Genomic DNA, 72,089 nt, shown 5'->3' with positions numbered 1-72,089 from the left:
GACTTAGAGAAAAATTTTAATCAATATTAACCACCAAGATAAGTCTTAAAGAGAGCAAGATTCAAAATACGAACAAGATTTAAACTTTATTCATTCTCGGAACTTATACAGTAAAGATAGAGGAACTCTTTACACTTCCATAAGCCCGTCCATCATATGGTCACAAAAGCAGTCCTCACAAGCTGCACAAGTATAAGGTAACTCATCTATGGGAATGATTCTGTGGGTTATTGCTGCGCCTATCTCAGTGGTATGAGGTGTTCTAAGAAAAGGACCTCTGAGAGGCAAGCCAAAAACGGGGTAAAGGCATATCTTCTCATGAGGAAGAAAACACGCCAGTAAGAAGACCCGCTCAGAAAACCCAGGATGCCTTGATCTCATGACGCAGTAGTATCGGGGACCCAAACCCAAAGCTTCAATAACCATGGCCAAGCGGACATTGTTACGAAAGTGCTGCTGACCCCAGGGTGTTACCCTAGTTATGTCTTGATAGGTCCGCCATTTTGTCTGCGCTACAGAAGTTCCCAAGTGAGGGAAAAGTGAGCGCTCATACTGCTCTATAAAATCTTTCTTCACAGACTCCCTTGCGTCTTGAAGGTGAGAAATCATCATGGATAAAACTAATTCTTGTTGCCAAGCCATGAAGGAGATTAAGAAAGAAAGGAGATCGATGGAAGTAAGATTACTGTGAACGACAAGTAAAAGTTACGACTTATATAAAGGAAGGAGCTAGCGTAACTTAGAAGCCAACGGTAACTTGCCACTGAAGTTTTACCGTCTTTCCATGATTTGGGTTTGGCACAATTTTCTATAGAAGGCATTAAGAACTTTGAGATGAGAAGATAAAAGAAGCTCGTAAGCTAAGTCACTTACTTTCTTTGAAGTCAGATAAGGCTCACAATATCTGGGGGATAACTTCTTAAACTCCCCAATAGATAAAGAACTTCTTTTGTGCCGTACTCGAATGAAGACCAAAACCTTGGTATCCAAAACACCGATAACAGCGTGACTCCTGAGAAGTATTCTAGGGAAAGGGTCTTCCTTTTTTTAAACAGAATCTTTCTTTTATTTTTGAGAGGGAATAATTTTAAGATCAAAAAGGGAGATTCTTACTCCTGTATGCCTCGAAGGCTGGGGAGGAATCTTACATTCTACCCCACTTAAAAAAGTGCGAGATGTCCTCATCTCGCCAAGTAGAGGACAACTCTTTTTCTTAAGATCCAATTTATTCTAGGGTTCCTTATATTCTGATCAACCCAACAGAATACGGGGATAAATATCCCTTATATAGAACTCATCATTAAATAAATTCATTTCAGATCATATCATTCATATCTTTAACACGATAATGGTCCATCAGATCGAAATATTTTCTTTCTGAACATTCCTCCACGGGAATTTCAGTCAAGCAAGTTTTCAATTTGTCATCCCTTAACTTGATATACCGAGTCAAGTGTTAACAGTAGTACTTTGACAGCACAATCCACTAATCTCATAGTGATTTGTTGAATCATTATCATCATTTATCATTACAGGGACTCGTCCCATTCGTCCTCATTGCGGTTTTGCTCAAGTTATTATATTTCAACTAAATTTCAAAAATCATCATTTTTCAATCAGAATCCCAATCAATTCATCAGTTCCCAAACAGAATTAAAAATCATATCAACCACATTCTAATTCATCATCTGGATAGCATTAACGCTTATAATTTCAAGTCTTAGATTTACTCATATATACTGTCAGTAAAGAGCTGCAGTTATACTCTCGGTATATACGGATAGTCACGGCCCTTGGAATTATAAGGTAAATACCATCATGTCTAGGCCTCAAGCAAGTCAAGGATTCTATATAATTGCGGTACTTCCATCTGAAGACCCAATTACCAAATTACGAATTTCAATTTAAATATCAAATTGTATGAATTATATCACACAATTACAACCTTTTTGTGCTTCTTGATAAATTTTTGACATAATTGTCTTCTCAGTTGATCTTTATTAGCCAAACGCTCTGATACCAACTGTGAGATCCCTGTTCCCACCGCGCAACGGATTCGGGGTACTAGTAGCGGAAGTAGCACTTCTCGCGCGGGACAGGGTTCCACATTCGGGGCCTCACCCACGGATATCCGGATAAGAGACTAATCCGTCGGTTATTCCAAAGCCGAACCCGGAAAAACTTCCTTTACCGGAAAGCACGGGCGATTCCACCTGGATAACTTTTTACTCTAACGTAGTCAAGAACATTTCTGATCGAGCTGATCCAATTGCATCTATAAGATACATGGTCAGATTAAGGAAGAAACTTGCACTTGGATCATTGGGATCAACGCTTTTTTCCCCATTCAAGAGGCACAGCCGTTGATTCCTATCCATAGAACAGTTACTGTCCGGGATTTATTTTATCTATCGTAAAAACAAAAGTTTGAGTCTCGATTTACGGATCCATCAGTCCAGCCTAACCCCATCCGATCCCATGGGTTAGCCAACCGCCCAACCACTGTAGTGATGGGATCCAATTTGGAATTTGGTTAGGTTTTGTCCCGGGTACCAAGGAAAAGAGTTCCAAGGCCCCCTAGCCGGAAGTTCATGCAAACATAAAACTAGCCACACCACTAACACACCCAATATGAAAATTGCCTTTTTTCTTAGCATCAGCTAACTTTAAAACAATCCTTTAATGAAACCATAGTACCACTGATCACAGTCTTCCAAATTATCCGGTTGATTCTCAAATTTCCCATCATTCCTTCATCATCAGAGTATCTATGGCATCATTGGCAACTAGAACGCTCACCACCTGTCCACTCAGAGGCCGTTTCCATAGTTCCTAGCCCATAATACTCGGCAATATAATCATTTATCAAGATGGACTCTCGTTGAAGATCAGCAAGATCAACCAACAGATCCATATAAAAGAGCCATGGACTCATCCGTTGAGGACCAGCAAGGTCAGTCAACCAGATCCATGCCCGGTTTCACAAAACAACTCTTACTCCTTGTTCCAATATCTTCCTCGACGCACGCGTGGGTATCCTAGGCGACCCAGAGCCCGAGCACCGTATGGTCAGCACCCTCTAGGATCCTTCGCAGGTGACCTAGCGCTTCACTCATAGGTCGCTTCCTTGGTCCCTCATCCACCGTACCGGAAGCTCACCATTTTAATCGAACCGAGGCTGGTCAAGACCTCGGTCGACCTTGCTACGCGAGACGTCCTCCATTGACTCTCCGTCAGCAGTTGCAACTTTATCAGTTAGGTCTCCACGACCTTAATCACAAGACGGTCAAAATGCTTCCCCAGCATTCTTGACATAAAACAGCCATTTACAAACAGCCATTTACAAACAGCATTTACAAACAGTTTACAAATACAGTTTCTATATTAACTCTCATTTTTCCACATTATCCCTCATTAATCCACATTACTTATTCCACATTCCATGTATATGTGTACTCATCCAATCACCTCCTTTTCCATCTCTTCACTTCAGATTCCTTCACATCACATATCATATATTCACATCCATATCCACATCCATACATCCACATCCACATCCACATTCACATCCATACATCCACATCTACATGCTTATCTCCATTTTCACATCCTCATTTATACATCCACATCCCATATCCACATTCATACATACACATCCATATATCCACATCTACATCCACATACATACATACATCCACATCCACATTCCACATTCACATCTATACATCCACATTCCACATTCACATCTACATTCACATTCACATACATGCATCCACATCTACATGCTTACCTCCATTTTCACATCCTCATTTATACATCCACATCCCATATCCACATTCATACATACACATCCATACATCCACATCTACATCCACATACATACATACATCCACATCCACATTCCACATTCACATCTATACATCCACATCTACATTCACATTCACATACATCCACATCCACATTCCCATACATCCACATCTATACATCCACATTCCACATTCACATCTACATCCACATCTACATCCACATTTACATCTATGCATATACATCTTCATGTATATATCCATTTTCATGTTCATACATCCACACTCCCATCTCCATATCCACACATCCACATACATACATCCATTTTCACATTCCCATTTATATAACCCCATATACTTTCACATCTAATCTTTTACATCACATCCATTCTCGCCCTATCACAACCCATATATATCTTATCCTATCACATACACTTCTTACCTCATCCCCCCATACACATCTTAATTCATCTTATCACATCCTAACTTATTTCATAAGCATCTTATCACCTCTTATCACACCTCTTATCACATCCTATCACTTTCCATACGCATCTTATCAATTCTTATCACATCTCATACACCTCTTATCACATCTTATCACATTTCATATCTTTTTTTTTTTTAAAAGAGAATTCTTTTATTTGATATAAGATTTCTCTACACATTTATTTATACATAAATTCCATTTAAGGAGACTAACACTTTCGAAATTAAAATCAATCTTTTATGCATCTTCTTATGCATGATTTCAATTTGGTAGGGAATTATACTTTTAGAATAAAAGAATTTCTCTTATGCATCTAAGTTAAGCATAAAATCCATTTATGAGAAAAATCATACTTTTAGTATAAAAAGAATATCTTTTATGCATACCTATATGCATGAAATCCAATATGATAAAAGTAACACTTTTGATATAAAAATTTTTCCTTTATGCATACTTCTATGCATGAAAATTAAAAATGATAAAAGTAACACTTTTGATATAAAAATTTTCCTTTATGCATACTTCTATGCATGAAAATTAAAAATGATAAAAGTAACACTTTTGATATAAAAATTTTCTTTTATGCATACTTTTATGTATGAAATAAAAATGATAAAAGTAACACTTTTGATATAAAAATTTATCCATTATGCATACTTCTATGCATGAAAATAAAAATGGTAAAAATAACACTTTTGATATAAAAATTTATCCTTTATGCATACTTCTATGCATGAAAGTAAAAATGATAAAAGTAACACTTTTGATATAAAAATTTATCCATTATGCATACTTCTATGCATGAAAATAAAAATGGTAAAAATAACACTTTTGATATAAAAATTTATCCTTTATGCATAATATTAAAATTCAATTTCTCCATGATTATAATGAAATTCTTTCAATTAATCTAGGATAATGATTCCTAGAATATGGTAGGAAGTCCTCTTTTTATGCTTTGAATGAAAATTTTTTATGCATAATTTTTATAAAAATTCTGCCATAGCTCCGCTGCTATGACTGATAAATCTCAATTTTTCTAAGGGATAAAGTTTATCATTAAGGAAATAATTAAAATGATTCTCTAATTAGATCCTTAATCCATAATGGATTGAATCATCAATATACATAAACTAAAAGCATAAGAAAAAGCCATTAATTTGGCCTCAAGCATAGCTTTATCTTGGGTTAAGGAAAAGCTTTATGAAAAGCTTGATTTGGATTGAGAATGGGTCATGAGTATGACCATTTCTTGAGTGAGAGAGAGAATTTACATAAGAATCATTAGAATTTAAACATAAATGAAAATTAACTTCAATAGCATTTATTAAATTATGTAACTCTTCACTACTATTCAAACTTCAATAGCATTTAAAAAAAAACCATACCAATTAAACTTCTCAAGCTTGAGAGGGGTTGAGAAGAGAGAAACATTGAGAAATTATAGAAAGATCAATATTCACTAATTACCTTACAACTTGCTTGATTCTTTGTTCACGGTAGAGGCCCCCAACCAATCAATTGGTTAAGTATGTTGATGGAGCCACTAATGGGGATTGAAGAAAGAGGGAAGCTCCAAAAACTAGTGAATTATTAAATGAATTCACAGTTCTTGGCTTAGGTGGAGTAGAGTAACGATGCATAAACACTATATCTTTTTCAACAAGGGGGAGGCTTCTATTTATAGGAAAAATTGAGCTCCTAACCAAACAAACTGATTCTAGAATTTTCTAAATCAGTTTGGTCAATATTTGACCATTTTTAGGTCAGTTAAGCTAACTTTTTGGAACTAGACTTGAATGAGGAGAGAGGAGAGATGAAATATCTCAATTTTTATGAGTTTAAAACTCATTCAAGCATGTGAAATATGCACCTCCTTTAAAGAACTCCCCTTCCTTACATATGTCATATTTTTAATATTGCTCATAGTTTTTTACTAATAAACCTTGTACATTTTCAACTCTTCATCTTATGTGAAATATGCACCTCCTTTAAAGAACTCCCCTTCCTTACATATGTCATACTTTTAATATTGCTCATAATTTTTTACTAATAAACCTTGTACATTTTCAACTCTTCATCTTATGTGAAATATACACCTCCTTTAAAGAACTCCTCTTCCTTACATATGTCATACTTTTAATATTGCTCATAATTTTTTACTAATAAACCTTGTACATTTTCAACTCTTCACCTTATGTGAGCATTTACTCATTTTTGGGTATCTTCTTTTTACAAATTGGATTTATCTCCTCCCTACACATGGATTGATGCTATTGGTCCATAGGAACCTTAATTGGACCATAATCCAAAAATTTCTGAAAATCTAGACCCTTAGACTAAGGTCCTTTATACACATTTCCAATTAATTCCAATTGCACATTGGAAAGTTCTTTTTGAATTTCTGTTTCAGGGAAACTTATTTTAATAAGATGAGATAATTTTCTATCCAAAAATATTAAAAATCTGAATATTCTCTCTCTAGAATATTTTCTCTCTCTAGGTTAAAACAGTTAGAAACAAGTCTTTTATATTTCTGAAGAGGGATTGATTATAGAAGAAGATACTAGACATCAAAAAGGGGTTTGGGGGAGGAATCTTACATTCTATCCCACTTAAAAAAACGCGAGATGTCCTCATCTCGCAACTTGTGATAATTTCGCAAGATTCAGGAATATGAGACTTAGAGAAAAATTTTAATCAATATTAACCACCAAGATAAGTCTTAAAGAGAGCAAGATTCAAAATACGAACAAGATTTAAACTTTATTCATTCTCGGAACTTATACAGTAAAGATAGAGGAACTCTTTACACTTCCATAAGCCCGTCCATCATATGGTCACAAAAGCAGTCCTCACAAGCTGCACAAGTATAAGGTAACTCATCTATGGGAATGATTCTGTGGGTTATTGCTGCGCCTATCTCAGTGGTATGAGGTGTTCTAAGAAAAGGACCTCTGAGAGGCAAGCCAAAAACGGGGTAAAGGCATATCTTCTCATGAGGAAGAAAACACGCCAGTAAGAAGACCCGCTCAGAAAACCCAGGATGCCTTGATCTCATGACGCAGTAGTATCGGGGACCCAAACCCAAAGCTTCAATAACCATGGCCAAGCGGACATTGTTACGAAAGTGCTGCTGACCCCAGGGTGTTACCCTAGTTATGTCTTGATAGGTCCGCCATTTTGTCTGCGCTACAGAAGTTCCCAAGTGAGGGAAAAGTGAGCGCTCATACTGCTCTATAAAATCTTTCTTCACAGACTCCCTTGCGTCTTGAAGGTGAGAAATCATCATGGATAAAACTAATTCTTGTTGCCAAGCCATGAAGGAGATTAAGAAAGAAAGGAGATCGATGGAAGTAAGATTACTGTGAACGACAAGTAAAAGTTACGACTTATATAAAGGAAGGAGCTAGCGTAACTTAGAAGCCAACGGTAACTTGCCACTGAAGTTTTACCGTCTTTCCATGATTTGGGTTTGGCACAATTTTCTATAGAAGGCATTAAGAACTTTGAGATGAGAAGATAAAAGAAGCTCGTAAGCTAAGTCACTTACTTTCTTTGAAGTCAGATAAGGCTCACAATATCTGGGGGATAACTTCTTAAACTCCCCAATAGATAAAGAACTTCTTTTGTGCCGTACTCGAATGAAGACCAAAACCTTGGTATCCAAAACACCGATAACAGCGTGACTCCTGAGAAGTATTCTAGGGAAAGGGTCTTCCTTTTTTTAAACAGAATCTTTCTTTTATTTTTGAGAGGGAATAATTTTAAGATCAAAAAGGGAGATTCTTACTCCTGTATGCCTCGAAGGCTGGGGAGGAATCTTACATTCTACCCCACTTAAAAAAGTGCGAGATGTCCTCATCTCGCCAAGTAGAGGACAACTCTTTTTCTTAAGATCCAATTTATTCTAGGGTTCCTTATATTCTGATCAACCCAACAGAATACGGGGATAAATATCCCTTATATAGAACTCATCATTAAATAAATTCATTTCAGATCATATCATTCATATCTTTAACACGATAATGGTCCATCAGATCGAAATATTTTCTTTCTGAACATTCCTCCACGGGAATTTCAGTCAAGCAAGTTTTCAATTTGTCATCCCTTAACTTGATATACCGAGTCAAGTGTTAACAGTAGTACTTTGACAGCACAATCCACTAATCTCATAGTGATTTGTTGAATCATTATCATCATTTATCATTACAGGGACTCGTCCCATTCGTCCTCATTGCGGTTTTGCTCAAGTTATTATATTTCAACTAAATTTCAAAAATCATCATTTTTCAATCAGAATCCCAATCAATTCATCAGTTCCCAAACAGAATTAAAAATCATATCAACCACATTCTAATTCATCATCTGGATAGCATTAACGCTTATAATTTCAAGTCTTAGATTTACTCATATATACTGTCAGTAAAGAGCTGCAGTTATACTCTCGGTATATACGGATAGTCACGGCCCTTGGAATTATAAGGTAAATACCATCATGTCTAGGCCTCAAGCAAGTCAAGGATTCTATATAATTGCGGTACTTCCATCTGAAGACCCAATTACCAAATTACGAATTTCAATTTAAATATCAAATTGTATGAATTATATCACACAATTACAACCTTTTTGTGCTTCTTGATAAATTTTTGACATAATTGTCTTCTCAGTTGATCTTTATTAGCCAAACGCTCTGATACCAACTGTGAGATCCCTGTTCCCACCGCGCAACGGATTCGGGGTACTAGTAGCGGAAGTAGCACTTCTCGCGCGGGACAGGGTTCCACATTCGGGGCCTCACCCACGGATATCCGGATAAGAGACTAATCCGTCGGTTATTCCAAAGCCGAACCCGGAAAAACTTCCTTTACCGGAAAGCACGGGCGATTCCACCTGGATAACTTTTTACTCTAACGTAGTCAAGAACATTTCTGATCGAGCTGATCCAATTGCATCTATAAGATACATGGTCAGATTAAGGAAGAAACTTGCACTTGGATCATTGGGATCAACGCTTTTTTCCCCATTCAAGAGGCACAGCCGTTGATTCCTATCCATAGAACAGTTACTGTCCGGGATTTATTTTATCTATCGTAAAAACAAAAGTTTGAGTCTCGATTTACGGATCCATCAGTCCAGCCTAACCCCATCCGATCCCATGGGTTAGCCAACCGCCCAACCACTGTAGTGATGGGATCCAATTTGGAATTTGGTTAGGTTTTGTCCCGGGTACCAAGGAAAAGAGTTCCAAGGCCCCCTAGCCGGAAGTTCATGCAAACATAAAACTAGCCACACCACTAACACACCCAATATGAAAATTGCCTTTTTTCTTAGCATCAGCTAACTTTAAAACAATCCTTTAATGAAACCATAGTACCACTGATCACAGTCTTCCAAATTATCCGGTTGATTCTCAAATTTCCCATCATTCCTTCATCATCAGAGTATCTATGGCATCATTGGCAACTAGAACGCTCACCACCTGTCCACTCAGAGGCCGTTTCCATAGTTCCTAGCCCATAATACTCGGCAATATAATCATTTATCAAGATGGACTCTCGTTGAAGATCAGCAAGATCAACCAACAGATCCATATAAAAGAGCCATGGACTCATCCGTTGAGGACCAGCAAGGTCAGTCAACCAGATCCATGCCCGGTTTCACAAAACAACTCTTACTCCTTGTTCCAATATCTTCCTCGACGCACGCGTGGGTATCCTAGGCGACCCAGAGCCCGAGCACCGTATGGTCAGCACCCTCTAGGATCCTTCGCAGGTGACCTAGCGCTTCACTCATAGGTCGCTTCCTTGGTCCCTCATCCACCGTACCGGAAGCTCACCATTTTAATCGAACCGAGGCTGGTCAAGACCTCGGTCGACCTTGCTACGCGAGACGTCCTCCATTGACTCTCCGTCAGCAGTTGCAACTTTATCAGTTAGGTCTCCACGACCTTAATCACAAGACGGTCAAAATGCTTCCCCAGCATTCTTGACATAAAACAGCCATTTACAAACAGCCATTTACAAACAGCATTTACAAACAGTTTACAAATACAGTTTCTATATTAACTCTCATTTTTCCACATTATCCCTCATTAATCCACATTACTTATTCCACATTCCATGTATATGTGTACTCATCCAATCACCTCCTTTTCCATCTCTTCACTTCAGATTCCTTCACATCACATATCATATATTCACATCCATATCCACATCCATACATCCACATCCACATCCACATTCACATCCATACATCCACATCTACATGCTTATCTCCATTTTCACATCCTCATTTATACATCCACATCCCATATCCACATTCATACATACACATCCATATATCCACATCTACATCCACATACATACATACATCCACATCCACATTCCACATTCACATCTATACATCCACATTCCACATTCACATCTACATTCACATTCACATACATGCATCCACATCTACATGCTTACCTCCATTTTCACATCCTCATTTATACATCCACATCCCATATCCACATTCATACATACACATCCATACATCCACATCTACATCCACATACATACATACATCCACATCCACATTCCACATTCACATCTATACATCCACATCTACATTCACATTCACATACATCCACATCCACATTCCCATACATCCACATCTATACATCCACATTCCACATTCACATCTACATCCACATCTACATCCACATTTACATCTATGCATATACATCTTCATGTATATATCCATTTTCATGTTCATACATCCACACTCCCATCTCCATATCCACACATCCACATACATACATCCATTTTCACATTCCCATTTATATAACCCCATATACTTTCACATCTAATCTTTTACATCACATCCATTCTCGCCCTATCACAACCCATATATATCTTATCCTATCACATACACTTCTTACCTCATCCCCCCATACACATCTTAATTCATCTTATCACATCCTAACTTATTTCATAAGCATCTTATCACCTCTTATCACACCTCTTATCACATCCTATCACTTTCCATACGCATCTTATCAATTCTTATCACATCTCATACACCTCTTATCACATCTTATCACATTTCATATCTTTTTTTTTTTTAAAAGAGAATTCTTTTATTTGATATAAGATTTCTCTACACATTTATTTATACATAAATTCCATTTAAGGAGACTAACACTTTCGAAATTAAAATCAATCTTTTATGCATCTTCTTATGCATGATTTCAATTTGGTAGGGAATTATACTTTTAGAATAAAAGAATTTCTCTTATGCATCTAAGTTAAGCATAAAATCCATTTATGAGAAAAATCATACTTTTAGTATAAAAAGAATATCTTTTATGCATACCTATATGCATGAAATCCAATATGATAAAAGTAACACTTTTGATATAAAAATTTTTCCTTTATGCATACTTCTATGCATGAAAATTAAAAATGATAAAAGTAACACTTTTGATATAAAAATTTTCCTTTATGCATACTTCTATGCATGAAAATTAAAAATGATAAAAGTAACACTTTTGATATAAAAATTTTCTTTTATGCATACTTTTATGTATGAAATAAAAATGATAAAAGTAACACTTTTGATATAAAAATTTATCCATTATGCATACTTCTATGCATGAAAATAAAAATGGTAAAAATAACACTTTTGATATAAAAATTTATCCTTTATGCATACTTCTATGCATGAAAGTAAAAATGATAAAAGTAACACTTTTGATATAAAAATTTATCCATTATGCATACTTCTATGCATGAAAATAAAAATGGTAAAAATAACACTTTTGATATAAAAATTTATCCTTTATGCATAATATTAAAATTCAATTTCTCCATGATTATAATGAAATTCTTTCAATTAATCTAGGATAATGATTCCTAGAATATGGTAGGAAGTCCTCTTTTTATGCTTTGAATGAAAATTTTTTATGCATAATTTTTATAAAAATTCTGCCATAGCTCCGCTGCTATGACTGATAAATCTCAATTTTTCTAAGGGATAAAGTTTATCATTAAGAAAATAATTAAAATGATTCTCTAATTGGATCCTTAATCCATAATGGATTGAATCATCAATATACATAAACTAAAAGCATAAGAAAAAGCCATTAATTTGGCCTCAAGCATAGCTTTATCTTGGGTTAAGGAAAAGCTTTATGAAAAGCTTGATTTGGATTGAGAATGGGTCATGAGTATGACCATTTCTTGAGTGAGAGAGAGAATTTACATAAGAATCATTAGAATTTAAACATAAATGAAAATTAACTTCAATAGCATTTATTAAATTATGTAACTCTTCACTACTATTCAAACTTCAATAGCATTTAAAAAAAAACCATACCAATTAAACTTCTCAAGCTTGAGAGGGGTTGAGAAGAGAGAAACATTGAGAAATTATAGAAAGATCAATATTCACTAATTACCTTACAACTTGCTTGATTCTTTGTTCACGGTAGAGGCCCCCAACCAATCAATTGGTTAAGTATGTTGATGGAGCCACTAATGGGGATTGAAGAAAGAGGGAAGCTCCAAAAACTAGTGAATTATTAAATGAATTCACAGTTCTTGGCTTAGGTGGAGTAGAGTAACGATGCATAAACACTATATCTTTTTCAACAAGGGGGAGGCTTCTATTTATAGGAAAAATTGAGCTCCTAACCAAACAAACTGATTCTAGAATTTTCTAAATCAGTTTGGTCAATATTTGACCATTTTTAGGTCAGTTAAGCTAACTTTTTGGAACTAGACTTGAATGAGGAGAGAGGAGAGATGAAATATCTCAATTTTTATGAGTTTAAAACTCATTCAAGCATGTGAAATATGCACCTCCTTTAAAGAACTCCCCTTCCTTACATATGTCATATTTTTAATATTGCTCATAGTTTTTTACTAATAAACCTTGTACATTTTCAACTCTTCATCTTATGTGAAATATGCACCTCCTTTAAAGAACTCCCCTTCCTTACATATGTCATACTTTTAATATTGCTCATAATTTTTTACTAATAAACCTTGTACATTTTCAACTCTTCATCTTATGTGAAATATACACCTCCTTTAAAGAACTCCTCTTCCTTACATATGTCATACTTTTAATATTGCTCATAATTTTTTACTAATAAACCTTGTACATTTTCAACTCTTCACCTTATGTGAGCATTTACTCATTTTTGGGTATCTTCTTTTTACAAATTGGATTTATCTCCTCCCTACACATGGATTGATGCTATTGGTCCATAGGAACCTTAATTGGACCATAATCCAAAAATTTCTGAAAATCTAGACCCTTAGACTAAGGTCCTTTATACACATTTCCAATTAATTCCAATTGCACATTGGAAAGTTCTTTTTGAATTTCTGTTTCAGGGAAACTTATTTTAATAAGATGAGATAATTTTCTATCCAAAAATATTAAAAATCTGAATATTCTCTCTCTAGAATATTTTCTCTCTCTAGGTTAAAACAGTTAGAAACAAGTCTTTTATATTTCTGAAGAGGGATTGATTATAGAAGAAGATACTAGACATCAAAAAGGGGTTTGGGGGAGGAATCTTACATTGAGTGCCATGCTCCTTTCTACATGGGGCGTAGAAAGGAGCATGGAAGAGTGCCATGCTCCTTTCTACATGGGGCGTAGAGACACCTTGACTACACTTCAAGCTTTCGAGAGAGCTACTTCTATTGGCCTAGTATGAAAAAGGACATTGAACTTTATAATTCGAGAATGATTGGTTTGTCATCAAAAGGTCAAGTTTGATCGACAAACACCAGCAAGATTATTGTACCCATTGAATGATCTATGGGAGAATATTGCTATGGAATTTATCTTTGGATTGCCAAAGTCAAGGAACGATGCTATAAGAAAAAGAGGAGAGACAGTGGTCAGAAAGCTCCTCTTGGAATTTGAGAGTTATTTGCTATTGGGTGCGAAAGGAGTACTCCTAGGACTATCTAGATATACTTCAAGCTTATGAGCTGGTTGGTCCAAATGTATTTGAAGTACAGATATGGACATCTTGCAATCAAGACACATTGAAGAGGGAGGGATTGTACCTCTAGCCCTCTTCATTGTATTGGACTAGAATTGATTATTATTATGCTTATAATGGTTACTTGGACATGCTCTAGTTGGGTGGCAACGATCCCGGATAGCCCAAGGAGAAAGATTTGTATATGGAAGGCAACGATGCCAGATGACCCATTGGATGGAAACAATGCTAGAATGAGATTTGTATATGGGAGGCAATGATGCCAGATGACCCATTGGACGGCAATGATGCCTTATATCTTGGATTTCGCAGTTGGGCGGTCATTGTGATCAGATGGCCCAGATGACTGTATTGGGTTTCACAGTTGGGTGGTCATTTCGAGACCAGATGGCCTAGATGGCTATAATGGATTGTGCAGGCAGGTGGTCACTGTGACCAGATGGCCTAGATGAGTGTATTGTATTTCGTAGTAGTCGGGCGATCATTTGCGACCAGATGGCCCATATGACTGCACTGGATCTTATAGTTCGAGCGATCAATGTGACCAAATGGCCCAGATGACTATGAAAGAACTCTCGGGCGGTCCTAGTGACTAGACGGCCTTGAGGATAGTCTAAGTGGTCCTAGTGGCCAGATGGCTCAGAATGGTTTCGATGAAACTAGATAGGACAATCCATGAACAGGAGGATGTATTACATACCGATGTATGTTTGAATTTCTTTAACTTTGTGTGTTGTTTTTAACCTATGGACAATGGTTAGATTTATGGCATGTGATAGTCCACTGGGCTCCAGACTACCTGACCAATACCTAGAATACCCAGTAGACGCGAACGATGCATACTTGTTTGTTGACTAGCTTGTGTCTAGTTTTTGCAGGAGGTAAGTATGCATTTATTTAAGAATCTGGAGGTCTCCAAGAAGTGAACCGTAACACCTCCCGCCATGATTTAACCAAATGAAGCAGACACGCAGACACGCAGACACGCAGACATGATTTAACCAAATAGAGGAGAAGCAGACACGCAAAGATTGTGAAGCATTTAGAACATCCCAGTAAGATGCAACAATCTGGGTCTTCCCATGCACAATACCCACATCCTCTAGAAATGCAACATCCATGTCTATTCATAGCTGGGAATCAACACACATAGCGTGCAGTAAAGTCCACCTACGGGCAAGAAGGTGTACCCAAACATCCAACATAGCTTCCCCTCCTAATCTCTTCGGGGTTGTAATATGCTTCCATGAAACCCAAGTCAACCAATTATCCAAGAGATAAAGATGTAGAGAGAGAGAGAGGGGAGAGATAGAAGGGAATGGGGATCTTGCACAGTACACCACATTGAGTGGGGAATAGGCCCCGCCCCCTTTTAGGAATTTATTCAGGAACAATCCACAAACATGCTGGCCAAGGTCAATACAATCAATGAATACAAAACAAACAGATATGCCAATGTAGGATATCCAAGTCGATGTCGATGTGTCGAGGCACGAGATCGCTGATTCCGAGCGCACCACGGGGATGACCCACAAGTATCGCTCACTGGGCTAGTACCAAATCTAATATCCAAACCCACAAGTATCTCTCACTGGGCTAGTACCAAATCTAATATCCAAACCCAAATTGAAGTCCAATTCCAGATCCAAGTCCAAATCCAACTCATATGTCTAAGTCCCATGTTCAAGTTCCATGTTTCATACCCAAACTTTATGCCCAAGCTATATATCCAAGTTCCATGCTTCATGCCCAAGCTTTATGACGAAGCTATATATCCAAGTTCCATGCTTCATGCCCAAGCTATATATCCAAGTTCCATGTTTCATGCCAAAGCTATATATCCAAGTGCATTGTTCATGTCCAAGTTTCAAGCCCAAGTTCAAGCTTCCAAAGCTGGGCGATGGCTGGGTGGAGCCGGGTGGAGTTGGGTGGCAGCTGGGTGGAGTTGGGCATGGTGGAGGCTCTGGAGTGGCTGAGCTGGCGATCGGGTGGAGCTAAGTGGTGACGACTCTGGGGTGGCTGAGCTGAGCGGCAACGGTGGCGGCGAGTGGATGAAGATGAGGCTCTCCTTGCTCTCCACAAGGTTGATTCCCAAAGCAAGAGGGCTGTAGCTTCTTTTATACTTGGGGAGGGCCTTGTGTTTTTCCAAAAAGCCATCATGCTTTTGCTTTGCCTTTTTCCATAGCTCCTGTTGCATTCTTTTTTGGCTCATTCAACTTGCGCCTACCAAATATAGCTTGTATACTATTGTTGTGAGCTCATGAGGATCACCTCTTCTTGTTTGCAACTGTAGGCACACTCTGTAGTGTATATGCTAGCTCATAAACCCATTACTCAAGTTATTATTACTTGAAGCCTACTACAAGTGCTGCAATGAACTCTGTAGTGTATATGTTAGCTCATAAACCCATGACTCAAGCTATTATTACTTTAAGCCACGACTTAGCTTTGAGGCTACAAAATGACCTAGCTTTGAGGCCATTGGGTTAGGCTATGCAATTTCCAATGGCACTTGTCCAACAACGACTTGGCTTTTAGGCTACAAAAACCTCTCTCAGGCTTTAGAATTTCTGCCCCATGGATTAGGCTATGCAATTTCCAATGGCACTTGTCTCACAACGCCCTAGCTTTGAGGCTACAAGGCTAAGAACATGTTATGTGAATTCTCTTGTCAATCCCTTCAATTTGAGGTAGTCCCAAACGTTGGCTCTTTTCCTTTGTCCATGTTCCCTATTCCCTGGTTCGAATAGAGAGGAACTAGAACTTAGTTTCATGGTGAAGAAGCTTCTATAATGGACTCCATGAGAAGGTGGGACTCTTGCCTACACTCTCCTGCTTGCACTACGTGTGTTTGCAGTTGGCTGTTTTATGGAATCATCATCCCTAGTGGTACAACAAAAGAGACATGTCCCAGTTTCCATAACTATGATGGTTGGTGGGCTTCTTTGTTGTAGCCATCTTGGGATAAACCCAACTTAGGATATCGAAGCTAAATGTTTGAAACATTGGTTTGAGCACTTTTTAAGGGAGATAATCTTGAGATTCATGGTCCTGCTTCGCTCCTTCACTGGAGCTTTTCCTAAAGATAGGACAGTTTAATGTCCTTTTTTCATTAAGTTGATGGTGCCATAGTACAGAGTGAGTTGGTGAATCTGGGGCTCAAAGGACCATTCAATGGCTCTCATTGCATTTAATTTAGCTCATTTTGTCCCAAAACTCCTTGCTTGAGGTAGATCCAAAGGAGCCTTACCTTCTTAACTTAGTTGAATGCTTTGCTAGGACTGAAGGTTGGGTGGGTTTAAGGAGGTGTGGTTTGATGCACTACAATCGATTATCGTTTCTAGTCCTCCAGATCGATTTCACATCAAAGAGTTTTATTGGAATGAAATGATGTCTGGTGCTTCCTAAAGCGGGTCAGAAAAACCGATTTCAGGCACGTATATTCTTCTCAAGTTAAAAATAATTTCTTTTTTTAATTGAGTTTTTTAAGGTTTAAACTATTTTTTTTCTCACATCTCTAGGCTCATGTATGCAGAGTTATATTTGTAGGCTTATGTCTCTAGACTCATGTTTATAAGCTCAAGGTTTTTTTGTATGAAATAGGATCACACAAGTTTGGTGATCTAGATTGACATCACGCCGGTGCGCTCACATCTCTAGGCTCACACCTATAGACGGATTTTATTTTTATAAAATAGTCCTATGGTAGAGTTGGTGTGCACTTATGGGGTAGTAATTGTACTTAATATCCCAATAATTGGAAAGGGCGAGAAATTTCCTTGGAAATCATAGCTGGTATAAATTGTATGATAGGAAAATCCTTAAAGGACGCTTAAAGGACATTCAAGTTATTTTTAATTGGTTGGTACAATATTACGTATACTTACCTCTAGCTCACATGTGTTGGTATAATATTAGGTATATCTATCTCTATACCCACGTCTGTTGACTCAAGTTTGTAGACTTATGCCTCCAAACTCATGGCTCATGTATCTAGGTTCATAGCACACATTTTAAGTTAGACTGACATCTTTTTTTTGGACTATGGGGTTTTTGGAGCATTTTGAAGTTTATTGGACTTGATGGGGAATACCTCTAAACTCACATCTCTAGGCTCATGTCTCTAGACTCACACCTATTTTTATATGAAATAGGCTCACACAAGTTTGGTGGGCTAGACTCACGTCACGCATGGTGAGCTCACATCTCTAAGCTCATTTTTATAGATCATAGATGTAGGCTCATGCTTGTAGACTTACATTTATAGGCTAAAACATTTTTCATATAAACTAGGCTCACGGATTTAAATTCTATTTTTTAAATATAAACTAGGCTCATGGATTTAAATTATATTTTTATGAAATGGGCCTACATTGGTATATATTTTTATGACATGTCATCAGCTATTGTTTAGTTGTACATGAGTCAACTTTGTACTTGATTCTTATACTCCATTTATAATGACAAAATGGTTGGGTCATCTCAATATTTTGTATGCAAGTGGTGATTGTGTGTTTTTAAATTGTTTTTCGTTGATTTTACATGCTCTAAGGTACCAATTTCAATAATGCATGAAAATGGAATATATGAACTTAAATCAATCGCTCGCAATCCATTCCCTCTTTGGACAATGATGCTTTCTCTTATTATATGTGTGGGGGTCACATAAAACTTGCATGACGCATATTTAGAACTAATAACAAAACTTTGTTTCAAAACAATCCATTATATATGAGGAATTGTTTACCATGGTAATGGTCGCTCGCAGATGGTGTGAGGGGTGGGTGGCCTAATGACGTCTCCCAAGACAAAACATTATGCCTAGCCCTAGTGTTCACTAAGGTTGGCCATGCCACTAGATGGTCTTTCTAGGAAATTCTAGCTCAAGGGCAAGGAAGTTCTACTGGTGTTTCTACTTCCGCCACATCGTGGAGATCAGCTGCATGTATAGAGATGTGAATGCTAGGGGTCTATAACTTCTTTGGGCCTTCTTTTATCGGGCACCTCAAGTCATGCCCTCTATTTTTTGTTGTCAATTTCTCATTTCTCCTCTTGTTTCTTATTGATTTGGAAGAGTATCTCTTGGGGTTGAGAGGTCCAAAGCAACGCTCTAGCTTGCTACCATTAAAGTATCCTTCCATCTCAACTCCATCCAAGGTCTCTATCTTTACTGCGCGCATTAAGGAGAAATTTATGTGACTTGGTAAATAAGCACCATATTTTTTGCCTCCATGCACTTGTTTATGAGTTGGTTGTCAAATGCTCGTAGTTTCGATCCTAGGAGGATCATAATCTTTGCTCATTGAGTTTCTCTAAGGCATAACTAATCTCTCCATGAGATTCTTTCCCTTGAGGTTATATCTCGCCCCACAAGTCGAAGGCTTGGAACTAAGTATTCCATTGACTTGACTGTGTCAAGCCCGAGCTGAAAAGGTGTGGTGTTGACAGTCACCTTGTATGATTTGTGGTATGCCCATAGAGCAGAGTGTACAACTCATTCTCCCAATCTCTCTCAATGCTTTTGTCATCTTTGTGAGAATAGTGCACGTCGTTTGGTTTGTGCTTTTGACTTGGCCGTTCACTTGTAAGCAGTAAAAGTGTCAACTTTCTATGTACCACAAGGAACTCTTAGAGAAAGAAAGAACACCATTTTATTTAAAAAATGTTTGCCTACTGAGTTTCTCTAAGACATAACTAATCTCTCTGTGAGAGTCTTTCCCTTGTGGTTGTCTCGACATAAGTCCGACACGTGGAACCAAGTGTTCCATTAGCTTGACTGTGTCAAGCCCAAGTTGAAAAGGTGTGCTGTTGTTGACAACCACTTTATATGCTTTGCAGTAGGCCCATAGACCAGAGTACAACTCATACTCCCAATATCTCTTGATGTTGTTGACAACCACCTTCTATGCTTTTGCAACGGTAGGTCCATAGAGTAGAGTACAACTCATTCTCCCGATCTCTCTCTCGATGCTTCTATCATCTTCACAAGAATAGTGCTCAATGTCTTGTTTGTGCTTTGGCTTGGCCATTTGCTTGTGGGTAGTAAGGTGCCGAGTTTATGTGCACCACAAGGACCTCTTTGAGGACGAACTCTACCACTTTGTTAAAAAAATGTGTATCATGAGATTACTCTCACTATAACTGAGCAAGAACACTACTTTGTTTAAAAAATGTGTACCGCAAGATCGCTCTCACTAGTTATGGTGGAAAACCAAAAACGAGTAATCACATTCTTTCTTATAGACAAACTTAGTGGTAGATCTCACGCCAGCTTTTAGTGTAGCTTTGGCCTCAGTCCACATTTCGTGAAGTAATTTGTGGTGAGACAATGATGAAACACGCCTGGGTTCCTTTAGCAGCTAGGCTAATGGGATCCACAAAGTCTAAATCCCATTTTTCAAATGGTTCTAAAATTTCAGGGGTTAGGGACATTTGGTCCTTCTCTTAGACTATGGTAAACCTTTGGCACATTTGACAAACTTAGATACGTCTCCAAAGAGTGTAGGACACCACATTCTATCTGGAGTACCTTGCTGGCAATCGTGTCCTCGACAAAAGTGTCCTCCACTTATGCTAGAATGGGCTTTCTCAAGAGCGGTGATAAAGTCATCTTCATGAACTTACTTTCTCATGGTGCTTTTATGATGTCGTCCTAACCCTTCTTGTAAAGCATCTCCGCTATATCAAATGATAGTATGTCGCCTTTCTAATGAGGGATCTGGCTCTATCCTTCTTGATGGATGATGTCTTTACTCCATTCCAATACATGATCAATGTGGAATAGTGGAGTGTCGAGAAGATCATCTTCCACTCCTCCTAGAGGGGGTTCTTCATTTGGAATTAAGAAAGATGGTTGGCATGGACATACGTAGATTCCTTCCACACACTGATAGTAAAATCAAACTCCAAAAGAATGAGCAACTATCTGATGATATGCCCGTGCTGCAAGGCTTATTCATTACCAAATACGGCAATGCTTAATGATCAACAAAGAAAACAAATTTGGTAGCCAAAAGTCAATGTCTGGTACTTCTTTACCACATATACCATATCCTCTCTCTTTTGATGGTTGTGTAGTTGCCTTCAAATTCATTGAGTTAACAGCTAGCAAAGGTCACATGGAAGTCCATATTATGCTTCCCACGTTGTGCTAACATGCATAAAATGTTCAAGCTTCAACATATGGATGGAAATTACATCCCTGTTGGGGGGATCCCAACAAGAAGGTGCACTTTTAATGTCTTCTTTAGTTTTTTGTATGTACATTATTGGCATTAGTATGTCCATTCGTAAAGCATATACAAGGACGTTATTTTGTCCTGTCTAGCTATGCAAATCTTGTTCTAAGATTTTGTGGAAGAAAGTCCATGGTTACCAAGACATGGACCCAATCCTCAGAGTGGAACGTCGTCAGGCTCTAGGAAAGGCTCATAGTCTTGGTTCTCATCTTCACTATCCAACAACTTGTTGCAACATTTACACATGTTGACCAAAGTGGTTCACGAAATTACGTTACTCATTGGCGAGAATGGGCTAACCCATGGGATGAGTCCAACCTATCTTCAACTTTATCTTAAAGGACCAGTTACCTTTGCATATATAAATATGATTGGTTTCCCAATCATGAACCAACCTTACTTCTCTAATCATGTAAGACCTTCCGAGGATCATCGTGTATGATCCTCTCCTCTGAAAACTCGTCACCAAGAACATTTGGCAGAAGCTTAGCCTAAAGGTCTTGATTTTTGCATCTTGTAGGGCGCCTAAGGATTTAGGTGTGTTCCCATCATCAAGCTTGACCACAAGCCTCCCAGCAATCCTTGGTGATTATATGATATCATCATCACCATCCAAGATCGTGGAGACTTTAAGGCCCCTGTACACCGCAAGTAACATGACATTCATTTCATCGCTTTCAAAATAAGGCCCTAGCTTATTCATGGACACTTTTGGTTTTGGTTATGGAGGGAGGATGCCCAATGGTGCATTGCTCCTCCTCCTCCTCAAGTTTCAGGTTCAATAGTGTGGGCTCTTAAGTTTCCATTTATCTAGTCTGATAAGTCTCTCCAAAGTTGGGAATTTCGTTGCAAGAGAGAACTTATCAAAGCTCGGACTTCCGAGGACAAGAAGGTTGTGAGGCATGCCATGTCCCATGGTGATATTCACTCTAAGGTTGGATAGGACCTACCAATGTGCAAGGGACTTGCTCACTAATCCTTCCCTAAGAGGCGGTGCTTTATAAAGGGGACGAGATAAAGTCGTCATTGCTCATTACCTTAGAGAAAATGTTACGTTGGCTATGATGACCCATGGAAGGCCAACTTTCACCTCCCACTGAGTTCTCCCTCACCCAGCAATGTGGGGCTTCGTTAAATTGATTCTAGAAGCAAAGGCTCCATAACTAGTTCTATTTATGGTGCCTTAAGAACAGTTATGGGTCTGTCTGAGGCCTATGTGTGAACTCTGAGGTTCCCTCACTGGGTCTATGATTGGCTCTGGGATAAGGTCTCGGATATGCTCATGCAGGGTCGGTGGTTCATACTCGACCACTTGCTCTAGTTTAGCCTATACTTTCCTCATAAGCTCTTGGTCTTACTTCATTCTCTCTTTCTCCAACATATAGTTGGGGTACTCCTTGAGTTTCATCAAGAAGGCTTTGTAATCTATGGGTTTCTTTCCTTCGAAAAGAGTGGGTTTGTATGGCATGTCATTGGCTCTCTCTGCAAAGGGAGGAGCTCTTGTTTTGAATCACTTTCAATGGTCATGACATCATTGACCTTAACAACGGTTCGTGCATTGCAACCTATGATTCTGTGTGATTAGCCTTTTGAGGCTTGCATCTCTAGCTCTTTTGATACTTGCTTCGATGTGGAAGCCTGGGCTTACTACTTATTGGCAAAAGCCTTGGATGTTTCTTTGGTTGTTGCCCTCGTCTTGGCTTGGAGCCTTGTGATGGCATTGAGGAGGACTGTATGAATAAGTCATCCTTGTACACTTAACAAGTTAAGGCTCGTCAAAGTGGTAACAGATGCTTTTGTTTGTTGAGACAATCCTTGTAAGCATGGTTGAATCCACACTTGTAACATGTACCTCCATAAGGAATTACATTTTGATACATGATTCAACGTACTTGGAACACTTCGGTGTTTTGTTGTAGGGTCTTTGTGAGGACACTTCACATAGTGCAAGCCTTTGCATTGAAAGCATTGCCTACGTACTATATTGTTGAGGTCTCTTGCACATTTTCGCACCATGGCTTCGAACACAGAGGCATAGTCTATGGGTGTAGCATGTTCAAGATACCCATAGGGATCATATAATTACTACTCTCATATGGGTCTTGTTAGTCATAAGACATTAGGACATTTTGGAAGTCATTTATAGGGCCTTATAAGAAATTCACGAATTTCTAATTTCTCTCTCTAGAAAATGTGTATAAAATAAATAAAAACTAAATTTCAAGATGTAAAAGTTCTATTCTTTCATTTAAGAACATTTGGAAGCTTGTCATAAAGTCCCTGTACCTCATGTCTATACCCCACATTGCATTTATGATGTGAGAGATGTGGAATTGATGGCACGGAACACATTCACACATCACTAGAAGAACGCATGTATTTGATATTGGAAGCATTGAACTTGGGCACACTTAGTAAACTCTAGCTGAGGGAATGGGACCAAGTTAAAAAATATAATAAACATGGCCACCAGCTGCATCAATAAATCCCTCACATGCACATGGATAGGTCATGAGCTCCTTAAGCTAGGGGTCTAGTGTTCAAATCCTAGCTAGGCCAAGAGCCGTAGGGTAGCCCAAGTTTCATATATCTTTTTCCATTTCAACACACACACACACACACACACATGTATACATGCATGCATCCAAACAAATGTAACTTTGAATAAAATAAATCACTTTCAAAACTTAAGTTTTGGAGTGTAAGGGAAGAGTAAAAAGGAAGTAAATGTTACAAATAAAACACTTTCCTCTTGATAGCCATTTGGTGCACATAGGGGTGCATGAGTTGCTTTAGAATATTCTTATAGCTTCGAATGGCTATCTTTTACCCACCCACTCACCCACACCAACCCAGACACACAAACTTATAGTGATGTAGGTGTGTGTGTGTGTGTGTGTGTGTGTGTGTGTGTGTGTGAAAGATAGCCATGTCTGCTAAAAAGGCTAAGTGGATAGAGAAGAAGAATGATGAAGATGATGAGAGGGAAAGTTTATTTTGTGTGCTAAATGTTCTAGCAAAGAAGAAAACTTGAAAGAAAGTATGATGAATTTTAGTACTCTTTTGTATTACACACACACACACACACACACACAGAGACACATACACATACTCTGAATTCTAGTGCCGTTTGGTGCAATATTTAGACCTTAACAATGTTGGAACGTAGTATGCGCGCTAAATGGCTATGGACCATTGCTTTGTATCTTGTGCTCCTATAGAGTTGCTTTAGAATATTCTTATAGCTCCAAATGGCTATCTTATACACACACACACACACAAACCAACTTATAGTGATGTAGGTGTGTCTATGTGTGCGATTGTGTGTGTGTGTGTGTGTGTGTGTGTGTGTGTGTGAAAGATAACCATGTGTGTGCTAAAATGACTAAGGGAATAGAGAAGAATACTTTATGCACTCCATAGGGATGCATGAGTTGCTTTAGAATACTTTATGCACTCCAAATGGCACTCTTTCACATAAACACAAAAACACACATTTTTATGTACTGTAAAAGGTTTTGTGTGGATATGTGTGTGTGTGTGTGTGTGTGTGTGTGAGAGAGAGAGAGAGAGAGAGAGAGAGAGTGTGTGTGTAGAGCCTTTTGGCATGCATAGGAGATCACACAAATTCTACATAACCTCCTTATCGCGCCAAATGGCCATCTAAGTCTTGCCTTGCGTATATGTGCATATATATATCTGTGAGATGGTGCATGTGTGTGTGTGTGTGTGTGTGAGATGTGTATATATATATATATATATATATATACATATATATACATATATATATATATACACACACACACAGACTGAAGTTCTCTCTCTCTCTCTCTCTCTCTCTCTCTCTCTCTCTCTCCACTAACACTAGAAACTAGATTTGAAAAAAAAATAGTAGTTTCTATTTTCGGCTGAACGTTAAACCTCAACCGTACGATCGACATATCACCTCACATCTCGAAAAGCCCAACGAATCAATTTTCGAAAGATGTGCCCAACATAATTTTGGCTTGATTGTTTTTGCTCTCTCTTTTATAGCTCAAACCAGTTTTGTGAACGAAAACTAACCCATTTGTCGGTATTTATAACTAAAATTAGCAAATTTCAGCATTTTTCTTAAGTGGACAAGTTGGCACCAAGAGGAGATGTTGGAAAGGAGTGCCTACTTGTAAGATCACCTCAAATTAGATAGATTGGAGGCCTTTAACACTTTAAGATTCTAAGGTTTGGATGGCTAAATCAATTTGTGGAACCTTGTTAAGTGCACTCGTTTGGTGACAATACTCGGATGGGTGACCTCACGAGAAGTTTTTCCCCCATTACATTTTAACATCATAGCCATTTAGCGTGCATATGTGTTTTCATTCTCCTTTCTCTCCCTTATATCGCTCCAAATGACTATCATAGCCATTTCAAGCGCATTGGTGCTTTGATTCTCCTTGCTCTCCCTTGTATGGCTCCAAATGGCTGTCATAGCCATTTCAAGCACATTGGTGCTTTGATTCTCCTTGCTCTCCCTTGTATGGATTTAAATGGCTATTTGATGTAATCACATAGTTGATTGCCAGATAATTTAAGCTTGATTGTTTTTGCTCTCTCTTTTATAGCTCAAAATGGCTATCTAATGTATTGGTGTTTTGGAAAACAACTTTTTTCGAGCATTGGTGTGTTATAGCTATTTTTGGAAAAAAGGAATAGAACGAGAAAAAGAAGACACGACGATGAGAAGAGCAAGACAAGAAGAAGAAGATCGAGGAATGAAGAGAACATTCAAAGTTCTCTCTCTCTTGCGTCAAAAGAAAATATATGCTTCGTACTTGGTCAAGCCTCTTTATTGCTATTTTCAGTCACATTCTCCAAGAAAGCGCTACTTTTTAGATGAAAAGGCATGTTTATTGCTATTGTTAGTCACGTTCTCCAAAAGAATGTTACTTTTTATATGAATACGATAGTTTTTTGATTATAAGTCAAAGTTTTTAAATTTTTTTATTTGAATATAGCTATTTTTCAACGTTACGTTGCCCGCTTGCTCATTGGTCTACTTCTATTTTCTCTCTTCTAAAAGACCCTCCAAATGACCTCCGAAATATTCTAATACTCATCTCTCTTGTTTATGGTTTGCTACCTCTACGAGCAAGGTCATCGAGTACACCATTGTATTGGTGCAGTTCTTGGAGGAACTTGTTGAGGTGGTAGTATTGGAGGTGGATATGGCAACTACGTGGTCTATACATACCTCTTAGTCAAGCGTATTTATAGGTATACATTGGAGCTTGTTCCTGTTGAGGAGATTGTGCCTGCTAGCCATGAAATGCCACTCTAGTAAGACCACTGAGTTCCCTGTTGGCTGCCAACGACAACAGGCTGAAGCCCAGCCAACAAGGTTCCCAACTCCATGATGATGATGACTATGCTGCTGATGGTACTTATGCTGCTGAAACTAGTGATGATGATGATCATCATCATGTTGATGACGTGCTGCTAATGCCACTGATGATGATGCTGTGATACTAACTTAAATGCTTACTAATTAGGGATTAAGATTGTTCCTACACAGGGTTAGCCATGGCACGGGCATGAACGTGACAGGTGGGGTTGGCAAGGCCAATGGTTTCGTTGAGCATCTGTCGTGGTATCGGAGTCCACCATGTTGGGTTTCCGTGTTGTTACCAATAATGAGCTATGTCATGGTTCCCGTAGAGCTGGCAATGAGTACAAAATTGTTATTCTCTAGGTCTCAACATTGGACACTCTCAACTTGTATGAATGTTACTTTTTATATGAATACGATAGTTTTTTGATTATAAGTCAAAGTTTTTAAATTTTTTTATTTGAATATAGCTATTTTTCAACGTTACGTTGCCCGCTTGCTCATTGGTCTACTTCTATTTTCTCTCTTCTAAAAGACCCTCCAAATGACCTCCGAAATATTCTAATACTCATCTCTCTTGTTTATGGTTTGCTACCTCTACGAGCAAGGTCATCGAGTACACCATTGTATTGGTGCAGTTCTTGGAGGAACTTGTTGAGGTGGTAGTATTGGAGGTGGATATGGCAACTACGTGGTCTATACATACCTCTTAGTAAAGCGTATTTATAGGTATACATTGGAGCTTGTTCCTGTTGAGGAGATTGTGCCTGCTGGCCATGAAATGCTACTCTAGTAAGACCACTGAGTTCCCTGTTGGCTGCCAACGACAACAGGCTGAAGCCCAGCCAACAAGGTTCCCAACTCCATGATGATGATGACTATGCTGCTGATGGTACTTATGCTGCTGAAACTGGTGATGATGATCATCATCATCATGTTGATGATGTGCTGCTAATGCCACTGATGATGATGCTGTGATACTAACTTAAATGCTTACTAATTAGGGATTAAGATTGTTCCTACACAGGGTTAGCCATGGCACGGGCATGAACGTGACAGGTGGGGTTGGCAAGGCCAATGGTTTCGTTGAGCATCTGTCGTGGTATCGGAGTCCACCATGTTGGGTTCCGTGTTGTTACCAATAATGAGCTATGTCATGGTTCCCGTAGAGCTGGCAATGAGTACAAAATTGTTATTCTCTAGGTCTCAACATTGGACACTCTCAACTTGTATGATTTTGGTAGCCAATTGTGCACCAAACCATACCTCTTCGTAGGAATAGGTGTGGGTGTCCTACTTGAGGTCTTGGCTGGGGGCGGCCTTGAGGTTGCCCTTTGGGCTAGCCCTGACACTGCTGGCCTAAATGGTCGAACATATTCTTTGCCAACTCATCCATGGTCATGTCCTTGACTAGGACTCTAACTGGTACCGGTTGGGTACCCTTGGCCGATGATGAGACTTTGGATGATGCACCCCCTCTCTCTTAGTTTGGGTGGATGACTTCTACATCCTTGTTTTGAAGATTGTCCACTACATCTATTACCTTGCGACAACACTCATCGAAGATGATGTGTCTAGACAAGTAGAGATGGTCATGAAGCCTCTTGCTCTTGAGACCAACCATAAATCGATCAATGAGCAATACATCATCTAGTCTTTTGAGGGTACTACATCTCATATGGAGATACTTGGAATAATGAAGCTTGTTGAGGAGTTGGAGCAGAAAGGAACTGTACGAAGCCTATACCAATCCCTTATGAAGACTCCCTGTCCTTCAACCTTGCCTGGCAGCAACAAATGCACAAATGCAAAGGCAAAAGGATGCTGCACTTTCAATGTGACTGTACATTTTACGCTTAACTTTCATCAAGACAGTACATTTTATGCTGGTTACACATGTAGAGCATGCCCATCAGGGTGACCCATCTTGGCTGCCCACCAGCATTCGGTGGGCAATTTTCAGTGTCTAAGCCCCGCACCCATGCAACCGGCAGGAAAATATGTGAAAGAACCCTTGGGTTTTCTTTTGAGTCACCACAATCACCAATTAAGATGTAACTAGAAGTAACAGAAAATTATTATTGTAGGGATTTTTTTTTATTGATATGTGGGGTGGATTGAATGCTCAATTGCATGATTCCTCCCCGAAAAGGGGTTTGCGCAGCCCTTACCATGCAAAGGCTTGAGCAAAAAGAGGACTTGCCATGTCCAGAAAAAAGCCTTCAGCTGTAGTTCTGGGGATAGATTATTACTGAAAGCCCTCAATTCAGGGCTTGGAAATGGATATATGATAATCTGAATACCCTATTAGTGTTGTAGTTCCCAAGGAAGAATTTTACTTACCTTACAGGATCACATCTCCGTCCCTTCCGCAGCCACATACGTACATCTGTCTAGTCCAAATCCATGTTGTTATATAATTCCAGACATACTAGGTGCAAGTGTCCCGATACCATAATGTGCTGGCATTCCTGCTTAAGCTTCTCATACCCTATCTTTGAGAAAACCCCCTTTCATATTACATAATGTCCGGGCAGCTTTTCCAGTCCTGCCTTTCACACGCAACCCAGTACCGCCCATTGAAAATCCACGTCGGCTCCTCATCACCTTCTACTGCCATCTTTATCTGTGACACACCCGGAACCCTCTAGAAGAAAAATCTTGGTCAGAGCAGCATTTTCTGGATAGAAAGAGGAGAGACTATACCCCATCTGAGTATAAACAAGCATTCAATCCATGAAAAACTCGCACAATTTACTTACTTGTTGAAACCACATGCAATTCCACTCTTGTCCCTGTTCTTTCCGCTTTTTGTAAGCTTCACGCTGCTTTTCTTCAAGGCGAATCTTCTCTGGAGTAGCCTTTTCCAAGTCCCCATCCTCCTGTGCGGCAGGGAAAAACATTTGTTACATATTCTTAACTTTCATGGTTACTGCGCACCTCATACACCTGAGTGCACCTCTAAGAAGAGCTAAGAAGAGCTCTGAAAGCGCGCGTGTGTGTGTGTGTGTTGAGAGAGAGAGAGATAGTTATGAATGTCTGTTAAAGGCCCAAGTGGCATACAAAACCAAAATAGTACAATGTGTACACAAGCATCTGATGGGAGATGCAAGAGCATCCCCTAGAACTTCCAACACGATATATAAAACAATATATAATTTTTAAGTGCAAATGGTGCGAGGAGGATATTAGTGACCCTTATCCAAGTACTCTGCTGATAGGGTTTCAAGGTCACTCGTACATATAGACCTTGGTGAGGACCCTGTCCTTCAACGGGCTGTGTGGTAAACCGTCCGTACCTCCACGGAACATGTCCATGATCCCTCTTTGGGCTATAAGTGGTCTCTGGGTAGGAGATGCAGTTCCACAAATTCTCAGCGTGTGAGATGCTATGGGTCTCTGAAATGTCCAAAGACGAGCGGTGGGTATCAAGATGCACCAAACTGTCTAGAGGTCGTGATAAGAACTCCCTACGGTGGGATCTCTCAAGATGTGCTCCTGTGTGTGGGCGCGCATGTGCACGTGCACGTGCACGTGCGCACGCGCGCGCGTGTGTGTGTGTGTGTGAGAGAGAGAGAGAGAGAGAGAGAGAGAGAGAGAGAGAGGTATCGTCCGGCTTATAATGAGTACACATACCAATGCACGCTGGTCTGGTCTAAATCGTGAGTCAGTAGGTGGTAGTGCATCCCTCGATTCAGGTGTCAGCTCTGCAATAAATTCAAGTGATGCGTGAACCAAGAATCTATCATTTGCACATAATCAAAGGATTGAAAGCATGTCAACAACTTGCTTAATGCAAACCACGGCATCCCATTACTGATCTGAAAACGGAAAACAATGAGATGCAATTGGATCCCAATACCACATCATCAAGTGGGGGGTGCGTAATTATATATTTTTTAAAAGCATTGTTTATCACTAGACTACTGGAAGTAATCAAGATGACCAATTCAAATGCAATACAACGAAAAACTATCGAACTGCAGAGGAACTCACACAAGTTCAGGGCTTTATCTAGAATATCAAACACCTAAGGTTTGTGACTTCCATAAAATTTGAGTTCGTTGGAAGTCAACAATCAATATCAATTAAAAGAAACTACCACTTTTCCCCCGATAAATTTTATCACCCCCATTTGACACAAGGTCAATTGGGCATGCCTGCGAGCTCCGCTTCTCCCCCCCCACCCCCCCCCCCCCCCCCCCCGCTGCTTCTCGCCATCGCGCCCCCCTCTCCCCCCCGCCAGTCCGCCGCTTTCTTCTCCGCCCTCTCCCCCGCCTCCTTCATTGCGCCCCTCTTCGCCATCTCTCCCCCGTCTTCTGCCTCGCGTCCTCCCCCGCCTTCGCTCCCCGCCTCCCTCCTCGTTTCCGCCTTCTTTCCCCCCGCCTTCTCTTCCTTCGCCACCTTCCACTCTGCCTTCCCCGCCATTCCCCCCACCGCTTGCTTCCTTCCCCCCGTCATCTTTTCCTCCGCCTCTCTAACCCCTTCGCCTCCTTCTCCCCCGCCTCTCTTCTCTCCCCCGCCACCTCTCCCCCCTCCGCCTTCTCCTGCGCGGCGCATCTCTTCCCCTCCGCCTTCTCCCTCTCCTCCCTTCCGTCTCGCCCCGCCGCCCACCGCTAACTCTTCCCTGCCTCAGCTTCCCCCCCCCGCCCCGCCCCCGCTATCCTGTAGCCCTCCGCCTCTCTTTTTCTTCGCAGGGCTGTGTCCCTCCCGTTGGTGACCCCGGTTTCTGGCCTTTTCCCTCTGGAGGACTCCATGGAAGCCGCTCCGACTAACCTTGCCGATTCCGGTCTCCGTCTGGAGTTCACAGCTGAAGATCTTCAGTTGTTTGTTTCCACAGTTTCCGCTCGAGGCCTCCTCCTTGGTCTGCAAGATAGTGGGTAGCCGTCCGATGCGGAGAGAGCTTCGCGACCTTCTGCAAGGCAGCCTTGTTGGCGTGCCCGCCAAGATCGTCAGCGTAGATTTTTTGGGACGTGGCTACTACCAGGTGGATTTCGAGTCCCCACAGGCAGCTCAGATGGTGCTGGCTCGGAGCCCCATTGCCCTCCGCTCATCTCGGGCGTTCCTGGCGCGATGGACTCATGGTTTCGACCCCGCTTCTGACCCGCTAGCAGGCGCGACAGGTTTCCCCGTCACTATCTGCTTTCCTGGACTCCGTAGGGAGTACTTGCCCCTCTTGTCATCCATTGGCAAGGCGTTCGGGCAGGTGGTGGAGACGCCTCAGACAGCGGCTTCAGTGATTGCTCGGGCAGCAGGACTCCCGGCCATTCGGGTTGTGGTTCCGTCACCGGAGTCCCTCCCGAAGACGATCCTTCTCCCTTGTCTTTCTGGAGGACATATGATACAGCGCGTGGAGTATTCGGGCCTCCCCGGCCAGTGTTACACATGTCGGGAGATGGGCCATCTCGCACGCGCCTGTCCCCGCAAGGGGGTTCATCCTTCACGCTATGCCGCCTCTGGACCCCCTGCAGGAGTCCCGAGGGGTGGCCATCCACCTCAGAGACCGGACATCCCTGGCTCGCCACAGCAGGCGCCATCATCTGACGAGCAGGCCCCGGCGGAGGATGCCGCGCAGTCCCAGGAGGCTGGCGGATGGCAGGAGGTTCGCCGGCGGAAACGCCCGGCCCGCAGGGACCGTCGCAGACGCCAGCAGGCAGCACAGGCTGGCGGACAGGTTGGCGGACAGGCGACTCCGGTTGGCGTACAGGCACCTACCCGCACTTATGCTCCTGTCAGGGATAGGCGGCCAGCAGGTCCCACCCCGATGGACGAGGATTCAGACTTAGTGCCCGTTGAGGCCGCTGGTGGAGCCTCCCACGTGGAGACCCCGCTCCCGCCTCCCCCCGCGGGGGGCCCCGCCCCCTCCCTGGAGCAGATTCCTGAGGATCTCGGGCCGCACTCTTCGACCCCCGGCTCCCCTTCCCCTCACCCGGAGAGCACTCCTTTCACCCCCCCCTCTCCCCCGGCGGCCCCCCCTGACACCTATCCTCTGGCAGATCCTTCTCCATCCTCTCCTCGCTCTCCCCCCTCCTCGCCGCGAGCCCCCATCCCTCCCTCGGCCTCTCCAGGATACTTCGCCAGACCACCCACTGCCCTGGGGCAGCGCAGCTGGGTAGGCCAGAGCTCAGTCCAGCGGCTGTTCCACCGCCACTCCGGGCCGGTGGAGATGGCGATTCTTGCTTCGCCCGCCACACAGAGTTCTCTCCAGCCTCCCCTGGGGGGCCCCCGCGAGTGATGGGGCTACCAGTGGATTACGGTTTTTTCAGGTGCCTCCAGCTGGATGCTGGCCCGTTCGAGACACTGGTCGCGCACTTGCGAGTTTGTGTGGTGTGCCATCCTTCTCGTTCTCCCTCAGTGGGTGAGCAGCATGGTGGCTTTCTCCTTTCCTCTCAGTGTTGCCCCAGGCACAGCATGGGATTGCAACTCTGTAGAGGAAGTTTTGCGTGATCAGATACTGGAGTTTTCTCACCACTTCAGTGACTTGGGGCTCACGGACCTATTGCAGACCCGATTACACTCAGCCCGCATGAGCTTGTTTGGTATACGCGGATCCGGTCCACACCTTAGTTGAGGCGGTGCTTCTGATTCTCCTCCATGCCGCCCCGAGGGTGCAGCCTACCTTTAGATACATATATGCAGAGGATTGGTCTCACGCCTATGCCCTGGACAGGGCGAAGGCGGAGTGGGGCTGGACACAGAGACAGGTCACCCTCTTTTTGGAGAGACTCTGCACCCGGACAGACAGTGATTATTCTCCCTCCAAGCCGGCGCCCAAGACTCACAGAGTGGAGGGCAGATCATCCGGGCCGGCTGAGAGGGGTGAGCCAGTGGAGGCTGCTTCACTTGCCATAGCTCATCCATGAGGATCCTCTCATGGAACATCCAGGGTCTCGGTGGACATCGCTGCTACATTGGTCGGGGCAGACTTCGCCAGGAGATCCAGAGGGCTCTCGTTGGAGGACCCATAGATATCCTTTTCATCCAGGAGCACCACCTTTCTGCCGGGCGTACCCGCACCTGCGGGAAGATCTTGCCAGGCAGGAGTCACACTTTTTGGTCACCGGCATATGGCTCCCAGGGGAACCAGGGTGGAGTATGCATCTCAGTCAGCGAGCAGCTTCTATCCGAGGTTGTGGACTCTGGCATTCTGGTCCAGGGTCGCGCGCAGTGGATCATCCTTCGGGTTGGGGAAGACCGCATTGGCTTCCTCAACTTCTACGCCCCTAATGGGGCGACCGGGAGAGCCGAGTTCTGGAGCACCATTAGGCAGTCCCTCCCCTTGGCAGACCACTGGTGCCTCGGAGGGGATTGCAACATGCTGGAGGATGCAGAGGACAGGATGGGGGGCAGCCAGGAGACCATTCATGGGCCGGAGCTCGCTGCCTGGGAGGAACTAGTGCTACAGGTGAGAGGCCAAGATCCGTGGACTCTCCCGGAGTTTGGCAGGTTGCAGGGGAGTCTATCTTTCTCGCGCTCGGATAGACGGGCCACAGGAGTTAACCTTTCCCGCATCGACAGGTTCTACATTGATGAGTGGGCCTGTGATAGAGGTGGCACAGTGGGCATACTCGCAGGCTCCTCGTTTTCAGACCACTTTCCAGTGCTTCTCCAGATCGAGGACCCCACGAGAGGGGAGCAGGGCCAGAGCGTCCGGATTCCAGATTGTCTCATAGAGGAGCCCGAGATTGCGATCAGAGTTGAGCAGGTCTGGCAGGAGCTGCAGTTCAGAAGAGGATCGGCAGCCAGCGATCTTGCCAGTGGTTTGCAGGAGATCAGCCAGATGCTCAGACAGGCTGCCTTGGACCGGCTCGAGGCCTTCAGAGAGCAGGAGAGGAGCCTACGGAGGAGTCTAGCGTCCCTCCAGAGACTCCAGGAGAGGGATCCTACGAGCCCTTGGATCTCAGAGCAGATGGAGTCAGCTCGCACTGAGATCAGATCCATCGAGGAGAGGAGGGTGGAGTTCCGATTCCATGCTCGGGCTTCTTTTTGGACACAGGCTGGAGACAGAGTGACTCGAGATTTCTTTGAGGCGACAGGGCCTCGCTTCAGACGAGAGGGTCTCAGGCGTCTTCGGCAGGCTGATGGCCAGGTTGTGGTGGATCCCCCCAGGGTTCGGGCTATAGCCACAGATTTTTACAGGGATCTTCTCTCTGCTGAGCCAGCAGATGACAGGGTGAGAGAGGCTCGGGAGGCAGTCTGGAGCTTCACGAGACCGGTTGTGCCGGCCCATTTGCAGCACTCCCTTCTCTCCCCCTTCTCGGATACGGAACTGGAGGAGGCTCTTCAGGCATTACCTCGGGGCAAATGCCCAAGAGAGGACGGTCTTTCGGTGGCCTTCTTCCAGAGGTACTGGGGCCTCTTACATAGGGACTTCAGATTGGCATTCCAGGAGATTATGGAGTCAGGAGTCATGCTGGACAGCATGGCAGAGGGGTTGATCCACTTGATCCCCAAAGAGGGAGGAGACAGACTGGAGATTAGACAGTGGAGACCGATCACCTTGCTAGGCACGGCCTACAAGGTCCTAGCTAAGGCGATCAGCAGGCGGCTTCAGCCTCACCTTTCGGACATCATCCACTCCACGCAGACAGGCTTCATCCAGGATAGGAGCATTCTGGATAACATTTTCTCTTTCTGGGAGGCTATGGCTCTGGCTAGATTTCGACAGGAGGATCTGGCAGTGCTTCTTCTCGACTTCGAGAAGGCATATGATCGGGTGGACTGGGCCTTCTTGGAAGGCACTATGGAGAGGATGGGCTTCCCCCCTCAGTGGATCCGTGGGGTCTCTGCACTCTACACATCGGCTCATAGCCAGGTGCTGATACAGGGCGTGCGCGGAGAGAGGTTCCAGCTCTCGCGCTCGGTGCGGCAGGGGTGCCCCTTGGCGCCCTTTCTTTTTCTTTTTGTGGCGGAGGCCATGAGCACTTTTTTGACGGCACAGGATACAGGTTTGCGGGGCCTCCAGCTTCCCATCCGCACCTCGAAGGAGCTCCTAGACTCGGAGTTTGCGGATGACACAGCTGTCTATCTTCAGGGAGGTGAGGAGAACCTCCGCCGCTTCGCCTTAGCCATGGACAGGTTTTGCAGAGCTTCGGGCGCTTTGATCAACTAGCACAAGTCGTGTGGGTTGTGGGTCAGCTCTATGCCCCCCCCCGACTTGGAGGCCAGTTGACGGTTTTCAGTGGCTGCCCCCCGGCACTACAGTGCGTTATTTGGGATGCTATGTGGGCATTGACATATCTCCGGAGCAGCAGATAGCCCCCCTTCTTCTGAGCATTCGGAAGAAGCTTCTGTATTGGAGTACCGCTCGTTTATCTCTGGCTGGCCGAGTAGTTGTGGCCAACCAGGTTCTGCTTGCTACTATGTGGTACATCACTTCTTGCTGGGCCTTCTCACGGGCGTGCATTGGCCAGGTGCAGAGGCTCATCAGGAACTTTCTTTCGTCCGGTGGCGACGGGCGGCCAGCCAGGGCCAAGGTGGCATGGGCGGTGATCACTCAGCCGAGGGAGAGAGGCGGCCTGGGCATTGTTGATCCTATTTGCCAAAGCCGAGCATTGCTTGGCAAGTTGGTAGTTCGTGGCCTCCTGCCAGGCGCTGAGCCGTGGAAGGAGTTTCTTGTTTCCAAGATGCTCAGCCGCACCCCTTCTCTTAGCGGCCCCTGGACCCCCAGCATCAGGTGGATCTTTACAAAGCAGCGATCCAGAGGAGTGGGCCTTGGCTTCGAGGAGCGTTTTGCAGCTAGCCTTCTGAGGGCCTGGGCGCATCTGAGGCCGTCACTCTTCGAGACTCCCCCGGGCACCGACGAGGAGCGCCTGAGGCAGCCTTTGATCTGGAACCCCTTGATTCGTCTCCCCAGTGGCCATATGGTTGGATCGCGGTCTCATGTGTCGTGGGGCCCGCTGAGCTCTGGCCCAGCCCAGTCCCTAGACGACTGGATAGGTTTTCAGCAGCTGCCTCTCGAGGCTCAGGAGAGGAGACTCAGTGGGATGAGGGGCAGAGAGTTGATGAGACAGGACATTGAGGCGGCCATCCCCCGGGAGTGGCGGACCCCAGTACAGGACCCTCCACCTCCACAGTGGATGGGTGTCTTTACTCGGCATGAGATCCTTCTAGCGGTCTGCGGCACAGCGGAGAGAGTCGCCCCACTCACTTTCGAGGTGGGAGAGGGTGGCCAGCTTCAGATGACACGACTAGATTTGGATGGGCTCCAGGGATGTATTCTTCAGAGGGTGCGGGTGGTCGGCTTTCATCAGAGACAGTGGTATGTAGACCCCTCACCGGCCTCGATAGGGGAGGACTGTTCTTGGAGATTATGGGCTTGGGACAGCAGGCCTCTTATTCACCTTCAGTGGGATCAAGGTGAGTGGTTTTGGCGAGATCCCTACTTGGCCCCTACCAGCCCAGGCATCCCCTTTTTTCAGTACACAGCGAGGCTGGGGCGGCGGATTCAGAGACACAGGATAGCGAGCACCCCGGCGGCGGCCGAGCATTGGCGGCGACAGGGGCTCTCCCCTGCCTTTCTTAGGGACTTCTGGCAGCGCCTTTGGGCCAGCTTCCGGCCCCGGAAGGTGACGTTGTTTCTCTGGCTCACAGCGCATAGAGGACTGGCTGTGGGGGCTTGGCTAGCTTCGGCAGTCACCCAGCGTCCTGCCCTCGGTGCGGCCATGCACAGGAGTCGCAGCGGCACTGCTTATGGGATTGCCCACAGGCACAGCAGGTCTGGCAGCGCGCTCTCAGGATGGTTTTTGCAGGCTCACCAGGTGAGATGCTGGTGACGTGGGGTGCGGTGGCTTGGGCCACGGACAGCGGCCCGGCCCTTGGATATGAGGACGTCCCTGGCAGTGCGACCATCCAGGTCTCTGACAGGGCGATGGCGGTGGTTCCGACGCCAGACTTCTCTTCGGCAGCACCTCAGGAGAAGGTCGGGCACAGATGGGAGATGATCAGCAACATGACGGCTTGGCACATTTGGAGAGCCCGATGCAGGGAGGTGGTTGGCAACCCTTAAACTATGACTTTGAGATCACTTATATGAAGGGGAAGGATAATGTCGTGGCCGATTCACTTTCTAGAATGTGGGCATGCACATTATTTGCCATCATGGGGGTGCACAAGGATTGGATTGATGATATCCAAGAGGAGTAAATGTTAGAGGAAAAGGCCGCCAATATAATGCAGAAATTACAGCATGGTACATGTGATGATTTGCCTCATTTTCAATTGCAAAATGGACTCCTTTACTACAAGGAGAAGGTGTATCTTGTGCCACATTCGGCTTTCAAGCAAAAAGTGATGATTGAGGCGACTCCACCGGCGGAGGTCATACAGGCCCTCTGGGTGGACATCATTCACACCTTGAGAGGACACTGGCAGGGCGACTCGGATCGCATGAGAGGGCGCCGCAAGGCTTTCCTCCGCACTTGGCAGCCCGGCCCTTTCCTCACCGCGAGGGGCGAGGATGTCACTTGGCACTACAGGCCTCCAGTTTGGCTTTTCTCACCTCCCACATGTACTATTAGGTAGCCCCCCCCAGAGAGCGGCCAGCCACGGGGGTGGAGTTCAGGAGTTCACTGTGTTTTTATCCCTCCTTGCGAGGTGAGCTTTGTAGCCTTATGGCGTTTTCTCATTAACTAATAGAAGGATCTTTTTTCCGGAAAAAAAAAAAGGGTCAATTGGGCATATGAAGGGTCCACTCCTGAGCGCTCTGTCTCAATACATCCCAAGAGATTCGTCTTATCGCTCCAGATCAACACTCACTCTTCTTCTCGTCGCAGAAACCTCAGCTAATCTCTCCGGATTAGCACACCTTTCTTGCGAGCTAGGCAATGATTGCTAGAAAGTGCACATGCATACAATAATACCATGCCTAAGTATACAAACGATCAAGATAACTGTTGGGCACTACCAGCAGGAAGGTCAAGATCTATGTGTAATCACTACGGATTAACATCAACATGTTGTGGTTTGTCTCTAATCTTTCCGGATCAGCTCCAAACCTTCAATTTACTTCTGAACCATCGTGTTCAACCCTAAACTTGCCAGGCATGTTAGGATACTCCGCTACAAACACATTCATGGTTTATAAAACTACGTTGGATCCAATGACAATAAATAACCATGCTCGTCTCGAGTGAAGAAATTCTCACTTTAACCATGGAGTAACCCCATATCATATTGGTACTGCTCCACTCATTTCCCAGTGCCTTACAACTGGTAGGTTGCATTACACGCTACGTGGCAGCCTCCTGGCATGGACACGATGTGTTTGACGATTGTAGATAAGTTTGCTAAGTTTGTGATGTTCATCCCATGTATATCTAATGTTATTCCCGAGAGTGTAGCTCGATTGTTTATTTGATTTTGATACCCGATTGGTGGTCTTTCTCGTACCATTGTGTTAGACCGAGATGCATAGTTTACGAGTCATTTCTAGCATGCATTATTTGATAACTTTGTTACTTGGTTGAATTTTTCCAATGCCTTCCACCAACATACAAATGGCCAAATGGAGGTTTACAATCAATTGGCCTTCAACCAGCAGGGTAAAGTTCATTTGTCTTTGGTTCACGTAGCATTTAATGATTATTTTTCTTCTTCCATTGGTAGGACTCCGAATGAGACAGCATTTGGACACTTCCGTCGCTTATGATGAGAACCGAAGCTGACGGGGTGCCTGAGTCCTACCAAGTTGGAAGCTGTTAAGGATTACCTGGCCAAAGCACGAGGGCTTTACCAAGCACGCCAGTAAACACTACCAAGATGTCAAGTTGTACGAAGGGGATTGGGTGTATTTTGGACCATGAAGCACAGGTTGAAGCAAGTAAGCAAGCGTTGCCCCAAGTTGTCTTTTCACACCTTCAGACCTTTTCCCATTTCGAAGAAAATCGATGAAGTCTTGATGAAGCTGCAACTCTGTCAAGTTGGACCATGCACACTGTTTTTCATGTCAATTGGTTGAAGCCATATGACGGTCCTCCTTCCAAGGTAGCCAGAGCCGAAGGTGACAAGAAAAGCAGAAGTGTTGGTACTGGAGCGTATTGTCCTCCACTGCTTCAAGCACGACAGCAGCGATTTCCAGTGTTAGTTCCTTCCAAAGGTTTGAGATCAAGGAACGCACAAGGCAATTTCCCTTGACAGGGACTTATTGCACAAATATCCTATATTCTTGACAGACTATCTAAAAGCAACGCAAATTGATAAGTTAAGCAAAGAGGGGATGTCACGTGCATCCCACACTTGGATGCCACGTGAACATGTACACACAACTCCAACTGCAAGGACCTAAGGTTGGACAATCTAGATTTTTGTGAGACCTAGTCCACAGACGAGTCGTCAGTGTACTGTCAAGGGTAGTCAGATCAAATCATGTAAGCTCATGTAAGCCCCGCACAGTCCCGTTGTGCATGTCCCACTTGCATGATGTAATGATGTACACAGTGTCCGGACACTTATTAGACTATTGTCTGGTGCCAGTCGAAGTCATAGGTCTAGGTCTAAGTACCAGTTTTGTGTAAATCCTCTTATCAAGGTACAAACAGCAGCTATTTGGAGTTGAAAGGTGTGTAGGCCATTTATGGGGCTGTAAACAGCTCTAGGGCAGAGGCCAATCAGGCACCCCAGTGGTTGGCCAGGTGTGAAAGGGAAGTCGCTCATGTGTGAACCCTGTAATGGACTTTTTTGGAGTATGGCTGGTTCAACACCAGGTCGGCTTGGTCCGACCAGCAGGATGGCCAGCCAAGCAGCCCTAACCCCTGAATAAGGGTCATTTGGGCCCTCTTGTCACCAATCTCACATTCATGCAAGCGTCTCCAGCCCTCTACCCCCTGTATAAGGGTCATTTGGTCCCCCTTGTCACACATCTCAAATTCATGCAAGCATCTCCCTCCTAGAAGCCCCCAGGCAAAGGTTGAAGGCTACTAGGGGCATCTAGGGGTCAACGCAGGCTGCAGGATGAAGGTGGCCAGTTCCACACCCTCTTGGGCAGACGATGCATGTCAGAGAAACATGTTCCCATGAAGGAAAATGTAAATCCAGTCCAGTTTAAATCCAGGCAGATTCAGCCCACGATTTTACATTGCAAAACTGCAAATACACCATCTGTGGTGGGGGCCCTTCAGTGGCTTATTGGGACCCTAGTGCACTGTTCAGTATTCTCTCTCCTTCTCTCTCTTTCCCTTGGATTCCAACGAATAAATGTTTACCTGCAAACTAACAAAAAGATCCTTATGCTACACAGAGACCTTTTGGAGAGAAGTAAAAACAAGTTTTAGGTCACCCAAAAAGATAAAGAAATGTTATGGAAACTATCATATGAAACTTCTCATGACTTCCTCAAACTTTTGACTCAAATGAGAGAATCAAAATGTGCACAACATACCATTGAGACCGATTGTAAACCGGGAAAAGCAGTACTGTTGCTCGTAGTCTTTGGGAGGAGCCGGGCATCTCCATAAGCATCTGGTGTCACCGTACACATCCTTCTGGGTCCAAGATGCCTCAGGAGTAACTGATATTTCCTTCATGTAATTACCATGAATGGAACACTTTGGGACCCCCTTGCTATCGAAAACCTGCACGTCAGAATCCAATATATTAAGTATACAGGAAGCAGCTGCCATCAAAGACGTGCTAAGATCCTTCGATCTGTCCAATCAGGGCAACAAGCAACTGGCCGGCAGGTGTTGTGGTGCTTCAAGTTATTAGAACAACAAATCCATGTTCAAACAAACACCTTACTTTCTAGCTTCCCAGTGAGACGGTACCTTTCCCGTAAGACAGCCCTGCTCTTTGCTGCTGGCTTTGTGGAACCGAATACGGCTGACTTCCCCAGTCATATGGTTTCGAATGACAAGCTCCCCATAGTTATCAATCCACAGCTTTCCAACAACAACGTTATGGATACATGTTGTTATCTTGCTCCAAGTGAAGTGATCCCTGAACCTTGGCATGCGCAAATGCACATTGCCTGATGGAACAACCTATTGCACAGAAAAATGTATACTTTTTCACCATTTGTTGACTTGGTTGTCCTTAAGAAACTGCAGAAAGAGAAATGAAATGAAATGATATATTAACGTCTCTAAGAGGCCATAATGGCCTATGAGACCAAAACTGAGAGTACATCTGAAGTTGGTGTCTCATCAAAGAGAACAACTAAATGAGACTAAAAAGTACCATAAACTAATTGTCCTACAGTTATAAGAACAGAACTAGAACTGTAAGACTCCGAGATGATACTGAGTAGAAAATACTGGAAAATACTGAAAAATGTATATCGGGTAGATCCATGTATGCTGATCAGTTGAAGTGTTGCCCTCTCCTTAGATCAAGTATCTCCGCCAAGAATGGAGAGGTCGTAGAAGCGAGGTAGGTGCCTCCGATGCCGAGCAACAATGGCTCTGATCTGGCGATGGTGAGGATGCCGTGATCGGGATCCTCGTGGGTGTGGCCGACGAGCACGACATAAGATAACTGCTCTATCAGTGGTGACTCCCTGGGAGCGTGGTCGGTGCCTTGATGGCCCAATGGAGGAGGTATCAGGAGGTGTGTGGGCTGGGTTGCTAGTGCTGGTGCTGGTGCCGAAGAAATCTGTCAGGGTCCTCTGTCTAGGTACATCATGTCTGCCAAGGGGGTCTCTCTGTGTCTCCCGAGCTCAAGTAGAAACAATCCCAGGCATCTCTGATCCTCTAACTCCATGAGTCTACGTAACGGCCCAAAACCCTCTCAAAAGAGGCAGTAATATCTCCCTCGGATCTCATAATAGACTGTACATCGGCAAATGTAGTGTTCCTCTGTCTCTACCTCCTGGTAGCATAGCTGACAAATGCGGTCATCCAAGATCTGATGCACATATTGCCCTGTCTCAATCCGCAGCTGGTGTGATGAGGTCCGGATCTATCCAATGGCACAATGTATCCCATGTGATAGGTGTACATCCATGTACGCCGGGCGGGTGATAAAATCATCTGGTGAGAGGTGTAGAAAATGGCTCTTGTAATGAGCCATTTTCGTGCCTAAGGGCTCAAGGGGGCTAGTCCATGTCCTCTCTGTGTCCACTCTGATGATATCCATCCTGATCATGCGGTTTTGCTCTAAGCGGGTGAGATCCAAAAATGGACAATCCAGACTGTACTGAAAGGGTGGTAGTGCCTCTATCCGCAAACCATGTAGGTCAAACCATGATCTCATATGAGCGTACCAGCAATGAGTATCTCCATCCTCTGCCAACTGTATGGATGAGGTCAATGCCAATCGGGAGTACCTCTGCTGAGGGAGCTCCCATAGCCGCTGTAAAAAGGTAATTGCCTGGAATAGGGCCTCGGTTACTACTGGTGGGGCACCCAGCTCAGCCCGAACAATCTCATGTGGTATTGATGATTTGCTCCGAATCATGCAGGCAATCATCATAATCAGTGGTCTCTCCATTTGCCTCCATCCCTCATCTGTCCCTCTCTGAGATCTATGATGTATACTGGGCCCCCAAATTGGAGCTCCGTACAGGAGGGTCGGTGTGACAAGCGTATCAAATAGCCACAATTTGGTGCGTGACTCTTGAAACTGTATGTGTGCACACTGCCTCTCAAGTGCCCCCAAGGCTGCATGCCCTCAAGCTAATCTAGCTGCTGCTGCCTCCTTCAGGGAGAAACGTGGTCCTGTGAAAGTAACTCCCAAGTAGACATATGACCTGACGTACATACTCTACCGGCTCCCCTCGGAAAGTGAACTGAGGCTCTGATCTCGTCACCCATGCCTGTGTGGTGTTAAACACCATAACCTTGGTTTTCCTAAGGTTCACTGTCAAATCTCTATCTGCACAGAAAGCCTGTAATGCATCCGGGTGTCTCTGTAATCCCTCCGGAGAGTCTGAGATTAGAACAATATCATCAGCATGTAACAATATGGGTATCAACACCCCTGCCAGGCATGCCCCTGGGCCTCCCAATCTGTCTACATAATCAGAGACCGCATCAATGTACAGTCCAAAGAGGGTGGGCGATAGCGGGTATCCCTGCTTCACGCCTATCGCTGCTTCACGCCTATCGTGCTGGTCACCCTAGAGCTCGGACTCTGCCTGTCTCACAGACTCATACAGAGCATATATCCCCCACTGCATATCCTCGGGTACCTCAATGTCATGCAATCTGTGCATAAGCCTGGCACGTGGTACGGTATCAAAGGCTTTGCGGAAGTCCACAAAGCAGCAGTATATCCTTCTCTTCTGTGCCCTGCCCTCTTCAATAAGTGCCCGAAGTGTCAGTATGTGATCCAAGGTAGTAAATCCTCTCTTGAAGCCAGCTTGTCCATGTGCTCGATGACCATGCCTCTCTGCCCATCGGCTCAATTCCGACTCCAATATAGAGCCATATAGTTTGGCCAAGTAATGACCAATCATGATCATCCTGTAGTTGCCTGGTACCATGGGGTCCCCACTCTTAAAGAGTGGTACAATGATATGCTGTGTCCAACTTGTTGGGAAACCCTCACAAATGGCACGATTAAACACATGTACGATGAGCGGAGCCAAAGTGTCTCATGCATATGACAAGTGCTCTCCAACTAGCCCATCATGATCTTGTGCCTTTCCATTCTGTAACCTGTCTATCGCATCTAGCACCATCCGCATAGTAAAAAAGGTGCTGCTAGCCGGTCTAGCTCCTAGTGGAGGGGGGGTGGGGGGCTGTCCTGGTGCATCATATAGCTCTCTAGCATAAGTATGCCATGCCTCAGGTGCAATAATCGGAGTACCAGGCTATCTCTCCTGAAACATCTTCCATGCCCTCTTGTTGTGTCCTTCCCCAAGAAGAGTTGGTAGATCTCCTCCTCTAGCTTAGCCAGATAGGCTCGTTTCTTCCTCTGCACAAGGCGCCGAAAGATCATCCTAGCCTGTCTATGTGTGTGAGACCCAATGGCAATCTCTACTATAGCTGTGCTCGTGTCTCACGACACTCATCATCATACCAACTGTTCTGTGGGGCAGTGTTGCGGGGGTGGGTGGAAGGGATCATAGTGCAGGGAAACGCATATGAGGCGGATGCATGTAGTACACCTGTCAATCATCTCGTGATCTCGTCCAGAGGGCTATGCGGATCTAAAGCGAACAAGCCATCAGATACTGCATCTCGGTAAACCCCAACTGTCTCACGTGTAAACTGATATCTCGGGTACCTAGGTAGATGAGTGGCTGGCCCATCTCTCGGGGATCTACCTACTAGTGTGAAACTCAGGTATGCATGATTGCCTGCTATGCCAATGGGCCTACTCGAAATCGTGAAACCCCGCACATCAAGTATCAATGAAGGAGATCCCATCAAGTAGTCCACTGTGCTCGCTCCCCCTTTAGAGTTCCAGTGTGTGAGAGCATCTGATCCTTGCCATCTCGATAAGCCATTGTATATGACCAACCCATGTGCACTCACGAGTGTGAGAAAATGCCTGCCATAATCTGTAATCTCCCCCTCATCCTGTGCTGATCTCTGCAACCCTACATCCTCTGCCGTGATCTCTCGGTACATAGCCTCTTGAGTATCATACAGCTCTGTCTGCTCTGTGCCTGTACGTGCATTAAAGTCTCCCAATAGTAATATGTCTCCCATGCTGGCAAACCTCATGATATCATCATATAAAGATATATAGGGCAACTCTCCTGATGGTGCAAACCTGGAGTGGGCTGGGGAAAAGTAGCATACCGCCACATATAGCTCGCAAAGCCCCTCTCTGCATATTCGGACCCACATGTACCTTGCATCTGCATCTCTATGTACCACATGTATTTTGTCACGAAGCTCCTCCCTGTAAAGTATTGCCACTCCTCCAGATCCTTTGGTACCTCCCACTGTGCGTGGTTGAGGGCAGAATACTGATTCCCATCTATAACCCCAAACGTCAGGAAGCCTCTTGTTTGTGCACTGATGGGTTTCAATATACATAGCAATATCACTGTGTCTGAAAGTATCCTCAAAGTATCTTGCATCTGTTCTAAGGGCTCCGTTGCAATTCCACACCGTGAATCGCAAGGTCTCATAGACCGCGCACCATCAAGCGGGCCTCCTCTCCGCAATGATGACTCGGCCATCTCTGTATACCGCCCATTTTCCCTCTTTCCACGTGGCATGTGTTCCTTCCGGTGTGCTATGTGTGCTATCTGTGCCGGTGTAAGGTCCTCATTCAAATAAATCTTTTCCCCCTTAAGGGCCATCCTTTTGGAGAGGAAGACCTTCTTCTTCTCCAAGTCACCAAACCTGATGATCAATATCTTCGCCCTGGTTTCATCTCTGCCTACTCGCCATGCTCCGGTAATGGGTACATCACTAGCTCCAATTTTTGTTGCAAGAGATTTTGCATCCTCTTGGGGATTTCCCTTATCTTCCCACCCAACTATACGTACATGTAAGGCACGTGCCTGTCTCTTGGCTTCCTCTTCCAATGTAGCATTCATCACCTCTACTTTATTGACTGGTGTATCCTTCTGTTTTTTTACTACTTCAATCCATGGGTTGACTTCCTCAATTTGTTTCTTTGTGGCACTGGCAATTTCAGCCCATGAATGCATTTCCTTCTCACCTGCAGCCACTTTTGCCTTAACATGATTCCAAAGTGTTTTGCATTTCTGTGATGTCTTTTTCGCGGTCAGCCATACATGTCTTCAAAGTGCCTTCGTACAATGCAACTGTTGTGCCAATCTCTCGGAGCATGTCATCCTTCCATTTCTCCATATCTTTTTTCATTTCCATGTGCATCAAGGCTTGGGCTAATTCCATCTCAACCCGTACTTGGGATTGCATTTCTCCCTTCAATTGGACATATATCTCTTCCTTCAGCGTTTCGTATATCACTTTCCTTTGGGCATGCATCTGCTCGGTCCATTCCTTTTCAAGCTCCTGTCGCATGGTGTTCATCTCTGTCCTTATATGAAGCTGTATCTCCTCATAAAGGGCCTCATCTCGTCGGGCCATCTTCGTAATCCTTCATGAGCCAGGGGACATGATTCCTTCCCTCAGTCTTCTGCAGAGGCATTTGGTGCCTTCGTGGGGGTGTGAAAGGTTATCTCACCATCCTGTTCCCTTTCCAGGGGTTGAGACATGTTTTCCCCTACTAGTTGCTGCCTTGGGGGCCTGAGCAAGGGTGGGTGGGAATTTGGGAAAAGGGAGCCCGACCTGCGCACAGGGCAGCGAGCAAGCCTACAGCGGCGGGCAGAGCAGAGCAGTACAGTTGGCATAGATCAACAAGTGGCAGCAGCAGCAGTTGTACAATCTAGTCAGCAGCTGCAACAGTCGTACGGCACATAGTACAGGCGGGGGCAGATTCAGCTGGCAACAACGGGCGCAGTTCTGTACGGTGCAGACGGTGCACAACAGGTGGTGGCAGAGCTGAACTACAGGCAGTCGTACAGCTCAGGCAGCGGCAACAGTTTTGTACTGTGCAGGCATCAGCCTTGTGCTTCCTGCAGCTCAGCCCGCCAGCTTGCCCCTGCAGTCCTGTGCCGCCTTCCACCAGAGAAATGAAATGAAATGAAATGAAATGTTATATTAACGTCTTCAAAAGGCCATAATGACCTATGAGACCAAAAGTTACATCATGGTGGATCTGATACAATGTCTGGATAAAAAAACCCAGAAAATGAAAAATAAAGATGATACTACTGGCACCTAGAAAATGAAACTGGAACTGGAAGGTACACTATGGAGGTACCTCCATCTCATAATATGTGCCGCATCGGACACTGGCAGATCTCCTCAATATCCTCTGTGGTCAGCACCCTGACTGGGTGTCTCGCATGCCTCGCAAGAATAATCCGAATCTGCCGCTGCAACCTCCGTCTATGCTGGGATGCCCTCCTCCGTAGTCGTCGTGGGCGTCTGAGAGAGAGAGAGAGAGAGAGAGAGAGAGAGAGAGAGAGAGAGAGAGAGTTTTGAACATTTTAGCCAAGCCAGTAGACCACATGATCTATATGATGGCACCAAAGTGCAGGGAATGGAACTTGAACACAGGATCTTTCAATTGGGATCCAGATATGTAAACGGCTATGCAAGCACTCCACACACACACACACACACACACACACACCCCAAAATCCAGGGAATGGGACTTGAACACCGGATCTTTCAATTAGGAGACAGATGCATAAACGGTTATGCAAGCCCTCCACACACACACAGAGGCAACGGTAGTGCACAATAAAGGACAAGGATGCTCTCTCGGTATGAAAGATCACCTCAACGCTCTTCCCCCAGAATCGGTTCTTGATCTCCACTTCTCCATAGATGGAATAATCACTTGACATGTTGTCACAATGAAATGCTAGTATCGGTGGATGATGGCTAACCTGCATAATTTCAAAATTCCATAAGAAAGTGTAGGCTTTCCGTTTATGAATTATCATTAACTTGCAAAGGATTTGAAGATAGTCAGGAAGGGGCTCTTGTATACATCCACATCAGATCAAGAAATATCCATCCTATCAAAAAGATGTCATCACACGGGGCAACCTGTTCAGCAATAAAACGCAATCCACCATCTAGAGCCTGCCATTCATATGTCTCCCCCAATAAGGGGTTGAAAGGTTTCGCATCCCTGTGAGGAGAACCATGATAGGTTGCACATGCAAATATAGAGACCCAGACCAGCCGCTCTATTGAATCATCAAATTGTGAGGCTTTCTCAAGCAGATGCCTGGCCCAAAAGAAAAAGGAAATCTGAATACACGTGCATTACTTAACCACACAAAACATTATATATGTTAGTATGTATAAAGCCACATGTATGCATACATATGTACTCACACAGGCATACATATGTACGCTCACACACAACTATGTATATACGTACGTGTGTGTAGATGTGTGTGCATGTGCTTGTGTGTGTGTGTGTGTGTGCACGCGTGCATGTGTGTATACACACGTGTATACATATGCACGGGCAAGTGCAAGTGTGTGTGTGTGTACACAGATGTGCATGCATGCCTACATACATACACACATACTCCGAGTGTGTGTGTGTGTGTGCGCGTGCACGCGGGCGCACATGCATATGTAGGTGTGTGTGTGTGTGTGTGTATCATCTTTTGAACTACAACTGATGCTGTTGCCTTACGAGTATTGTAATTCTTCGGCACATCGTTGTAATACCGAGAGTGGCTCATTGATTGTCGCAGGCATCGTTATATGATTCAAGTCTTTCCCAATAGCATTCTTTAAGACACTCCACAAGCTAAAGCCTCTTTGCAAAGGCCTAGGTGCAGGCAGCCTGCGACAAGCATGAAGACCTCAATCCTGTATGTTTTTATCGAAAAAATACCCCTCTATTAACACATTCCTTGTAGATGAATTAATTGCTAGCGAAGGAAGAATTCTTGACCTAGCTCTGGGCTGCTTGTAGTCCTCTCCTTCCACTTCAGACAGATTCTCCGTATCAATGGACGAATCACCTTCCTCAGGGGGCTCTTGATTGTATTCGGCCCTTTCACCAAGGATTTCAAGCTCCTCCAGTGATGTTGATTTGGCTATAAATTCATGCTGGTTCAGCACTTCCAAAGCCTCATAGTAGTCCTTCAGAATCAAATTGCAGTTTTGTAAATAAGGATTACACTTTAATCCTAGTAATATTCTCAAAATTCTCCTCAACAAGGGTTTTCAGATACTGGTGCCAGGTTTTGACAAAGATTGCTACCATGGCACTTCATTTGATATGATTCAACATGCCTCTACAATAATTTCAAATGTTACCGCCAAAATACTGGAGACAACTTAGGACCTTAGGTAGCTTTGGCACACTCCTAAATAGGCTGTATGCAACTGTGGACCAATATTCTCATATCTGGCCAACCTTAGGGATGAAGAAGATATTCACGAGACACCTTGTCCTTGGGTTGAGTGCCCAAGCATTGTTCAGATGCACACCAAGAGGAAGCCAGAAGAACTGACCGTGGAGTCCCTGACTTTGATTCAGATTCCCAATGGCCAAAAACAATGTAAAAGCATAGCCATTCATATCACACCAGACGTCCAAATAGTGTGACCCTTTTGGGACCATCCATGCATTGAAATAGCCAAAAATTAAAAGAACTCTGATTGATTCCTTTTGGAAGCCCCAATTGACAAAGCACGTAAGCCACATTAAAATGGGGTTCATCAACTAGGATGCTCAGCACAATCTCGGAATCTCCCTAATAAGCAATCATGTATTTGCAGAGATAACCTATATGATCTAGAAAGCTAGATTGATACCTCATTTGTGACATCAGATGGAGCCATGGACACTTCATCATCAGTGTCTTCATCATCGCCATATTCCCCATCCATATCTCTGTCCTCTGTTGCATTAGTCGTGCAGGTTTTGTGTCTCTGCAGCTAGAAAGAAGAAGAGATATTGATCATCAGAAGAGAGAAGAGTCTCTTGGTTCAAAAGCATGCAACAAAGTGGTAATGGTGTTTCATAAACAAAATGAAGCAATGAGTGAATCTAGATTAAACAAGCTTACAAATACTTAAATTGCCAGAAAATGATCAAGTAGATGTTCTTCAAGGGCTCTTCAAGGTAATGAAGACAATCAAAGAGCAAAGTGGCATTGAGATGCCATAAATAACATGTCAATAGAGCTGATAATAAACTGTGCCTTGTGTGCATCAAGAGACGAAAGACAAGTCACAGAACACCAAAATGTGCTGGGTTATCACAGTAATGCTAAGTCAATATGATTTGCAGCTATCCTTTGGATGGATTCACTTGCCTTGGAGTAAAAATCTGCAAAAGAAAAAGAAACTACATGTTACATGCGGAAGCTCTGGGAGTCTTCTTTCAGCCCTAAACACCATCTAGGAACACACTGATGCAAAACGCATGCAGAAGAGAGAGAAGAGAGAGAGAGAGCTGAGTATTCGGTATATTCATATGGTACAAAAAGGTATATCTATCTTGCAGCCATAGGCTGCCTTCAATGAAAAGGTACAAACCCTAGTCTAGGCCTAATCTATGATCCAGCCAAGCAAAGGGGCTGAATGCCTAAAACATTGAGCAACAATGCTATTTATAGGCTGGATATGACACAACCAACTGGCCGACTGCTGGTTGGCCAGCAAACTGGACAAATATCGGACCTTTGCTGCAGTCGACTGGAGAACAACACTTTGTATATGCTGGCCGACAGCCCTCCAAGTCCACAATTAGTCAAATCCCCTGCCCAAACAGTAACACCTGCTCCTAATCTCTGATTCTGATCTTTTTTTATCTGGTTGCTCTCCTCGGGATTAGCTCTAAGGTCAGTCAGTGGTGCATGTCTTGCACATGATCCCCCTCTGCGAAACTTGATGACAGGTTTCTTGGATGATTGTCATCATCCCATTCTATTCCCAAAGTCCCCTCTGTCATCCTTCCTACTCTGGCAACCTTTTCACCGAACAACCGGTCCGGTCTCCAAATCCACTCTAACTTTGATGAAGATCTATGCATCTATTCCATCTAGTCCCCATTCCGTTCCTACCCTGTCTCTGAACACTGTCTTTGATCTTCTTTGCTGAGAAATAAGTCTGGCACTCTCACTCCACCCTTGGAGGATCAACCTCCCCTAGAACCATTGCTTGAGAGCCTTTCTTGGTGTGCCCCAAGTGGCACCCGACTCATAGGACTGCCATCCCCGTGGGCTTTGTGGAACACCACCAACCAACCTCCTGGGAGTTCTTCCATGTCTTGAGTTCCTTGCCTCGGGCCTCGTACTAGTGCACTTTCCTATGCCTTGGACCCGTGCACCTTCATATGGGACTGAACCAATGTTTAGCCTTGCTGAGCCTGATACTCTGATACCAATGTTACATACTCTGATACCAATGTTACATGCGGAAGCTCTGGAAGTCTTTCATCCCTAAACACCATCTGGGAACATGTTGATGCAAAATGCATGTAGAAGAGAGAGAAGAGAGAGAGATAGAGCAGTATTCAGTGCTCAACGGTAGCTGAAAATACTAGTATGTCGTCCAAAAAAATGAACACACACTTTCCCTATTAAGTCCCTGAACACACGCATCATCATGTGGTTAAATGTGGTTGGGGTGTTCGTCAAGCCAAAAGGCATGACAACAAATTCATAGTGGGTCCGTTCCGTATGGAAGGCTGTCTTGGGGATGTCCCCCTCAACAATCCTCACCTGGTGGTACCCACTCTTCAAGTCTAGTTTCGAGAACACCTTGGCCCCATTCAGCCTCTCGAGAATGTAATCTATTTGAGGCATCGGGAACTTACTCTTGATAGTCAGCTTATTGAGTGCACGATAATCGACACACAATCGAGAAGACCCATCCTTCTTCTTGACAAACAGGATCGGAGCTGCAAATGGCGACACACTGGGACCTATAAAGCCAGATTGCAACAATTCTTGGAGTTGGCGGTCCAACTCCGATTCCATTGCCTTGGAAAGGCGATATGGAAACTTACTCGAGGGATTCAAGCCAGGGAGGAGGTCTATTTTGTGGTCCTCTGGTCTAGACGGGGGGAGCTGGGGAGGAAGATTGTCTTGAAGAAAAATCTTCTAGAACTTGTCATGGAGAACCTGGTACTTCTCTGAAGCCCTGGCCACCGTCTAGGCAGTCTGGATGTAAATCATCGCACACTGTGCGCCTTTCCTGATTTCTCTTTTAGCTTGTAAATGGCTTATGAGAGGAAAGTTCGGGATTCCTGGCTCACACTTAATGGTCATTGGGTCTTTACACACATTCCGATTAATCACGAAAGTGTGCTTGTCCCACTTGATATCTGGCCGAAACTTGTGAAACCATTGAATGCCCAAAATTATGTCTGCTCCTACAAGAGGGGCAACCATAAAATCACGCACAAACTCTACATTCTGAATGACTAACTTAGCACTCTGAGCTTCAAACTTGATGCTCATCGTCATGCCTGTGCTAAAATCCTCAACTTTCTTGTCCACCGAAGTCAAGACGAAACGGGCACACCGAGTGGCCTGTTCCGTGACCACATCCTCCGTACTGCCACTGTCAAACAAGACAATGACTCTTTAGCCACCTATGTAGCCAAAGGCCTTGAGCAATTCGTTGCGCTCATACTCCTGGTCATGGGCACCCTTCTACTTATCTTCGGGCTCCCAGCTAATGATTGCTCCATTCCGATTAATCACGAAAGTGTGCTTGTCCCACCTAATATCTGGCTGGAGCTTGTGAAACCATTGAATGCCCAAAATTATGTCTGCTCCTACAAGAGGGGCAACCACAAAATCACGCACAAACTCTACGTCCTGAATGACTAACTTAGCACACTGAGCTTCAAACTTCATGCTCATCGTCATGCCTGTGCTGAAATCCTCAACTTTCTTGTCCACTGAAGTCAAGACAAAACGAGCGCGCCGAGCAACCTGTTCCGTGACCACATCCTCCGTACTGCCACTGTCAAACAGGACAATGACTCCGTATATGCTGGCCGACAGCCCCTCCAAGTCCACAATTAGTCAAATCCCCTGCCCAAACAGCAACACCTGCTCCTAATCTCTGGTTCTGATCTTTCTTTATATGGTTGCTCTCCTCAGGAGTAGCTCTAAGGTCAGTCAATGCATGTCTTGCACATGACACTACAATCAACAGGATGGCATTGTTCCAATTTAGATGGAAGGCCTCCCAGGACACGGACAACAAAGAGTGAGGGTTTATGACCTGAACTGGTGCTAAATGAGGATCTTTCCGCTGGAGAGCCCACAAGGATCGAGGCTAGACCAGCAACATGCATGAACTCCTCATGCAAGTCCAGGTATCCCGTATCACCAGGACCCACCATACAACTGGAAGGCTTCAGTTAGTGATCCAGGTCCTGACCCCCGAAGCTCTACCTTTGGGAGAGTGTCCATTAATGAGCTTAATCCTCATTCGTATAGATGCTAAGTGAGGGTGTCTTCAAACTAGGCCACGAAACTTCTAGACGAATAGGTTTCTCATACTTGCCAAAGCAATCACACATGTCCAAACACTCACCCAGCTTCTATCCAAGTTCTGCTTGTCTTGCCACTTGCTGAATCAGCTGTAAGACCCCTCTCCTCTAGAAAACACTTGCGATTAAGCATAACATGGGAACATAAAGACACTGGCATCTAGCTCACCGCCCAACCTGAGCTACCAATATAAGAACCTTGTCTAGAAAACACCTACAATTAAGCATAACACTGGAACTTAAAGACATTGGCATCTACCATAGAGCCGTTCAGGCTCACCCCCAAGCATGGAGGTTAGTATCATCTGAGACATGGCTCCACGTGAAAAGCCTTGGCATCCCATACCACCACGACACACCCCCTCAAGTGTACGCACGGAGTAGTCTCACGGGCCTTGAGTCCTTGTCTGAGGAGCTTTCTCCCAAACAGACTCCAAAAGTCAGTTATATGGGCCTCCTATAAACGAAATAGCCCATGCCTCATAAATACCACTAACCTCCCTATAAGATGCCTAATCCCCAATCTCTAGTTAACCTAACCTGTAGTTAGACCTATTAACCCTCCTTGAACCTTGGGAAGTACCATCAGCTTATGCCCCTACACGTTGATAGGATTTTTTGTGGCCAAGAGGACATGCTCACTGAAGATACTCACTCCAACCCCAAGAGAAGACAAAAATAAATTGGATATGGTTAGGGACCTTAGGAAACATAGGATTCTTGCATGGATAGCTGCGCACTTGTAACTAGATGTAATAAGCTGCTGTTAGCTATTGCATGGTGAATAGCTGATAGGATTGGGTAGAGTAGGTGAGGGCATGCATGGGGATATAGCGTAGTTAAGCAAGAAGGAAGGGTGTAGCGTAGTTACGCAAGAAGGAAGGGTGTAGCGTAGTTACGCAAGAAGGAAGGGTGTAACACTGGGAGTTTTCGTGAGAGCATTGTGGAAGCTTTTGTGTGTGTTGAAGAAGTGATTGCTAGGAGAGCTAGTTCTGGGTTGTGAGATTGTTGTGAAGCTGGTTATATGTGGGTTTGTTCTGTGTGAAAGGCGACGTGGGGTTTGTAAGATAAGACTAAGATCTGTCCAGGGCACGGGATTGCAGGAGTGGGAGAGGGTTTTGTGTGGGAGATTGTGTCCTAGAACCTCTCATAGTGCAATACTGTTGGAACTTGGACTAGATTTGAGGATTGCTCAAGCATCTCCCTATTGTATTAGCCAGTATAAGCTTGCAAGTTGCTGCTGCAGATAATATAGCTATTGATGATCTTGTTGGAGTAGAGAACATATATCTGGTTTCTTTTGTGGTCATTTGTGTGAGAGTTCTCTTGCTCTGTTTGTTGGTTTCATTCTTCTGCTCAATCCCGATTCCCAAGGTTTGTCACGTGTTGCACAATCTTCTAAAATACGCAGAGAATCAAGTGGTGTGAATTAAAGAGTTCTTCTATGGTTTTGGTTCAATTCTGTGTTGCCTAGATGGAGTTCTTTTGCAGACAAGGTTGTAAGTGAAGGATTGTTTATGGTTGAGTTTGTGTTGGTCCAATTAGCCTGAGTAAGGGTTGAGTTAGCCAGACATCAAAAAGGTCAGCAGGTTGTGTTGGGACCTTGTCATGACCTATTTGAGGTGATAGGAAGTGGATCTGAGGCACAACTAACGGTTTTAGGTTTGTCTAAGGACAGTTGTCAACTGCCAGAAAGCTTGGGTGTCTTACAAGGTTTCAGTGTGGCAGCAGTCTGACACCAGTGGTTAGCTGATTGATTCTAAGGTTGGGTTCTAGGTTTGTTTAAGTGTTTTGAGGCTCCTATGGTGTTAGCTCGGGACAAAGAACCTCCTGTAGATGAGGATGTTCTTTCCACGGGGACCTTTCGGAAAGCCAGGCAGGTGGCAGTTGATTACTTGCAGAAGGAGGTGCATACTCCAGGCTTTGTGGTTCCGGATTCAGAGGGGGTGGTTGACAGGTTTAAGAAGGCCTTGCGTGGTCTTCAACAGGTTCCAGACTTGTTTTTGCACCGTAATAACAGGTGTTGATCCTTGTGAGCAGTGTGATGCCTCTTTGACTCAGAAGCAGAATGGTTCATTGATCTGGTTGATGGACACCAGATTGGACGGGAGCTTCCTGATGAGGCAATTGAGCTCATGGTTGCGGATGACTCTTTGGGAGGCAGGATTGTGTTTCTTGTGGTTTCTGCGGCATGCGAAGGATCATGGACTCTTGTACACAGGAGGGGGATTGTTGGATGGAGTCCAACTCCACGGTTGGAGTGACTCAGTTTGGGGAGGAGATCCGGACACGAGGAGATCTACTTCAGGCCCAGGAGCAGTAAGAGGCAGTCATCTTTTGCCTTGTCTCGCGGACAGAGGCAGAGTACCGGGCTGCTTGTGATGCTGCTTGTGAGGTGGTGAGGATGCAGAGGTTGCATTGCAGGTTTAGGCTTCCATTGGTGGAACCCATGGTCATCAAGAGGCACTTTGTTCGTGAACAAATCGTTGCTAATGACATCTTGCTAGAGTTCTGTTCGACGGAGGACAGTACGGTGGACCTCTTCACGAAATCGCTATCTCAGGATTTGCTCAGGCGGCACCCCAGTTCCCTGTGGTTGGTTTCACAGCCAGGAGCTGAGAGGGGGTGTTAGAAGTCATCTACTGTCTATTTTTATACACCACGGCCTTTGTTGTGGGTGTGCCCGCCCTTATGAGGTGTTTTCTCATTTTTCCCCACTCTCCGTATTTTTCCCCTATTTTTTCCCATTTTTTCTGTGGCTTGGGAGGCAGCCCTGAGTTGGCAGGAGGATCCAAATGCTGGCCGACTGCATCAACATGTGTGTGTTCCCATTCTGGAGCTGGCCGACTGAACTGGACAGGTCGTGGACCCTCAGTGCTGGCCGAGTGCTGTTGCAGGTCGTGGATGTCCAGTCGGCTGCCTCACAACTGGCCGACTGGCTGCATATGCTGGTCGTGGAGATTCAGGACCAGTCGGCTGCCTGTAGCACAGGCCGACTGGTATATGGGGCCATATAAATAGGCCCCCAGCCCCCCATTCCATTATGTACTATTTCCGGGATCTTCTTGTGTATATAGAGCAGAGTTACACGCCTCTATCTCTCACACTCTTGTGCTGTGATTTTTTGCACTGCGTTTTTCTCCTGTGTTCCCAGATCTGGTCATCATCTCCGCTGCGTATTTCCACTGCGTATTCTGACAGTTTTTCCCTCTAAACAACAAGCAGGTGAGCACGGGCACAAGCATGGGATGGACAAGTGTGAACATGCATCAATTGGATATGAAAAGGAAATTCATAAGTGTGGCCAGCCCAAGTGTGAAAGGGGACAAAAAGGATTTTTAACGTTTGTAAGGTTTAATAAACCTTTGAAGGCTTAAAATATTATTATATTTTTAAGCATGCGTTTTGCTGATTGCTTTTGGCGTTTTTGAAAAGCGATCGCCTCTTTATAAAGGTGGAGGGAGGCGCATGGCTTCAGGGCACATCCCTTGGGCAGATCGCCGAGTGGTGGTCATCATGGAGCAGGTTGCCGTGTGGAGGCTGCACGTGTGGAGTCGGCGACGGCTGCGCACAAGGGCTACAGCGCCAGGCAAGGCTGCATCGGGTTGTGGACGCTAGGTGGGCTGCTGTGCGCATGGGCTACAGGCAGCTGCAGCGCACATGGCTACTAGGTGGGTGACCAGGGCTCTGTTGCTAAAACCGGTCTATGGACACATAAAGCGGTAATTCATTCACAAATAACCTGGACTTACTCAGACACACAATCACAGAATCCTCGCTCCCTCGCTCAACAACACATTGGCCCCGAAGTCCGGCGCCCCTTGCGGTATTTCTTTATTGTTAAAAAGTTGGAAAATACAAAGCACGAGTGCAACAAAGCACTCTACTTGCACCAGCTGAGTTTTACAAATTCTGGGAGGAATTTGCCAGCATAACTGCACTAAAACTGTTCCATAACATCTCAGAATGAGTCCCAACTGACAGGCTCACTTCCATAGGCATCAGACTACCCAATGGAGTCCAAAACATCACAATTCAGCTTGCTGTAATTTTCTGTACGGGCCTGTTTTCAGCCTGTTTTCAGCCCAAAATAACCCTTGTACTATCCTGGAAGACTTTAGCAAAGTCCTACTGCATTCTGGCATCAACCGGGCAACATAACAGCCCAAAAACAGCACCTAAACAGTGCTGAAACAGCGTTGTATTGAAGAGGTTATTACCCTCTTCCGTCCCTGCTTTGGCGTAGGAACTAACTACACCGGTTCCTGTTCAAGGAGGCAACTAGCCTCTGCATATAAGCATGAAATTCACACAACTGTACCTGATTTTATCTGATGAGAGCATTACCATAGTCTGCAAGAGAGAGAGAGAGACTGTGGGGAGCAAGCTCAACCCTCAATACATGAGTTGCAGGGCAAGGGAGTGCACCACAATAGCTCTTAACCTGCAACAATCCACCATAATGGCTGCAAATGAGCCTCATTCAGCCCAAAATCCCACGCTTCCCTCTTCCCAGAGTGGAAAATGCACATAAATTTGACACTTGGCACATTTTTAAGCCTTTTCCACATGCAATCTTCCAAGCTCAAAATCTCCTGACTGGTTCACATTCTCACAACAGTCCTTTGCCAGCTTTTGGTCCCCTTGACATTCTGCACAAACTGACGCGAACACTTTTCAATTCCGACACTGCCCAAAATAGCAGTTCCCTAGATTTTAGGGATGATGTCATCTGCATTCCTTCTGGTCTCCTGACCATCTTTGACCACTATGGTCACTTCAGAATTTGCTTAGAACTCAAGATACATTCACATTTCGGTGGCGGCCACTTACTAGTGTAAACCGGCCTATGCCCTCATTCAGTGGCCATGTCCTGGACACTGTCATTCATCTTTCAGTGCAGTTCTCAGGCTTAGCCAACCACTGGTCCAAAGTCCCACTGGCTGACCCATTCTGACATTGCAATGGCCCAAGCCCTTCCAAGAGATCCCGGGGGGAAAAACAACAGCAACCAAAGAGAAAGAAAAGAAATATAAACTTTTTGCAGTTGTTTTCCTTATTTATATTTCTTTATAAATATATATTTTTCTTTTCTTTCTCTTTGGTTGCTGTTGTTTTTCCTCGGGATCTCTTGGAAGGGCTTGGGCCATTGCAATGTCAGAATGGGTCAACCAGTGGGACTTTGGACCAGTGGTTGGCTAAGCCTGAGAACTGCACTGAAAGATGAATGACAGTGTCTAGGACATGGCCACTGAATGAGGGCATAGGCCGGTTTACGCTAGTAAGTGGCCGCCACCGAAATGTGAATGTATCTTGAATTCTAAGCAAATTCTAAAGTGACCATAGTGGTCAAAGATGGTCATGTCAGAATATGCAGCGGAAATGATAACCAAACTTGGGTAGACAAGAGCAAGTAGACTGCAGAAAATAAACAGCACAAGAAACACAGAGAGATAGGTGTGTAAACTCTTCTCTATACACAAGATCCTGGAAAAACTGAATGAGGAAGTGGTGGGGACTGAGGGGCTATATATACATCCCAGAGAGGGTAGTCGGCCAGCAGAAAGAGTGCCCACAACTGAAGAAAAAGTCCCACGAGTGCATAAATGCAGTCGGCCAGCATACAGATGCCCACGACTGATGAAATCCAATCGGCCAGCAGCCCTGTAGCCCACGACTGATGAACATCCAGTCGGCCAGCACTGGAGTGCACCTGGCATCCTCTGGCAGCCCTCCCACCACTAGGAAAAATGGGAAAAAATAGGAAAAAAATACGGGGAGTGTGGAAAAATGATAAAACACCTCATAAGGGCGGGCACATCCACAACAAAGGCCCTGGTGTATACAAATAGACAGGAGATGACTTCTAACACCCCCTCTCAGCTCCTGGCTGTGAAACCAACCCAAGGGAGCTGGAGTGCCGCCTGAGCGTAGCCTGAGGTAGAGACTTCGTGAAGAGGTCCGCCGCATTGTCCTCCGTCGAACAATAAAGTAGCAAGATGTCACCAGCCAAGATCTTCTCACGTACAAAGTGATACTGTATCTCTATATGCTTGGTCCAGCATGGAAAACCGGGTTCCAAGCAATAGCTATACAACTCTGGTTATCGCACTCGATGACTGTGGGCTCCCTCTGTGGAAACCCAATCTCGCCTAGCAGCCTCCGCAGCCATACAACCTCACAAGCAGCACCACAAGCAGCCCGATACTCTGCCTCTGTCGAAGAAAGGGCAATAGTAGGCTGCCTCTTGCTGCTCCAAGAAACTGCTCCTGAGCCGAGGGTAAAACTGTATCCTGAAGTAGATCTCCTCGTGTCTGGATCTCCTCCCCAATCTGAGTCACTCCAACCTTGGAGCTTGACTCCATTCCCTCCTGTGTAAAAGAGTCCCACATCCTTCATACTCTGCAGATACCGCAAGATCCGCAATCCTGCGTCCCAATGAGACTTCAATGGCGTCTGCATAAAAGAGCTCAACACGGAGAAGCTCAAGTCCAATCTGGTGTTCAGCAACCAGATCAATGAACCAAACCAACTTCCGGTACTGCGAGGCATCAACTGGCTCACAAGGATCTGTAACGGTTAACTTTGTGTTCGGGTCCATCGGCGAAGTAATAGGCTTGCAGTTCTCCATCCCAAAGGCCTCAAGCAACTCATGAACATACCGCTGCTGAGAGACGAAAAACCCCCTCTGGGTCTGCCAGATCTCCAATCCCAAGAAGAAGTGGAGTAAGCCTAAGTCGGTCATCTCAAACTCCTTTGACAAGGCAGCCTTCGTCACTCCAATGTGCTCCACATGACCGCCGGTGAGAATGAGATCATCCACATAAAGGATGATAAGTGTGACCATGCCGCGTTCCCGAAAGAGATACAGGTTCGGATCTGCAACCGATCTCTGAAATCCAGTCCGAATAAAGAAGGAATCAATCTTCTGATTCCAAGCCCTGGGAGCCTGCTTAAGACCATACAAGGCCTTACGTAACCTGTAAACCATCCCTTCCAATCCTGGAACAATAAAGCCTGGAGGCTGCTCAACGTACACCTCCTCCTGCAGGTCACCATTAAGGAACGCAGATTTTACATCCATCTGGTACACGGGCCACCTCTGAGAAGAAGCAAGGGCAAGAACGGTCCGAATCGTGGACATCCGCGCTGTCGGTGCAAAGGTATCCTTGTAGTCGATGCCTGGCCGCTGAGCATAACCTTTAGCCACAAGCCTGGCTTTGTGTTTGTCCACCGACCCATCAGACGCGTATTTGGTCTTAAAGACCCATTTGACACCAATGACTGACTGCTTCGACGGCCTCGGTACCAACTCCCAAGTGTTGTTCTTCTCGATGGCATCAAGTTCCACCTGCATGGCTTTCCTCCAAGTATCCTGTGAAAGGGCTTCCTTTACGGAAGTGGGCTCTTTGTCTCGCATGATACGAGACATCAAAGCATAGTTCACCTGAAGAAGCTCCGCCGTGTTGCTTTTATCTCAGACTCGATGTGATCTTCGAGGGCCGTCCTCTGTGGTCCACTTGGAGGGTAGCTCCGTGACACCTGACTCCCGAAGGGTGTCTAACAACCACCTGGGTACTCGAACAGATCGTGGAGCCTCCTATGGTCGCGGGGGCTCAACTCCAGCTGCGGGCTCAACCTCCTGTGATGACTGAGGTGGATCAACTGGAGTAGTAGACTGGGAATCATCATCAGACTCCTCTGGATCTCCAAGAAGTGGCGGCTCCTCGACAGTGGATGCTGGAACATGCTCGTCAAAGACCACATCCCGGCTGACAACAATCTCGTTCCTCTCTGGATCATACAACCTGTATCCCTTGGAAAGAGAGTTATACCCCACAAATACCAGCTTGCGGGACTTGGAGTCGAGCTTCCCCCTCTGCTTCTTCGGAATATGTACATACGCGTCACTCCCAAAGACACGGAAGTGCGAGACATCGGGTTTCCTGCCAAAATATGCCTCAAATGGAGTCATATGGGGTACAAAAGTCGTCGGAGAGTGGTTAATGGTATGGACAGCCGTTGCCACAACCTCACCCCAAAGTGGACGAGGAAGATCACGATGCTCCAGCATGGTCCTCGCCATCTCCACCACAGTCCTGTTCTTACGTTCAACAACTCCATTCTCCGAAGGCGATCCGGTATTGGCCAATTTCCTCTTGATGCCATGATCTACACAAAACCGGAAAAATACAGTCGAGGACAATTCACCTTCTTTGTCAGTCCTGAGAGTCTTGACTTGAAATCCAGACTCTTTCTCCACCATCACGTGCCAATCCTTGAACTGAGCAAAAGCCTGGTCCTTCTGGGAAAGAAAGTAGACCCACGTGAATCTGGTACAATCATCAACAAGCAGCATGAAGTAGAGAGATCCTCCCAAGGATGGTATCTGCTGTGGTCCACACAAGTCAGTGTGAATCAACTCCAATGGTTTCGAAGCCTGCCTGGAAGCCTGCTTCGGAAAGGATTCCCTGTGCTGCTTACCACGTATGTAAGAACTACAGCGTCCTTGCCTATTACCAACATCTGGCAAGCCAACCACCATCTGGTCCCGGAAGGCGCGCCGCAAAGCATCCACATTTAAGTGGCCAAAACGAAAGTGCCACAAATCTCCGCCCTTATGAGGTGTTTTATCATTTTTCCACACTCCCCGTATTTTTTTCCTATTTTTTCCCATTTTTCCTAGTGGGCCTTTTCCACATGCAATCTTCCAAGCTAAAAATCTCCTGACTGGTTCACATTCTCACAACAGTCCTTTGCCAGCTTTTGGTCCCCTTGACATTCCGCACAAACTGACGCGAACACTTTTCAATTCCGACACTGCCCAAAATAGCAGTTCCCTAGATTTTAGGGATGATGTCATCTGCATTCCTTCTGGTCTCCTGACCATCTTTGACCACTATGGTCACTTTAGAATTCAAGATACATTCACATTTCGGTGGCGGCCACTTACTAGTGTAAACCGGCCTATGCCCTCATTCAGTGGCCATGTCCTGGACACTGTCATTCATCTTTCAGTGCACTTCTCAGGCTTAGCCAACCACTAGTCCAAAGTCCCACTGGCTGACCCATTCTGACATTGCAATGGCCCAAGCCCTTCCAAGAGATCTCGGGGGAAAACAACAGCAACCAAAGAAAAAGAAAAGAAAAATAGATATTTATAAAGAAATATAAATAAGGAAAACAACTGCAAAAAGTTTCACCTCCTGGTGACAGTTGCGCACATGGGCCACAGCTGAGCGCTGCTGCTGCATGGTCTACAGGCGGCGGGTGCTGCAGCGCTTGGGCTACAGGTGGCTGGCCCTACTGCGCATGGACTACAGGCTGCTGCCCATAGACTACAGGGTGCCTGCTGCTGCACATGGGCCATGCGGCTGCTGCACACAGGGTGCTGCGCACATGACTACAGGGTGCTGCTGCGCGTATGGGCTACAGGCAGGCGGGCTATAGGCAGCTGACGGGCACCAGGTGGGCTACGGCCAGTCAGGGCAGTCAGGCGGGTCTCAGGTGGAGGCTCTCCTCGCCAGGTAGTTGCACATATGGGCACGTATGGGTTTCAGCCAGCAACGGGCGCAAGGCGGGAGACTATATAGCCAGTCGGGCAGCCAGAAGGACTGCAGGTGGCCACAGAGGCGCAAGGGCTGAACAGCACGCTTGACTTTATCTCTCTGTTGGAAGGAGGTGAGCTGAAGGAGGCGCCGAGGGGCTAACAGCCATCTCTCTCTCTCTCTCTCTCTCTCTCTCTCTCTCTTCGCAAGCAGGTTTTGTTTACGAGATTAGGATGCAGAGGATCAAGCTACATATGCACAGGATGATGTTCTTGGAAGAGATGTGTGTTGCTCTTCGACCTGGACCTATGTGTATTCAGGGATTGCTTGACACGTCCTCTATCTTTCTCTCTCTAGGTTTTTGGCACCGTGATTGGATGGTGCATATGTGGATTTATCTGTCATGGAAACAGGACATTGGTCTTTCGAGAAGAAACAGGACTTTGGTAACGAGGAAACAAGCCTATGGTTTATCAGATACAGGTCTTTGGTTTCATGTGGAAAGCATGACTTTGGATTCATGTGAACAGGTTCTAGTTTTCTCGGGGTTACATGCAAGCTATGACTATAGGAAGGACATGTGGTTTGGTACAGCCCTACTGCTGTCTGGGAAAGGGTTGTGGGATCCATGATAGCGATGGAGAAGACCTTTTCAAGCAAGGAGGTGTCGTACATGTGTGCCTTCTCTATGGAATGCTTTGCTGTGATAACGAGAGTTTTTATTTGGAAGTCCTGGGTGAAAAGCTTCGAGGGATCCTATTGGTAGAGGATTCGACAAGTTGTACTTTGTACTCATATTTGATCAAGTAAAGAAATACTACAAGGGGCGCCACTGCGTTTTGGGGCCAATCGGTGTCCTTGTACTTTTGCAGGAGCACTCTAGCTTCCCCTGTTTGTTTCCTTTTCCAGGTTCCCATGGGTGATGAAGTGTTTTATGTGCGAGTGTTTGTTTCACCGCCCGTCAGATTTCTGAAGGCCGGTTTCACCATCAACATGTCATCTCAGCTTTTCCTACATTTGGAGCCCCGATGCTATAAACTAGAGCCATTTACCCCAATTTTATACGTGGCTCTTTTCCTAATGTTCTCAGAATAAAAGTATTAATCAATATCATTAAGATAGCAACATATCACATCTACTTTTATTAAGAGCAGATCGTTTGGTTGGTATAAAACAGGTATATCCCAAGAGCAGATCGTTTGTTGGTAGAAAACAGGTATATCTGAAAACTGGATACAATCTCTCTATCGAGGTATCAACTTTAACGATGAAGGGACTCCCTCAATGGGTAGCAGGAAGGGAAGATATATATGAGGAGTTGCCGGAAAAGCCACATGGGGGGTTTGTAGCACCATATGATCCCATCAACATCCAGGGCTCCAAAAGGCTGCTCTACATTCCTTCAAGGACCTGGAGCTACCTTGGAGGCACTCACATCGACCACAGAGTGAGGAAAAGGTGTGTCAAGATGGCACTAATCAACTCTATGGCAGGGGTGGCTCTCCCCTCGATGATCTCACAGTACCATGCACGCCAAACCTACCAAGCTGCTTATCAGCTTCTACCGGGAATCTTGTGGTGTAACTCAAGATGTCAGGATTCTCAAGCATGTCTTGCCTCAGTGACTGTGATCCACTGAAAATCTAGACGAAGTGCCACACCTGTACCATCCTCGTAACTAAGTGCAAGGTGCCCACCTCCATCACCCACCAAGCCACCACCACTGCCATGTGCACACCTTAATCTGGTGCCACGTCGAAATGCATCTTACTTGCACCCACCTAAAGGGTAAGTTCAGAGGCCAGAAATGGACAGATTGAAGCAGTTTTGGCAGCCCAAAAGGCACACGGTTGGGACATTTATTGGGCACAATATGAACATATTTAGTGGCCTTCTTGATATTATTTTTGGGTCTGAAAAGGGCTGGCCGACCAGAATCCCAGATGCCTATTTATAGGTAGACTCGGGGTCATTTATATTCGCAATTCAGACTAGCAGTTCTGTCCATCATGGCCATCTTAGCCCCCAGCACAAGACCCCTATGTGCTGTCAGTCGAAGGAAGAAAGAGATCTTGCAGGGGCTGCAATTGCTCCAAAGGCATTGCTAGAACTCTGCAAGGATGGGGCCTGTCACGCCCTGTGCTAAACATTGCTTCTTCTAAGTGTGAGGAATGTGGCTTCAGTGATGAAGCTGGATCATAGCCACTAGAAAATCTGTTTCTTAACTTTAAAACACTATAAAACATTTCGTTGAGATAGAGGAAGCCCCTTCATCCGGTTCTTTTCCTCTGTAAAGCATCTATAATCGGTTTCATCTAGATGTTGATTTCATTTTACTGACAGTAGTATGTTTACAAAAAAATAGCCTTAGTCTCAATGGCTAAACTATGTGGGACTTAGTTGGAAATAAACACCAGACACCCAATAAATGTGGCCCAAAGGGAAAGGCTATACACAAGGGCTACCAGAAGTGGTAGAAAAAATACTCATGCTTTCAGGGGAGCATAATATCTCGTGATCTATCTCCTGGTCATATGAGACACCAGTAGGTTTATTTTGGGAGGGTATGAGTCAGGTAGATGTGAATAATGAGTTCATTTCAGAATTATTTGCTCAGAAAATAAATAAAATTATGTGATTACATTTCTTGACATCAAGTTCGTGTTTAATACAAAAAGGATCTCGACAGAACACTAACTGGACCACATAAGATATGCAAAGGTAAAAACTAATAAAGCAACTCCCAATAAGGAAACAGACTTGGTTAAAAAATGACTCGAAGGAAAATCCATGTAATGAGTAAGGAAAGATTAAGATTTATATGACCTGCATTCTTTCTTTTAGATCCAACAAATCTCTGTGATCCTGCTGCAGTTGTGGCAACATTGCCAGAGACTGCTGTAGAACAGCATTCTCAGCCTCCAGCTCAATCACTCTCTGGATCTCTTCCTTCAGAATCTAAACTCCGAAACCACAGCTGTTAGAGCTACCATATGGGTATCGTCTCATAAAGAATAGCAAATAAATGACATGCAAATTCACCAAAGAAAAGGAAGTCCATGAGAAAAGAAACCAGTGCGCTGGGAAACAAAGGGCATACATCATATACAACTTATGGGAATTTTCCTATTTGCACACAAAAAAGAGCAGAAAACATATATCTGTGTGATTAAGGCCTATTTGAAAGGGCTTCAAACCAGACCATCAATTGGTTACCTCAGCGAACGTATCATGCATAGTGTCCCAAGCTGCATGAAGCTGTCCCTGAGTAGGATGACCAGTTGGATTTGATGACAATACAAAAGGTGATTCGCTTTGTGACATCCCTTTCTGTAGATGAGAGTTGTGCCCCTCCTGCTTGCTAGAGTTTTGAGCATCTAGATCATTCTTGATCCCACAATTGGCCTCCTTGTCGGGAGAACCATCACCATAATTTAAGGGAAAGCTGTCAACACTATAGGACATCGGCAGTTTAGCATGTTCCTGTTTAGTTTTCCCATTCACATGCTTGCCAGAGACGGATGGCCTCTTTGAACTGCTTGAGCTCCAAACTTCAGTATCAGAAGAATGCCCCTTTTCTACCAGGTTTGTGCGGTTAACTTCTCTACGTCCGAGCCTAAACAGCTCTCTACCGATGCAACTCCCTTGCTTGTGCCGAGATTCATAATCAGGGATCCCAAAAGAATCCTCAATGACAGATTGTTGGCCATTCAATGTCCGCCCTTCCACCCTGATTGCACCTTTTTCTGTGTAAACACCAGGTATAGGCTCTGAGAGTGAGGAGATCAGACCCACTGGGGAACCTCCTTGAGACTTTTCTATAGGTGATCTCCCATTTGAATTCTGCGCAATGGAATCTGGGTCCAGAGGAGGCGAGAAACTTGGCCGTGAAGGTTCCCTCAGGCCAACCAGTGGACTTGGTTCTACATGCCTCACTGTGGGCACCCAAGATGTGGAACTGCTTGTGAATCCAAGAGCTTCTGATAGAACAGATAGGGATTGGTGCGCTGCTTGCAGTTGCTGCAAAAAAGCTGCAAAAAGAACCAAGAATAATTAAGTATGCTTTGTTCCCACAACTTCAATGTGGTACCAGATGCATGTGTCTCATTTAAGTAGCATGTGAATGCTTGCTTACCCTGCCGCGTGGGCTCAAGCTCCTGCATTCTCTCAGCAAGCCTGCAGTTAAGTTCTGTTTCCTGTTGTTTCCACTCTTCTGCTAGATGCTGCAAGGCTCACAAACATACACGTTCTTTTAAGTGACAGATGAAATAAACTAGACTTTAGTGTACAAGGTCCCATGGAAGGAGTCTTACTGATGGCATGGATTGCTGCAATGTCAGGGATGTTCTAGGTAATGCGCCCACTCCTACCTTTTGCCATGACCTTTCGTATGTGCGAATGGACTTGTTGATCGTCTCCAACCAAGCCTGCAGTCCAATAACTACAACAATGGAGAAACAAAAATCTACCTCTTAAGGCAGCTGCACCACCATGTCTTGGGGCAAACCTCTCTTTAAGGTTATGTATGCATATCGTCAATATCCTTAACTTTTTTCTCATCCAACATATATTAAGCTTGTTGGAATCATGAATGTATGGCATGCAAGTCATCCCAGCAGTCACATACCATATTGACATTTTTCAACATGGACACGGATACCTGTCGGTTTTCTTTGTTGAGAGTCCTTAAGTGATACACTCTGGAACCTCTTCTAACTTTGAACTGTCTCTCCTTGCCTGCTGTTGGTGAAACATCTGCCCCCTGACCAATAGAATAGCCTTAACCATCAACACTTTACATCTATGTTCATATGTTCTGCTTAACCCACAACTTTGTAGAGTATTAAGTTCTAAAGTTGCAGAGAAAAAATAAGCAAGAAAAAGAAGATGCCTACTTGCAAACTTATGCAACCTGGTCGCCCCAGTTGGTCAGAATTCTTGTAGTAGAGGAGGAGACCTGCCGGGTGTACCAAGAACCAGCGACGCTTCCATCGTTTGAAGCGGCCTTCCCAAACAAGAACCCATCCTGCCGGAGGCTGGCCCCAATCCAAACTCCCCATTTTATCACTAGACTTGCGTCTGTGCCAGTGCCTCAAATCATATAGACGCCTATTAGATTGCCCAAATGTCTGCAATGAAGGATACTTGGGTGCTCGCCCACTGCGCTGCCTTCTTCTTTGCTGAGTTTGCAGCTGCTGACTTTGTTGCTGCTGAACCTGCTGCCCAACACTGGACATTGGGGCTTGGTAAGTGAATAATCGAGGCAAGTGGGTTGTGATTGGCCAGGTAGAAGATGAGCCCGAATATGTTGGGTGCTATGTAGCATGTGTTGGAGAAATTATAGATGAAATCGAAGAGGCTGGATGAACCCAAATGAGATAAAAGAACACCAACCTGTTACGCAAACTAACCCAAGTGCTTAACTTTACTTGTATAAGATCGACCCAATGCCATAGGCAACAATTGGCCACATAATAAATGAATGCAAATGGATTTAGAGTGATTAGGCATGTAGAGATCGGCACCAAAAGCTGTTGACACATGAACTTGAATGCAAATCAGAGAGATAATAAATGAACCCAACAGCCAGTGACAGAACAGATAAACCCAATTGGTAATCTGTGTGTGTGTGTGTGTGTGTGTGTGTGTGTGTGTGTGTGTGTATGTGGAGAGAGAGAGAGAGAGAGAGAGAGAGAGAGAGAGAGAATGGTAAGGATTGATGGGTATGGATTACAAAAACTAATTAGGCCAGTAAAAGATAAACCCAATGCTAATTAGACAGCTTAAAATTGATATCAAACGCTAAAACAGGTAATAATAAGGACACCAATTGCGTTACGCAACAATTAAACATAAATGTAATGGGCGAGTTGAGACAAGGTGATAACAGATTTACCATAAGGATCAATTTCGGGCGGTGACTAAAGATTAATTATATGAGCCCACACAAAATTAGGGGAAAAATCAGGGAGAGATCATATGAAACCAGAAGGTTTGGTAAAGAGGAAGCCAATTATGCGTTTGTGTTGAATGAGACTGATGAGCCTTCTGCAGCTGTGTTTTCTCTGGATAGGAAGAGAGTGGGCACAAGACGCATAAGGCGGTGTGCAATCAAACGAAAGCAGGAAAGAGAAAAAAAACGTGGGTTAGGAAGGTCAAGACGGCAATGGTTATGCCGCATTTTTCTTTGGTAGAATTCAAAAAGAAGACCGGGAACTGGTCAAAACCTAAAAAGAGAAAGAGAGAGACGGGGAGAGAGAGAGAGAGAGAGAGCTTTGGAAGTCTGGCGTTTGCTGGCTATGGCGGATTCTAGATTCCTTATTCGAATTCTGATTCCTCTTTACGGAAGACCCACTTAGATCGCTATCGCCATAGCTGCCATAGCCTTGAATAAAACCCTTATTCTATACATAGAAAGGAAGGGAGAGTAGTGTCTGTGTGTGTGTGTGTGTGTGTGTGGGATTTGCTGGCTATGGCGGATTTTTAGATTCGGACTCCTTTACAGAGGACCCAATTTGATCTCCATCACCATAGCTTTCAAGAAAGGTCTATCTACATAGAGCCAGATATAGACTTTCTAGAGAGAAGTTGATAGAAAGAGAGTACCAGACGCTTGGTTATGGCGGATTCCAGTATCTGATGCTGGTTCTAATTGCTTTACAAAGAGCCCAAATCGATCGTCGTCGTGATAGCTTTCTTAGATGGTGGAGAAAGCCTTCCACACAAGCCCTTTTAGAGAGAGAAGACAGAGGAGAGACAGTACCGGAGCTTGGAGTTTGTAGGCTATTTCGGATTTCGAAATCTGATGCTAATGCTGTTTCCTTTATAAATGACCCGCCATCGCCATAGCTACCTTCATCTTTAAGAAAACCCTCATCACACAAGCCCTCTTCTAGAGAGAGAAAGAGAGATGAAGATAGAAAGTGAATCCGGAGCATGGAGGTTGTTGGCTATGGCGGTTTTTAGATTCTGATGCTGATTCTGATTCTTTTTATAGCCGACCCATTTTGGCTTAATGTCAATCTAGCCGTCTTCTACACTATGCGAGAAATCCCTCTTCAAGCCATCGCCACCATAGCCATGACCTGAAAGCTTATCGCCACTGCATATGACCGTCCTCTTGTGCTAGCTGCAGCACAAAGGAGAGGGAATGTGCATGCTTTTTTTTTCCCCCGTTTTGATGGGAAAAATTGCCCCACATGGCATTTTCTGTGAGGGTTTTTTGGTCGTTTTTTTATTTAAATCCTTTATTTCCCTTGCCCCCTCATTTCCTCTCCCTCTCTTGGGCTTTACACATCTAAGGAGGTTGGAACCCTGATTTTCGCCTAATAATGTACCACTGGGGAGATGGATGGGGGAGACTCTTGGTCCACACATTCGGGCGGCCAAGGTTTAAGTGGGAATTTCTAGATTCGGGAAAAAAAGCAGGTCCAGCTCTAGTCTGTAAAAGCCCTCTCTCTGTCTCTCTGTCTCTCTCTCTCTCTCTTCCCAAGGGCCAAGAGGTCTTCTCAGATTAAGGGGGAAGCAATATTTTTTGCATTAAAAAGGTGCACCTATTTCAAGTCTGGCTCTAGGCATAAATTGTGAGCAATCCTCAAAATGTTTTCCCACACCTTATGCTGCCTGAAAATTCAAGTTGATTGATTTTTGGCACAATTAACTGTTTCGTAGGAAAATGTAACAACTATGGAGCATGGAATTATAAGGATGTCCATTACATCTTCTTACACACTTGTTGCGTGGAACATCCATGTCAAATCCTACATGTGGATGACCTCCATGGGTTCCAAGGACATGCAACTTCCAATGTCCCACATGCTCGAGATGGGCAATCTACCTTCAACCAATCCCTATCGAAAATGTAGCATGCTTCAAGAGTTCATGGTTGATGGGGTGGGCAACATGATTTGTAAAGGGGACTCGATGTAGAGATTTGAAAACCTTGTTGGATTTGCAGGCTAACTGTGATGGTGTGTAAACACTCACGCTTACGGTGTGTAAACACCCTTTCTTAGGGGGATCCGTGTGCCTTGTATATATATATATATATGGCCATCCTCTAGGCTTCCAAATCAAGGATCTCGAGTGCCTTCATCAAGCAAATGTGTGATTTATTCGGCTCCCTCCTGGGGCTGGGGGGAATTTGGGGGCCAACTTTTTTGTGGCAAACCCCTCAATAAAAATAGGTGAGGCAATGACATGTTATTTTTCCATTGGTGGACAACTAGGTAGAGAAGAATCAAACAATTAAGCATACATGTCATGAGCAGTACGATTCTACTATGTTCAAGTTTCACTTTGAAACTTCCATGCATGGTAGAATCTTGATCACAAGGGTATTTCTAACTACATGTTGGTATGCACTTTGATTAAAACTAAAGGAACGCATGTCATCTTGCTTGCCCTCACATATACAAAGGAAGTTTGTTTGTGTTGGGTCGAGGGCTTTAGCTCCACATAGAGGAGCTTTATAGTCACACCCTTCCTAATTTCACTTCAAGGTTGTGATGTACCACACTACCATTACTCCCAAGGTCTCCCTAAACATAAGCAACAAGATTAGTACCAAAATAGAAGGGGTGCAGGCTAGCTCACCTCCCAATCATAGGTCCACATCCATGGACCACCCCCCGCCGAGCCCCCCCTTGGGGTAAGGCTTCTGTGGATCGCATCCCATAATCCCAAAATGATGAGTTTAAAATACTTTTGGT

General features: G+C 44.5%; 1 protein-coding gene across 9 annotated transcripts; it reads right to left on the bottom strand.

Moving 5' to 3' along the window:
- Nucleotides 1-28,968: 28,968 nt before the first annotated feature.
- Nucleotides 28,969-70,547, bottom strand: LOC147614253 (uncharacterized). 9 transcript variants are annotated; one of them, XM_086780799.1, is made up of 17 exons: nt 69,985-70,547; nt 68,274-68,772; nt 68,039-68,140; nt 67,692-67,805; nt 67,514-67,601; nt 66,595-67,409; nt 66,205-66,336; nt 50,131-50,247; nt 49,262-49,452; nt 48,998-49,150; nt 48,394-48,577; nt 48,120-48,230; nt 41,671-41,886; nt 41,286-41,478; nt 30,545-30,615; nt 29,671-29,790; nt 28,969-29,555 (listed from the first exon to the last, which is right to left on the bottom strand). In XM_086780799.1, the coding sequence occupies exons 2-17, from the start codon at nt 68,613-68,615 to the stop codon at nt 29,427-29,429; spliced, it is 3,078 nt and encodes a 1,025-aa protein (XP_086636925.1). In that variant the 5' UTR covers nt 68,616-68,772; nt 69,985-70,547; the 3' UTR covers nt 28,969-29,426. The 9 variants fall into 9 exon arrangements, with proteins under 9 accessions (XP_086636925.1, XP_086636922.1, XP_086636927.1 ...); XM_086780796.1 differs by having other exon boundaries at nt 50,131-50,253; nt 69,985-70,533; XM_086780801.1 differs by having other exon boundaries at nt 50,131-50,253; nt 68,274-68,607; nt 69,985-70,533.
- Nucleotides 70,548-72,089: the final 1,542 nt, after the last annotated feature.

Source organism: Cibotium barometz, chromosome 42, assembly GCF_041138505.1.
Source record: "Cibotium barometz isolate CiBa-2024 chromosome 42, ASM4113850v1, whole genome shotgun sequence".
Lineage (NCBI taxonomy): Eukaryota > Viridiplantae > Streptophyta > Polypodiopsida > Cyatheales > Cibotiaceae > Cibotium > Cibotium barometz.
This window is presented reverse-complemented; position numbering and strand designations above follow the sequence as displayed.

Excerpts from the sequence above, each read along its gene's own strand:
- LOC147614253 (XM_086780796.1), bottom strand. The coding sequence starts at position 68,615 with ATGTCCAGTGTTGGGCAGCAGGTTCAGCAGCAACAAAGTCAGCAGCTG. Across the intron at positions 50,254-66,204 it reads ATCTAAAAGAAAGAATGCAG|CTGCAGAGACACAAAACCTG; the intron begins GTCATATAAATC and ends TCTTCTTTCTAG. Across the intron at positions 49,453-50,130 it reads CATCTGATGTCACAAATGAG|GACTACTATGAGGCTTTGGA; the intron begins GTATCAATCTAG and ends TTGATTCTGAAG.